This window comes from Sinohyriopsis cumingii, chromosome 15 (assembly GCF_028554795.1).
Source record: "Sinohyriopsis cumingii isolate HCF-2022 chromosome 15, ASM2855479v2, whole genome shotgun sequence".
Lineage (NCBI taxonomy): Eukaryota > Metazoa > Mollusca > Bivalvia > Unionida > Unionidae > Sinohyriopsis > Sinohyriopsis cumingii.
In genome coordinates, this window is record NC_142975.1 from 119,657,425 (window position 1) to 119,729,513 (window position 72,089).

At 35.1% G+C, this 72,089-nt stretch overlaps 2 protein-coding genes across 2 annotated transcripts; one reads left to right on the forward strand and one right to left on the reverse strand.

Moving 5' to 3' along the window:
• Positions 1-8,886: 8,886 nt before the first annotated feature.
• On the reverse strand, positions 8,887-26,175 carry LOC149782593 (cytochrome b-c1 complex subunit Rieske, mitochondrial-like). The gene is made up of 4 exons (XM_089934068.1): positions 25,949-26,175; positions 19,762-19,905; positions 11,832-12,134; positions 8,887-9,439 (listed from the first exon to the last, which is right to left on the reverse strand). The coding sequence occupies exons 1-4, from the start codon at positions 26,172-26,174 to the stop codon at positions 9,276-9,278; spliced, it is 837 nt and encodes a 278-aa protein (XP_089790194.1). The 5' UTR covers position 26,175; the 3' UTR covers positions 8,887-9,275.
• A 164-nt stretch (positions 26,176-26,339) lies between these two features.
• LOC149782594 (uncharacterized) lies at positions 26,340-58,913 on the forward strand. The gene is made up of 5 exons (XM_089934069.1): positions 26,340-26,408; positions 39,001-39,159; positions 41,177-41,437; positions 49,791-50,023; positions 53,390-58,913. Exons 1-5 carry the CDS (start codon positions 26,343-26,345, stop codon positions 53,478-53,480), a joined length of 810 nt encoding a protein of 269 aa, XP_089790195.1. The 5' UTR covers positions 26,340-26,342; the 3' UTR covers positions 53,481-58,913.
• The last annotated feature ends 13,176 nt before the right edge of the window (positions 58,914-72,089 follow it).

Sequence of the window (72,089 nt, forward strand, 5' to 3'; positions counted from 1 at the left end):
TAAACGAACAGTTTCATTCAGTGTTGAATGAAAATCATCCCATGTACGCGTGTGATTTGCAGTTAGTAAATTAACGTATATTAAAATTTATTTGATGGCGGGGTGGGGTGAGGGAGCGGTATATTCGTAACATAGATATAGTATCCACCGTATATACAAACGTGATTTAAATGTTAACTTACAGAAGTACATAAACTCACCTCTGTTCACAGAAGAGTTAGGACATCAATGGGTCTCCTGACAGAACTTTATCCAACCACAGCATCTTTACACAGCAAATCCAACTCAAAATGAAATTTGTTTACGTCTTCTGTACAGTCAATTGTTCCAGTCAAATACTGTAAATATCCGCCAAGGCTCTCAAAAGCTGGACATTATTTAACTTTCATCATAAATTCAATATTAAATCATTACCCATTTAAGATCCTCTATATATCAGATCCTTTACTTGCAAATATGGAACACAGGGTCGACGATATTACAAGCTAGCCTGCAGCAAATGTCACAATACATCGATGACGTTAGAATTAAGCGCCAAATGATGATGATTATCACCGAGGTTCCTACTGGTACTTTATTGGAGTTACCCAGATTTGTTAATTGATAGTGGCGGTGGTGCCAGAGGACAGTGGTTCTATACAAATTCCCATTTATTTCCACCAAAATAACTCTTTGAACACATTATCTAAGATTATATACATAAATAGTTAACCCATTGATACCTACTAAAAGGACAGAATGCAGGGCTGACACAACAATTAGGCTTCTTCCATGGCGACATGAATTCACACAGTACTAATAGTAAGTCAAGTCTTCTCTTGAGGCACTTACATATACACTCGAATGGTTTGACTAGTTCCTTTGCACAAAAACACACAGGTATACCCAACAGTCGTTACAACTTAAGACTTTCCACAGAGTACCTATCTTCACTAGCCAAGGTTCCGATAACCCTATCTACACCTTGGCATATCGAGCAGATATTTCTGAGCTTCTGGTCTATGAATTAACTGGATGCGGTGGCAAGCTACAGCATCCAATCAAAATTAAGTTGTTCAAATTTGAACACTTTTCCTATGTAATCGAGACAAGGGAAGCGCACAACTTGAATGGGGCTGATAAATGAGTAATCTTCCAGTGTTGGTCTGTCTTTGCACAAATACCTTTCACAGAATACACTTGTAATGGCTTTGCTCTGGTATATAGTCATCCTTTCGATGTTAAACTTACAAAGTATCCTTTTTAGAATTGCAACCACTGTTTTCTGCAGATTACAATGCACTGCGCTATTGGTTAGTTGGCATTATATACTAAGAAAGGCAACACATGAAATCCAATTGATGTCGCTAGGACAAATAAGGAAAGCAACACATGAAATCCAATAGATGTCGCTAGGACAAAGCACCAATATAGCTGTTTGATCCGCCAATGTGTAGATAGGGTTATTGGAATCTTGGATAGCGAAGATGCAGAGTACAAAAGAACACATAACGATAATTATTTTGAGTGTGAGACAGGAACATTTTCCTGGTAACTATTGGTATGATTGACAGGCAGCAGAAGTCTTGATCTCAAGGGTCCAAGCTCATCACTAGGTTTCTATGGCTTCAGCCGTAACTCTTTTCCTGGATTTGTTCTGTGCTTAGATCTGTAAGTCCTTAATGGCTGGTGCACTGCAATGTAAGACATGACGTAATATGAGCTCGTTGTCATTCTTAAGTGTATTATCTGAACTTTCCCTACATGACCGAATAAACCCTAGCATTTTAATGAAATGATTATCGCGTTTGTACTTTAGAAAGGGAGCGTAGGAGAAGAGTACGTTCTTTTTTTGAGTTGACCTTTACTGAAGGAGCAAATATGAGATAGTGTTCCCTGAACTTATCGCTGTTTGTTTGTAATGTTAAAACCATTGATTTAACGGATCTTTTGGTGGCAGATCTTGAATTCGTTTAGGCGTATATAGTGTTTGGGATATGGAGATATCCAAGTGATAGCTTGAAATAGTTTCATCTCTTCTTATGTCTTGCAAATAGTTACGGGCTAACTATTTCACTGACTATCTTTTTCCAGCATTGTTTCTCAGGTGGGTTATCAGTTAGGTTAATGGGTACTCCTTGTGTATGTCAAAGGATGAAGGAAGGGAGTATTTCTCTAGGGCATTCCTTGTGTATGCCAGTTAGGTCAAAGGGTATTCCTTTGTGTATGCCCAAGGATGAAGGAAGGGAGTATTTCTAATGGGTATTCTTTGTGTATGTTAAAGGCCGATGAAAGGAGTATTTATACAGAGCATTCCTTGTGTATGTCAAAGGATGAAGGAAGAGAGTATTTCTCTAGGGCATTCATAGTGTATGTTATAGGCTGATGAAAGGGAGTATTTATATAGAGCATTCCTTGTGTATGTTAAAGGATGAAGGAAGGGAGTATTTCTCTAGGGCATTCCTTGTGTATGTTATAGGCTAAGGAAAGGAGCATTTCTAAACAATTTTCCTCATGTAGGTAAACCAAATGCTGCTACTCTCGTCTTCTACTGCAAGATGCATACAACTAATCAATCTCAAACTCCATTGATTCTGGTTGCCTGATGGTGTTGCCAAATAATGTCGGGTCTTTCATGTCGATGAAGGCGTTTGTTGGGGTTGCGTCCATATGTATACGGGTTGTGGCACATATTTCTTGAAGAAAATGAATCTGATGTGAAATCATTTACCCTCAGTTTTTCAGCATTGCTAGGTCCGCTATGAAGATCTATTTTACCTCTAGGCCAACTCATGAACGTGAGAATATAAATTCTGTAGAATACAGTATGGTTTACACCCTTCTTTCTATGTACGTACGTATGGATGGATGGATGGACGTATGGATAGATGTTACGACAGGATGGTCTTAAACCAAGTGGGACCACTCTGGTGGTCGAAGTGGTTAAAACGTCCGCCTTGGATGCAGGAGGTCGCGGGTTCAAACCCCAGCCGAGTCATACCAAAGACTTTTGAAAATGGTACTAACAACTAGGCCCTCAGAATTAAGAGATCAGTGTTAGGCTGCACCTAGCGTTAGGCAGTGTTAGGCATCACTATAAACTGCCACACTGCAGACATCGTAGCAATATGACTGATACATTAAGCTACATTAAAAACTTAAACCTCACACACGCTTAGTTTTGTTTTGTGCCTGTCGTTTCATTAAGATGCAGGGTGATATGATTTTCCTACAATCCAGATCTAATGATGCTCATACTTGAAATAATCTTTAAAAAAGTTTTACATAACATGTGGTAACAACATTCATCTTTCCCACCAGGATACATATTCAGATCAATAAATGCAACTGCTGCTGTTTTTCACCAAGTATCTGAATATTATACTTTTTAGAAGTCTTTGGTATGACTCAGCTGGGGTTCGAACCCACAACCTCCCGCATCTGGGACAGACGCTCTAACCACTAGGTTACCGGAGTGGTATTAGATATCGTAATATGTTGTCTAATGAAAACCTCACGTCAATATAACTTTCAGTATAAAACATTAGCAACAACAAGATTTTTAAGTTAGATGTCATAGTGGCTATACTGGATGTCAATCAGCATCAACCGCTCCGGAGATCTGAGTGGTTAGAGCATCCACTTCGGATGTGAGAGGTCACGGGTTCGATCCCCAGCCAAGTCATATCAAAGATTTATAAATATGGTACTAGCAACTGCCTCGCCTGGCGCTCAGCATTAAGAGATTAGTGCTAGGACTGGTTGGTCTGATGGCAGGATAATGTGACTGGGTGGGACATGATGCTACATGTCTGTGGCATGATGCCCTGGTGCTAGACATCACTATAAACTTCCACACTGCAGCCATCGTAACGATATGAAGGAATTTTGTTTAAAGCTACGTTAAAAACTGAAATCACACACACACACACACACATCATTTGATCTACATCCAACCGGGGTTCCAGGTGTCAGAGTGGTCTAGAGCGTTCGTCTTTACCGATCACTGCCATCTCACCTGTCCGTGTGGGTTCAAGTCTCATCCTTGACCAATGTGGGTATATGACAAAGCTTGCCAGTAGCTTTGGTGGTTCTTACTCGAGTTTACAGGGAGTTTTCCTTCACCAGTTATACTGGCCGCTATGTATAGCCTATCTTGTGCCGATATGTGGCGTTAAGTACCAAAACAAAAGCAAACTCAATTACCAACTTGACATCTTCTGTTGAAAACCCCATGACGACTTGACTTTCTGTTCAGGAGTAACAATAACAAGGCTTTAAGGATAGAGGAAGTACTAGACGTCAAAATAGCACAATTTTCATGCAGAACCAAGTATACATTATAAAACGTATTTTAAGGAAAACTCCACAATGATACAACCATGCATATATCACGAGTGGTAGTACAAAGATTTTAAAGATAGCTGCTAAAGTGACCATGTTGGCTGTCCTATTGTAACTATTTTCTTTAGAACCAACAAGACATCAAAAGACATATTGCAGTGAAAACCCAATGTCAATATGACAATCTATTTACGAGAAGTAGCGATAAAAAAATTCTACATAGCTGCCGTGATGGTCACAGTGGACATCAGATTGGCACCCTAAGGGCCCCCAAGAAATTTTTCCGGAGTAGGGCAAACATGTAATGGTCAGCCATTAAGTTTTATGGATGTAGGCCAAATCATGTTTAACATATTAACCCCTGGAGGTTTTTGCCATTTTTGCCTGAAAATCAAGTAGGAAACACATTTTGAAAGCTATTTCTGAATAGACTCGAAAACACCAAATCCCCGGTCATCTTTCAATAACATACTGCCTAGTTGTGTTAGAAACATAATTTTTCGCTGGCTATTTGACTCGCGCATGAGCAGAAGGGTAAAAGTTGGATTTTTTTTTTTTTTTTGCTAAACGGAGCCATTATTTTTGTATGGAGACCACTCTTTATTCCAAATGCCCATCTTATCCAACTTTTTGCAAAGGCTCATCTGTCTGTTTGCAGTTCATACTGGTTTGCGTTAGATCCGAGACCAAAAAGTCTAAAATCCGGAGACAAAATGGGATTCTGACCACTGGCGAATTTTGCGTAAAAAAAAGTCGGGTAAAAAAATGACGTCTTTCTATCTGTATTTTGTAGTGCAACTAGATATTCCAGATTATTTGGTATCATTGTAGAGCTACATCTATCTACCTTTCTATAATACCACCCACATTAGTGTATCATGCATGACCATGACGCTACAGAGCTCGGCAGTAGGCTACTACCTCCTGCCCCGTAAAGTCATTGCTAGGGGTTAATGTGTTAACAAGAATTTATTTTTTTATTTTACAATTGGTCTGGGAATTGCTAAATTTGTAATTTATGTGCAATGTCGATGCACAAGTGATTAAATACGCAAGGAATATTCAAATTTTGTGACGTCATCAAAATGGACTGTTTAAAACATTAACCCCTGGAGGTTTTTGCCATTTTTGCCTGAAAATCGAGTAGGAAACACATTTTGATCTGTGATCAAGTAGATATCATACAAAGTCTTTCTAGATCAAGTAAACATCACACGAAGTCTTTTAAGATCAAGCAGACATCATATGAAGTCCTTTTACATCATGCAGGCATCATAAAAAGTCTAGGGCTAAGTGGACATCGTAAGAAATCTGTTAGGATCAAAAAAAAAATCACTACCCACAGCATGTTATTTTAAATGTTTTAAAAGTTTCCTCTTAGATCATGCATGGGATGTAAACATCTTTTGAAGAAATACCATGAAAGCATATCAGTTTGGGCCAACATTAGAATCGCAGTCAATGGGAATTGAATTCATTTCCTATGCCCTATGGCAACCAATATATCTAGTGGAAAAGGATGAGAATAAATAAAATATGGCTATTAGTAACTCTTGTCTCCAAAAATCTTTTGCAAATTCAAGCACATCAACTTTCACAAGTGGAACTAAACAACTCCAATCATTAAGGTTCAGGAACAAAATTAAGTTTTATACCAAAGTCTGTTTACAATTATTGGGTTTTTCCCTCTTTTGTTAAACCTGGTACATCTACCAAGGTAAAACAAGCCAAATGAACAAGGTCACGTGAACTGTATTTGTGAAAGTTTGGTATCTTGTTGAGAGTTGTTGTTGAGAGTTTAATGCCATTTTTCAGCACACATGGTGGCCAGTATAACTGGTGTAGGAAGAACCCAGGAAAACCCCAGTAACAACCAGCAACCCATGGGAAGCTAATGACAAGCTTTCTCACATACCCACATAATCACTGGTCAAGCCCAAGACAAACCCATGAGGACAGAGGTGAGAAAGCAGTGAACACTAAGGGCAAGTATTTTATACCACTCGACCACCCAGGGCCCTTATATCTTGCTTCTGCAACAATGAAATTTATGATAAATTATTTTATCATTTTTCCATAGTTTTTATCCATTTTTAAATGTCTGCAGGATTTTACTGTGTGGATCTCTATCTACCTTGGGTAACATGATGCTATTAGAACAGGAAACATCTTCACTGATGACCGAGTAACAAGAGTTCGATGAACAGCACTCTATATGCCCTCTGTTTGAAAGTCTTCACTGTCTCTGTGACTTTTGATCTCAAAATGTATGGACTTCTTCCTTACTCATAGATGATGCCATCCAGAAAGTTTGGGTTAGTTCTTTGATGCAGAAAAAATGTCACCGAGCAGAAACTATTTTTCTTCTTGCAGTCTGTGATCATGACCTTCAATATTTTAACCCCAAAATCAAAACTCGTTTGCTTGGATGAGTTCAGGACATTGGTTTTCCCCTTGGAAAAAACATGGTCTTCCTGGTCTTTGTCAGGTAGTTTAATAAACAGAACCAACCTTGTTTAAGAAAATGATAAAAATTTCCATGGCAAATGACCTAGAACCAGGGTATTTTGTTGTCATAAGTCAGGTAAGCAAGTCTGAAGTAAACAAAAATATTTCATTTCTATTCCAACATCTGTGTAGTGGAATCAATCTTTTCATTGTGTTTAGTTCTACTTTGAGAGGATTTATTTACTAAATTTACATACTGAAATTATGAAGTGAACATTGACTTTTTGGACTAATACATTGCTTTGGGATTATTATGAATTCATTCAAGGACATTTTGGATTATACTGTGATACATGCTGGCACATCAGCATATTCAAGATTATAGATTTATTTGGAATACCACTGAAATTATTTCAGAACACTGTGTACTGATGTGTTTGTGCAGAAACAATGTTAATTCATAAGGGAACTTGATCTTTGATGTTTTGACTCCAAAAACTACAGGTTTTGTTTCCTTAAACATAGTCAAGCCATCCACAAAATTTAGAAACCATTGAAAATGGCATACTGAAGTAATTGTGCAGTAACCACCTTTTTCTTTCAATTAGTGTTACTATGACCTTTGATCTTTTGATCTGAGATCTATTAGGTTTTTCCTTCACTGCAAGTGAAAGCCATTAACTGTAAATGGTTGAGAACTAGAGTTATAGGGCAGAAACCTTGTTTCTTTCAGTCTCAATGACCATGACCTTTACAACCCTGACCCCAAAGAGTATGCCATCCTCAAAGCTTGGCAAATTTAGATGGTAGAGAACCTGAATTACTGTGCAAAAACCATTATTCTTACATCACCATAACTTTAAGCTCTTATGTCCAAACCGAAAGCATTCTTCTGTACCCCAGCTGCAAGCCATCTACAAAGTTTGTTAACTGTTCATGGTGGAAAACTTAAGTCATTGTGCATAGATGGACTGGTAACAGCTGAGTGGGCTGACATAACACACTCTGCCTTATGGTGAGCAAAAGCATGAACAGCATGGTCATTCAAAGGGCTGGAAAATTAATGGAGCTAGTTTTGGACAAAACATCTTTTTTTTATCAAGAAGCCCATGTAACGATCACAGATTACTTCCCTTATACCAGAGAAATCATAATTCATTTAGCTTACAATATACCAAATATTCACAAAGGAAGCAAAATGAAGATGTCTTTGGAGATAAACTTTTATTGTTTTGTGGAAAATTGTATCAATTTAACATTACGGTGGGTTCCCAAACTAAAATAAATTTATTTCCAGTCAACTATGCTTTTGCAGGAGGTATAAAGGAAAAATAATGTTGACTATGAATAACAATTATGAAACTAAAATATGACTAATATTTCTAGACAGACTTTTATGTTATACAACTTTGTTAGATCTGCTCAAATTCTGTCGAGCAGTTTTTGGGAAGCTGTGTAAATGTTTTCTGTTTTTAGCAGCAGCAGCATGATGACTGCAGATGAGCATCATTTGAACAAATCCGAAAGGTATTCATATCACTATGCCTTCCCTTCTATCAAATTTATTAAAATCCCATTGAGTGTTTTTTTGAGAGGCTGTTTGAAGATTTATATATTTTTTTGTAAAGGTAGCCATATATGATGTTGATCAGAATAGAATGAACAAATTTAAAAGGTCCTCAAACTAGGATGCTTTATATCAAATTTTGTTAGAGTGTTTTTGATAAGTTGTAAATAGCAACTGTGAATAGAAAATGCATGACAGACCGATATCACATCTACAGAAAACTAAATATAATATCCCAAAATTTGAAGTCTCTATCCACAACAGTGTAATTGTCCGACATTAGCCCTTGGTGTCGTTGAATATTCAGTATGAGATCAAAAATATGAAAATCTGAGTTCACCGTCTAAATTTCAATAAAGTGAAATCTTTAAGTAGCAACTTTTAATAACCAGAGTTCTGGAGCAGTTTAAAGAGGTTAACATCCAGAACTAAACAAAACTAAATCAATTCTGACCCACCCACTTTGAAAAATGTTTTGACACCATGCAACTATTTACCGATGACACAATTTAATATCAAGAAATAAAGACATTCTCTGAAAACAAAAATCTGTTTTGACATTGTTTATTAAATCTTTCTGTGACATTCTGAGCTCTAGTTTTCAAAAATATTCATTTCCCAGCATTTAGCGAATAGAATTTGCAAACAACTAAAATGTTATCATGTCCAATACAAAAAAACAAAATAAAATATCTTTCATGTTCTTACAAGTCTGTATCTATGGGTTTCCTTGTTAAACCACTGCATCCTGAGGCAAAAAATAAAACTATTCAAATAACTCCATGGTACTGTTTATTAATTAAATACTCCCACCACATTTACACAAGGAGCAAGTACCAGTGCTGTTCTAATACTTTCATAAATGCCCAGAAAATGGACAAAAAACTTTTAAATCATGCAAATTCAACAATAACTTATAGTCCTAATTTGACTTTCATCAACCAACCACCAAAGTTTCATCATCAGTAAATTCATAGAAGGGGACCTCCAGGTTGAGAGGTGCAGGTCCTTTTCTTATCCTTCCAGAACAATCATAATGGGAGCCATGGCATGGACAGTAGTAACCACCATAGTCACCAGCATTTGCAATGGGCACACAACCTGAAAAACAAAATTTAATTCACAAATCTAAGTTTTACACAAAATAAAGAGTGCTTTGTGTCCTTGACATTTTACTTTCAAATCCATGTATAATGTAGTTTATGGATACAGGATAGAGAAGAATGTTGAGATGCAAGGTAATGTTTTACATTATTAAATAAACCAAGCAATTAATTTTAAAAAATTCGAAACAAGTATGAATCCAGCTAAAAAGTACTAAATTAAGATAAAAATCCATGTAACTTAAATAAAATTTTAAACTAAAATACATCAAGTGTATCCGCATAACATCTAATAGACTGTTTAATGGCAATAATAAGGTGCTGTTTATATAGGTCATAGTCAAATGCAAAATTTTGATTAATAAACAGATTTGCTCTGAGAGATATTTTTCTACTTTATGACATTCATTGAACAATAATCATGATATAGCCTTTAAACATTGGAATATAATTTAAGTTGGTCTATAGATATGCACACTGGTTTTATTCAAAATCGGCATAAATGTTTAATTTCAAGTTGGTATTATTGTGCAACTCTCTGCATATCATATATATTCTCACACTTTATAATTGGGGATATTATGATATGCAAAGAGAGAGAGAGAGAGAGAAAATTATAAATATACACTAGAGAGAATGTAAAGTGCTATCCATGGATTCTATAAGAATGCTTGATAATAGCAGGCCGAAATAATATCCAACAAAAATAATATATACGAATCAAAATTCTCTAACCAGTATTATATGTGTCTCTGTGTGTGTACAAAACATGTTCAAACATTTTATTTACATGAACATATTGTATACATAGTAAATGGCTGTATTAGTTTTATACAAGTTGAATAAAAATTCAGATTATTTTCTAATGCAATAGTGTATCAATAAGCACATTTTAACTATCAATATGATAATATAATGAACATGAACTAAATGATATAAAATGTCCAAAAATGAACATTTTCCTGTCATCTTTCTATCCATCTGAATGAAGCAAACAATTTCTCCTTATACCTACTTTATCTAATGAAATGCATGACACTTCTACACACACTTTATGTAAATTCAAAGAAATGAAATCTATCACGAGACAATCATTATTATTCATCTAGATGTTTTACAGTATTTTGTAATAATACCATTATGTCCATTTTTATTAATACTGGTAAATAGCTTTTCATAACAGTTTGATAATTCTCCATAATTACTCTGCACTCAACTTATTGCTGACAGTCAAAATAATGTGGAAATCAATCAAATCTCAGACATTCATAGAGCATAACTTCCAACAAATTTAGGGCTTTCGGCATGCATATATTGTCTCCACATGTATCCTATTATCTGCTCATTACTGTATGGGAAATATTATGCACAAAAAACAATTTTTATCGTCATAGAAAACTTAGAACATCATACGGAAATGATGTCAGTAAACTATTCATAATACTGACAAGAAAGAACAAAAAAATGAATAAAACACAGAATTTACCCCAAAGATTTCTAAACCCATTGAAACAACCCCTGTACTATGTACATGGGGACAAATACACATGTGTCTTCAGATCATACTGTTCATTCTCATTTCTTTGTTGCAGATAAAACATTACCATAATTATTCATACATAACACACTAAAATGCATAAAATTACAGACATGGCTCCTTTATAGTCGGTATATTAACTAAACCCTTGTTTCCAACCAAATCAACACAGACATGAGCGCATCTATTTTTAGAAGAGGGGTTTTCATAATGTAATCACTCACTTTATATAGCTTCATCACAAAGTCCATTAATAGGATTGCAAACTTATGGTTTATTTGTCTATGGACTTGTAATAATTTTTTAGACACTGGTTAAATAGTATCTGCTTTGCTGCTCTTCCATATTTTCACAAATATGAGTCAAGTCAGAAAACAACTTTGACCATACAGTGCTTCTCGAGAATTCCACTACACAGCATTGTCCCAAACATTTCTAACCTACATGATTGCATTTTAAAGTCAAATCTTAATATAATACCTAGGCTTTGCTTTCTATGAACTGTTTGAGTTAAGAAAACAGACAATCTAATAAACTGGTACTTCCCAGAAATAATGATGTCTACCATTCTTTCTCATTTATTAAATTTTTCATTTTTTACTTTCAAATAAAGTCATACAAAAACATTCAGCATTAGCTTTTTTGTATTACTGTACAGTCTGAAATCAATCTACAATAATAGAAATATCAAATATCAAAAGTTATTTCCCCCCCCCCCAAATTATTTGTTCTGGCCAAGTGGCCTTTGAAAAAATCTCCTAAGTACTGTTCAAGGTGAGATTATATTCACTCCAAAACAATTGTGCATCCCCAAATAAGAGAAGAGAATTCAGGTAAACAAGTCAAAAGTTACCTAAATGAGTGCATACTCCTAAAATAACAAGCCACTCAGACTTCTGAACTCTATCATCATCATGCTGGGGATCTCTTAACTCAGCCAAATTTACAGACTTCTCTGACTCTATCTCTTCTGCAGTTCTGTGCCGTACAAACAAAGGCTTTCCTCTCCATTTAAATGTTACATGCTTGCCCTCTGGAATATCGCCAAGTTTGATATCGATTTTAGCCATTGCCAACACATCAGCCGATGCACTCATGCTGGAAACAAACTGCTGAACAAGAACTTTTCCCGAATAAGCTGCAGTGACTGCACCACCTGAAAAAGGTAAATTACTGGTTTTCAACCCTTTGCATGATCTATACAAAGAAAGTATATACACAAATACATGTTCCTATTAGGACAATTCCATCCATTACAAGCCTTGAAATTGGGGGGAAGGGTGGGGGTAAACTAATTTTAATGAGGTAGCACCTGTTACTATAATACTGCTCATATTTTTCCAGGCTGAAAATACCCCCAATGTATTATAAAAATTTGTCCTCCCCAAGATTCCAGAACACTGGATTGCCCCTTGGAAACCCCATACTGATGCTCATGCATAATCCCTTCATTCTTTTCTAAGGTGCAGCCTAATTTAGTGAGATATCGGTGCAGGGATGAATCTGACAAAAACCTACATTTTAATACTAGTAATACCGTACCTGTTGCTCTTGATTAGCTGAATTTGTAAGTTTCATGGGAGGTTGATGATCCCACAACTAGCGAATAAAAAAAATATGCAAGGAATACTCACCCTAATTAAGAATAGAAGACTACTACTGAATGGGATCTGCCCAAGCCGCTTTCTGAGTTACGCAAGAAGATGGCTTGAACTTCATGGGCTTTAAATTTCATGTACAAGAGGTAAATTCAACATAGGAATGGTGGAATCTGAAATATCAGTTTAACCTCTAATGGGAGGAAATGACTCTTCCTACCATTCCTTCTTTCTTTTATAGGCTGTCCAATGAAAATATAAAGCCCTAACTGGACATAATAGTATATATTGATCATCCTAGAAAAAGATACAGCTGAAACTGAGGATCTCAATCAAGAGTGGAGTAATTGATGGAAGCTGTTTTTCACTAAAAACCTTGCTGAAGAGAAACCAAGAATTCCCACTGAACCTGACACAAGCCTGCTCTATGGATAGGGCATGAAGCTCGCTCTGTCATCTCACAGACACCATTTTTATAAGCCTTTGGTATGACTCGGCCAGAGTTCAAACCCACAATCCTCCCGCATCTGAGGCGGATGCTCTAACCATTTAAGTGGGTCTTTAGACCAATAAATATTATTGAGCACTTTGTAATTCCAGTGAATAATAATTTGAATAAAAATATTTACCCAAATTAAAAACTGAACACAACAATACGACTGATTCTGCTTCAGATGCTAAGGCAAGAATGAGTAATTTTCAGGTAAACAACACACATATAAAAAGCTAAGACACAGTAAGAGTGCCAGTATATAGGTCAGTAAATTTAGGAATTTCCAAATGAAAAAATAATATACATTCAGACAAAAGCAAAACCTCCATTAATAATGATCAATATATTTAATCTGTAATCATTGAGAAAAATATTAGCTATGTATTATGCTGTTTACAAAATAAATGTCACACATCAGGTAGACCATTAACTCTATTCTGGACAAAAGTCAATTACAAAAGAAAGACATACATAACATATGATCACTGAGAAAAACCAAGAAACAATACAAACTAAATTTACATAACACACTATGGACCAACAGCATAACTATCAGTCTCAGGGACTCCAGATGGTCATTGTGGATCAACCAATCATCAAAGTATTGGAGGATTGGGATACCTAGTGATGTGTTGTGACTATTCCCATGAAAGGTGTGCAGACTAGGCTGAATGGCAGTGCTTGAAATTAGAAGACCTCGCCATCCAAGTAAAAACTGGAGATACTTCCTGCATGGAGGAAAGATAAGGATATCATGATATGCATCCAGAAGATCTTGTGGCATTCCTGACTGAAGCTGTGGTTTCCATCTTGAATGGTTCCTCCAGCAGAAATTTGTTTCGGGAGGAAAAACTGATAATTAGACAGAACTTTCTCCCTTTCTTGGGAACCAGTAAATCAAGGTGTAGAAGGGCAGAGACTGGTCATTTAACATCCTTTATATTGCAGAAGGGAGTGAAACTCCCTTCTTCAGGAGGCTACACCAGATCTAACTGGTGGAAGAGCATGAGCAACCTTATTAGAGAAGGGAGCTACCAAAAGCAAAGTCAGTAACAATCGGTAACAAATCAAGTATTTATTATGAATAACTTTCATAACAGAAAGGACCCAGCCATCAACATGTATGCCGGAACATGTCATTGAGGATGCAAAGCTATAAAGAATTTAGCTGACTGACTCTGATGACAGTCGGGATAATTTCATTTCTTGGCCCATTTTGAAATGCTATGAGTGGATGCAAGGGACTGGTGTAGTTGTCCCTCAATTGTAAAGTAGCTATAGAGGGGATGTGCCCGCTGAAGTGAGTCTCCGCCTCATTGGAGGAGGGGGAAACCTCAGGTTTTTACTATGTACTAGTAAGTATCCGTAGCAACATCCTTGTGGAAGTTGAATACGGCCATGAACAGGGTCAAGGCACACCTAGAAGTTTTTGCCATTGCTTCCAACATATGATGAGGGCTCATTTGCAAAAGAGATTCCTCTTTTAGCAGGCTCAATGAGGCTGTTAAAAAGAAATTGTATGATGTATTCCTGAGTTTTCACTGAAGGGTGAGCCAGATCCTCACCTAAGCCACTTCAGCTTCCAAGGTGTCAGGTTTAGTGGGACAAGGGGCATGGACCTTGTAGCTACAAGCAGCTACCAGGAATTACAACATATAGGGCAGGGGGAGGAGGGTACAGACCATTTTCTAGTAAAGTCCTGACCCTTGCTAAACCTTAGAAGAATTTCTTAATCGTAACTGACTGAGGAAGCAACAAGAGATAAAGGTCAAGAATCGGCCACAGAAAGTCAATTTCCTAGCAAAGTCTTCACCCTTGCTAAACCTAAGGAGAATTTCTTAAATCTTAACTGAGTGAGGAATCAAAAAGAGATAAAGGTTGAGAATTGGCCCCAGAACCTGATGGTTTTGAGCAAAGGCCACTGGGCAAGAGGCAGTAGACCAGGTTTACTACTTCATCGAAAAACAACTTTTCTTCCTCCTATGCCACCATACCAAACACCTACTAAGAATATGCTAGTAACAGATATAGAAAATCTTCTTAGACATCAACAGTGCAGACATTATGGCCATGACTAAATTAATTTAAAGTGAATTCAAACCTGGAATTATATTACTGTAATTCAACAAAGACTGTTGGTACAACACCATGAATACAGGCCACCACAAAACATCAACACTTTCAACACTGAATTTAATTTGGATTTCTACTAAAGTTTATTCAGAACTTTAATTATTAGGACTTGTGTCTCTAATTCTAGGATTATTTGGGATTTAATCTGCAACACCAAAAGTCTTCTTTTATAATACTTTCACTTTGTATTCTAGAGAAATAAATTAATTGTTGAATTTACAAAGCTTGTTGCTTCTCACCTTTATGGATCACTGCCATCTAACCTGTCTATGTGGGTTCGAATCTTGGGTTTGGCCAACGTGGGTATGTGAGAAAGCATGCCAGTAGCTTCTTCTGGGTCAGTCGTTCTTTCCGGGGTTTTCCCAGTTTCTTCCTCCACCATTTATACTGGCCAGCATGTATAGCCTATCTTGTGTAAAGCCATAGAGTCATATTAGATTGCTGAACTTTACTGACACTGACAAACTCCAGTCTTGGTATGCTGTTTTGTTCTGGAGACAATATTATTGACACAATGTCAACTACAACTGATATGAAAGGTCTACAATATCTACACAACAAATACAATTGGTAATAGGCCTATTCCAAAAATAAAAATAACTTTTGATTTTGCCACAATCCATAGTGGCAGCCAAATTGGATGAACGATTGGTGTCGTTTTCAGTTAAGACTTTGCAGACTTACTGGTGCAAACCCCCCACTGATAAACTCATCTATTTGGGAGGAGTTGAGACAATATTTTCAAGCTGGTCACCATGATGGTAACACCGATGACAGAGCTCAATGAGAAAAAATTTTTAGACACAGGCCCTGGGCTGGTGACTTAAATAAACTCACAAGCCCTGACTGAAATTCCACAAGCCCAGACAGTTCATATCTGTGAACTCTCAAGCTGAGAGAAATACCTCCTGATTTTGGAGGTATTTCCATACCTACTTCCTGATCACATAATATCTCCCAATTTTTCGCAGAGAACACCTGATTATTACATTATGTCTGTCAATTTTCATTTCTCAAACAAACAAAAACCAAAACAACCCATACATAAATAGACATATCATATGCAATCCATAGATGCCATATTCTATTGTATCACTTGTGAATACTGCTGTGATGAAATAATTAATATCACACTACAAAGTTTTTTCTTCAGTAAATAGAATGTTAAGATTAAACATTATTCACTTAAATGTCAGATTTGTTCAACCCCTACAAAAGTACTATAGGAAAAAAAAAAAGAAAAAAAAAATCCACATAAAAAATTTCACCAATTAGTTTCAATCCTGTGAATGATCACTATGAATGATGAGTAATTTTCTCTGCAAACAAAATGACATCTCCATTTCCCCCAAAGAAACTTAGCCAGTAAACACCTGGCATTCCTCTACTGTACAGGTAAATTTTAATTAGCATGAATAAATTAAAAGAAGGAATAAAATAAAATATACCATGCAGTATATGTGCCCCCAAAGAACTAATTCAGAATAAATATTTTATTTAGTAAACAGTGTTACATGTAAACCTAAGGAAATAAAGTGGGATATAAAATGGAAAAAAAGTTGTGACATCTACTGTAACTTGCGACTGCAGATTTGAACTGTTAAAATGAAGTCCTAGGCATTGTAAGTTACAACAATATGTGGCATCGTTTATTTGCCAATCACTTGCTGGTGCTTATATACACACAATGTAGCACATATAGTTTCTTTCAAAGTTTGTCCGAAGGGCAGTCCTTTTCACAAGACAAATGCAATGATAAGGATTAATTGTTAAAGAGTCACACTAGCCTTATGCTTGTGTACTTAAGTTTAACATTTAGCTATTATGCAGTTTAGCCACAGCTGACCAGAATATGAAAATGGGGGCTTGTCCTGGGGGTGAAATAAGGAATCTCAAACGGAAAAATGGTGTGTTCAATGGGCGCTCGCACAATGGAGCAAGGGTGTGTGTGCAATAGTTGCCTCCCCCAATTTCACCTTTAAACATAAGTTTGGCCTACATCCATAACATTTCATGGCTGACCACTACATGTACCCACCCCCCCCAAAGTTTCAGCAGGTGCCTCTGGCACATCCTTTGAGAATTTCACCCTTATTGGACCTGGAAGATTGGTCAATATTTATTGAAACCGGTGCTTAAAAAAATGCCATGTAGAAACCTCTCTATTTTCTGTCCCACTCTCACTATTGTATTTGTTATTCTCCCTACTTGGCTTTTGAAATGTTGACAGGTATGCCACACTCCAATTTCCACAAGACCAAAATTTCCCCTTTTTTAATATTGTCATACAACGTTGCAATAGATACAAATCGAATAAAAATGAATTACACTTGAACACTATTATCATAACTGAAATGGTCAAGATTTGCATTAATGCACTGCAGTAAAATCTGACTTAAAACAAATACTGCTGCTGTTCACAAACTTGTCAAAATTATGATACATAGCAGCTTAAACCTTCTCATTCAAGGCAATAATATGTAATAACTTTTGTTATTGTACATGTACATGCAAACTATCATCTCTTTGATGTACCTATAGTGGGTTATTCCACCTCCTGATCCTACTTATACAAATTAGTACAATGGGTTCACCCACTGCAACGTTCAACATATCTCACTAGTTATTGTTAATGTGAAACTTGGATTTTACACCTGACCTTTTTCCCTATAATTGCTGCTATTTAAACTGCCCAAGGGATAGTTTTATATCATTTCCAATCGTTACAGATTACAATTTATGCATACTACATGTAACGGGTATAGACTGAAAAGTTTCTTTTTTCTTTATTGTTTTTATTTTTTAAAATTACTGATAACTGTGTTTTCTCGAAACATAATCATGGTGGGTGGGTGGGAGCACAAAATCGTATTTTTAGCAAAGCTTCCATTTGATTAAAATCAGATCTCAATTTCACATAGGACAGTGGTAATCTGATTAGACTGTACCGTGTTATGGCATGTATGTCAACATCTTGAAAGTACATTTACTCATTGCATCAGTGTGATCAAAGTTCCCTCAGGCAAACTATTTTTTTCCCCTCAAGAAGCCTAATAGTCAACTCGCTTGGAATACAAGACAGACCCGAACTAAAGTTAGAGGCATCAGGCTATCAGATTTTTTGAGCTCTGTGATGGTCAGTCTGCATCATTTTCATTTAGAACCAATTACAGTATTCGGAGATCCTTCCATTTGTTTGTAGCCTCCAAATGATTTTAAAAATGAAAAGTATCAAGGATACAAAAACGTCATTTCATTAACTGATTTATAATTTCTAACCTGTTTCCAAAATGTCCCTAAAACTGTCCTATTATTGGTGTTTCAATGCAAATATAAGCTCACAATGTAAACAGACTGCTTACTGTCCATATCTAGTTTTTAGAATACCGGTAGTCTATTTCAGTAAAAGAAAAGGTTGTCTGCATCAAATAATTGCAACATCTAATTTTAATATTTCTAAAACAAACTGAACAAATAAACATTAGTAACTCTTGCATACATGCATTCAAAATTTGCAGAATTATTGAGATTTTCTAAGATGGTGAACTATGTCACATCTGTTGCTTGAAAACACAGACCGGCCCAAGAAAATATGGCGACAGTGTTGCTAAAGAAACTCCTTTCTGATTCAATGTATACATAACATATAATCATAGAGAAAAGCCAATAAACAATACAAATTACATGTACATAACACTAAGGAAATCAGAATAATCAGTTGTAAATCAAGATAGCAATGTTTCCAGTAGAATACTTATTAAACGACACAGCATTTAATTATGGAAGATAAATATCACTGGTGTAAGCAAATTCAAAACCATATACAAGGATGTGGTAATGTTCGACTTGAAATCAATATGCATGATATTCCAAGTAAACATTTCCTATCACAGCTTAAAAAATAAAAAAACAAATGCAAAGTATTAGAATCTTATCTTAAAAATAAATGTTTTAACCCTGAAATAATAGGTGCCAATAAAACCAAAAACATATATCAAACAAAACTAAACTCCTTAAGAAGACCTGGTTAAAAATCCATCACTTAAAAAAGACTCTTAATTAGAAAAGGGCTGGTCCTTTAACTTAAAAAGACTTAATTAGAAAAGGGTTGGTCCTTAAACTTAAAAGAGACTTAATTAGAAAAGGGTGGATTGAATTTTCTGTAAAATCCACTAAAGCATGCTTTAATCCAATAACCAGTCCCCAAATCACTATTCTGTGGAGCTTTATTCCAAGTTAAAGTATCCAATGTTTATTTTGTAAAAGATGCAGGAAAGAACATCTACCTCAATATCTGTCATCGAATTTCAATAGCAACCTATTTTCATGGTAGGAATTTTGTATAAAATTTTTACAAACAAGTATTTCTTCTGTTTTTGTCACATTCGACTCAAAGTTCTTGTATAACAGCTGTTTCAGGCAACTCTTGTTACGGCCCAAAATGTATACTATACTCAATTTTCCCAGTCTTCCGCTCTACCCTTTTCAGGCTGGGGAGATGACATCACATGGCCCAAAAACAGCATGGACCCTGAACAACTGGTTTTAATTCTACTTACCACCAACAAGCAAATATGTAAAGGCACGCCCTTGCATTAAGTTGGAGTCCTCTGATTTCCTACTGGATTTGTTGGCAGCCCTCCTATACTCAGTGAAGTCAGGAATTCGGATGTCTGTGTGTGCACATCTTGCCTGCTGAATTCCTGAATTAAGATGGATAGTAAGTTTGAGAGAGCTGTTCATTTTAGGAATTTACTTTTATCTACCACAGGTTAAATAACTCTAATTTTAATTTAAAAAATTCAAAAGTAATTGTAACTTAATTACATTTGAAAGTAACTTACTCCAGGTCTGGCAACCAGGTAAGCACTCTAAAAGTTCATGAATTGATCACTGATATGTGTGCCTCAGAATTAAATTAGAAACTAATGAAATCGCTTAGAATGTTTTTACAAAGGTATAAATCAAAAATATTGTTGATACATATCCAGCTCAATAAGCTTTTAGATGACAAGGAACCTTTGACTGGTCAAACTGTGTTCCATAATGACACCGTATGTAATAAATGCACACATGACAGTCATTGAAACTAAACATGTATGCTGTCTGTGTGTGTGTGTCTATGTGTGTGTCTGTGTGTGATTTGGATTTTTAACAGCATTAAAAAAAAAATCAGTCATATTGCTACGATGCCTGCAGTGTGGCAGTTTATAGTGATGCCTAGCACTGGAGCATCATGTCCCAGCCTGTCCCATTACCCTGACACCTGGACGACCAGTCCTAACACTAACTTCTTAATGTTGAGCACTTAGCAAGGCAGCTGTTAGTACCATTTTTTAAGTCTCTGGTATGACTTGGCCGGGGTTCAAACCCGCAATCTGCCGTGTCTGAAGCGGATGCTCTAACCACTAGGCCACTGGAGCGGTTGAACATGTATACTAAATGAAAGTATAATATGATCAAAATTAATATTATATACTCTATATATTAAGTCTAGTCTAACTCCAAACTGCATAGACATAGATCTGCCATTACATCTTGTGCTAGCAGATCAGGGTTTATGTTTTTTGCAGTTGGACTCTACTTATTCTGTAATATGCAAACATGAAATCTTTTCACACTGGAAATATGAGAACAGTGATGGACAATCCCTACCTGATGGCAAAACTGAAACTGAAGTTCTAACGCTGCCTTTTAACAAAAATCTTATGGTGAAAATGTTGTGTTCCAAAAGCAATCCCACATCTATATCAACATCATAATGCAAACTGGTCAGAATAGCAATTAATTTGTTTAAATATAACAGAAATCTATATCTTTAAACAAGACAGAATTTCTTATTTTAGTGGTAATCAAAGTTGTATGTGACAAATTACAACTCATACACTTTCCTTAATGCGACCAGAATATAAAAGATAGAACCACGATGTGCAGTCCTATTTGTTCAGCCAACATTTACGAAGAATTTAACTTGTGAAAAACACAAGCTGTTACAAGACTAATGTTTCGGTCCAAGAATAATATTTAAGAGCACTTTCAATTTCCAGTGAATACTAATCATAATTAAACAAATAATTAACTTGTAATTATAGTGAATTCTGACAAGGATATCTTGGACTACCATATTTACCGTATATGTTGGGATACCGTATTTGTTGGGACACCATAAATTTATTTTAAAATTAATTTTTTTGTGTACTATATGTTCTGGGACACATCGTTTTATTTGAGTCATAAGTTGTGGGATACCTTTTAAATCATTAAAAAATTACATGTCAAAAATGCACTCAAACGTAAATTTTATTAAAGAAAACTTTAAAAAGAAAATGCTGTGATTGTTGCTTGTTTACACTTTTCTTCCTATATGCAAATTTGCTAAGAACAAGAGCTCAGGTAAAAATGAATCGTTCGTGTATATGAGAACGAGTTCAACTTTTTCTGTTCTAATTTATGCTTCAACAAAGTTTGTTTTTTTAATTAATTGTCAAGGTTTATTTGCCATTCTTGCTCATTTTATGACTCATTTTGGCAAAATCACTACTGATGAGCACAGTATAAACTATTCATTGTAATTACGTAAAAATAAATTGAGAGAGAGAGAGAGAAAGAGAGATACCGGTGGACACTGACAGTACAGAGTGATTGATAAACATACTAATTCCAAAACCAAACATCTTTTATTTATACAGCAGTGATATCTGACATAATCCAAGTACTGCTGAACAAACTTGAATGCCGCCAATATATTTAATTTAAATTCTTCAATCTGTCCACATTCTTAATTGCCAAATCAACCTCCTCAGGCTCAAATCCATCAAATTTGTCCTCTTCACTGTCACTGCCATCACATTCAGTATCTCTTATGACACTGTCCTCACGTCCATTCAAATTGTTGTTAATACCACAAACTTTAAATGATTTTCGGATCCATCCAACTCATTGCCATATGATACTGGTCTCCTACTCTTTGCTAAATGTCCCCATTCATTCAGCTGCTGAGAAAAACCTATTTTTGACCAATTTGCAATGGCTGATTTGTCAATTTTGAAATGTCTTGCCGTTACTCGAATTCCATGCAGTTCTGAGAAATTTACAACTTCCTCTTTTTGCTTTAATGTAAAATGCTTGTACCAGATTAATAATACAAAAAATAGTAATATTAACTAGTTTTAATGCAGAGACATAAGAATGTCTGACTCGTTAATGTCTATAACTACTACATTAGAAGGAATATTTTAGTTGTAGGCAAGCTGTTATTTCTTTAATTCTTCTGAAAAGGATCAAATGCTTTTTGAAGGAAAAGGGTCAAGAATTAATGTTTGCTCTGAATGAGCAAAGAAACCAATCTGGACATAATAAAATGTTTTTTGGTTGTTTTCTTTCTGTGCATGTGTATGATGAAGGGGAAGGGTTAATTTAAGTTTTAACATTCTTGAGAGTTCTGTTACAAAAATATGTCTTAACTTAAATAACTGAAAGGAAAGATGTCTTAGAAAAGAAAAACAAAACCCACATTCAACAAATTTTCTGAGTAGAAATTTACCACTGACCATAATTTTGGAACAAGAATTTTAAGTCATTCTGCAAAAAAATCAGATTAAAATATTTAAAATTTGCCAAATTTAAACAGTAAGTTGTGCTACCATAAATGCTTCATTTTTAGCAATCCACCTTGTTAACATCTGAATGATGCAAAGTACAGTGTGACCCTGCTATAGCGCTCTCCATTATAACGCAAATTTGGATATAACGCGGTCGTGGTGTGGCTCCCGAAATTTCATATACATGTATTTTTCTTGTACACAAAAAAATCTTTCTTAAAAGTACGAAAAATAACATAAAAACTTTACCATTTTGGGGAAGAGATCGTATATGAATAATACAAGACGATTGTGGTGTGGCTCCTGAAATTTTGTATGTATTTTTCTCGTACACGGAAAAGTAGTTTTTTCTTCTTAAAAGTACGAAAAATAACGCATAAAAAGTTTATTCTGGGATCGTGTAGGTCTTCCCCAATGTCGCAAATTTGGATTGTTTTTCCTTATTGGTGACAAAACATACCATGTGGTAATTTTTTTTATTGGCGACGTTGTTGGTTGTTTAAACTTTTATATACAACCATTGGTTTGGAGTGCAGAAATTCAGAGGCCCCATGAAAGGAAGCTGCTAACTGGATATAAAATTCACTGAAATTTATCTATTGTTACATAAACAAATTCTTTGTCCATCCTGACAAACCATTTAAACAGTGCATTGTTATATCATAATCCACTTATAATGACATCTAGCATGAGTACTGTATGTTGTGAAATATCCGCATTTTGTTGTTGACATTACTGGTAACGGAGATCAACCAGATGAGGTATTATCCGTAATCTATCTTTCATTGTAATTTCAGCCGCTTGCTAGTAATTAACATATTTACAAAGGCTGACATTTGTATGTGGATGGTAAGTAAAATTCCTCTTCTTTTCACTCAGAATTAAATCCTTCAGAACACTCACATTTTCTGTAATAATCCCTGTCATCAAACCAGAACAAATGCGTCTCTATCGTCCGTTGACCCTTTGTTAATTTTCAGACACATGCGTGAAAGGCAGCATCACGCTGCTACCACAAATGTAAAAAAAATTATATACAATTGTTTTTAAAAATACATCTTACTTATTGGTTTATTCAGGCATGGAGGGACAGTAACTAGAATAGTCCAAACGACGGCCAATTCCTTTTTGAAAATGTACCCAGATCAAATAGTTTGCTGAAATTTCAAAGGAAACAGATTACCTTTGAAGCACTGATTGTTATGAAAACGTACTCAGCAAATGGAGAAAAAAAATCGGTCTCAATTGTGCAATGCAATTATTTGATGTTGCTATCGCAATAAGAAATGGGCATTGTTTGGTTTTCCAAGGCTGTCCTTTAGCGGTGACTTCAATAATGCATGCAACCTTCATCAAAGAAAGCCGACTACAATCTTTCAATAAAACAAAGAACTTTTCATCAAAGGAAGTCAGTACCAGATTTAAATGAAAGTGATGGAAATCTTATGGATTTTTGCATTTTCCAATGTGACTGGAACAAGTTAACTGTGCCGTGAAAGTTTTCTTTTTGTAGGGAAAAAGTTTATGCTTACGAACGCTACCAATGGCGGCTTAAAACGCAAACTAACTTTTACCAACTTGGGACATACTGAAAAGTAAATGTGCTTTGTCATTCGTTACGTGATTGTGCTACATTTTCCCACTGAATTCAGACCAATATGACCTGTGACAAAATTAATGAATATTTTAAAGCTGTGTGTGTGCATATTTTCGATGTAATCACTTGTATTGTGGATTCAATGTATATGATGAGGTTCGAGGGCGAGTACATGGTGTTGATACTCTATTTATGCTATACATTAGACATGTATATATAAACAGTATTCACGTATATGTACCAATTCGTGGTTCTCTAAAATAAACTGTTATATATGTCTCCTCTGTTTTCACTACAGGTGTATTTCTCATTTAATATGCATTGATTTAAGATGGTAACTGTGCCGATGAAGCACGTATTTTACCACCCGCATTTATTACCAACACCCCGTCCCCACATTTTTTTTTGGGTACATCCATAATTTTCTTCAGCTAACTGACCTGGTTGCTTATAATACAGTTCGGTCTATAATGCGGTCGGGTTCTATGGCTCCCAACTACCATGTTATAGAAGGGTCACAATGTAGTTTGTTATGAATTTAAAAATCATTACATGTGGCCCAGTGCTGAAGATGTTGGACCACCCTGCCTCGGACAGTTGATCTCCCAGTCCTACAATGTAAGACATAGCACATATTATTTTTGTTTTAGTATCATGTGCTAGTATAGCATGTTCTGATGTCGGTTGACTAATAAGTAATCAAAGTTTCAGGAATATCTCACACACTTGGCAGCCATGTCAACACTCTTCCACAATTTTATATGTAATTAATATACTTACTGTGCTGTTTTTATCCTGGTGGAATCAAAATCTGACTCTAGCAAATGAACACATGTTCATGTTCTGATGACATACATTTGAATTTGTTGAAATGCAACAGTAGTAGAGGTATGCTGAAGTATGTTTAAGTAGGTTCATGTGCGATATGTTTCTTGAATGAAACTAAACGTTGTTTACAGTTCTAATAGGCATAATATATGTTTATTCATTTTGTTAAAGAATAATATTTCAACTTAACCCGATTTTGTCATTCCCTGCTTTCATTGCTTTCCAGCCATCTGAAATGTAGGCCAACGAAGCTTGAAAAACAGGTCCATTTCTTTGGTGAGAATTTTAATTTATTAGAGAAAAGATATCAGAGTAAGTAAAGTCTGACTAAAACATTATGACTTTACTTTGTAGAAAAGCGTCGTTATTTTAGTTGCCAGTTGTGTGAGATATTCACGAAAATTTGACTTTTGTTACGATGTTAGTTGACATCAAAACATGCTACACTGCGCCATTAGTTAGGCAGTAAGACCCTGGCGCAAACAACATAAATATCAGCGTCGAGGTCTTATATGTAGGACTATTGTTCTCTGACACCAATCATGTGAGAAGATCTTATTTCTTTGAAGAACGCTCCTGTGGCTGTGACACAAACCAAATCCCATTTTGTCAAGCACCAAGTTACAGCAAGCTAAGCTCGTTTCTTCCATTTTACCTATTTCATATTAAATGGATCAACATTAAAAAATATTGGATTTTAAACGTTGCGTTTGACCTTACCAGCTAAACTTCTCGAAGCAGAAACTGCATTTTTTATGAGTCGTTTTGAAAGCGAATAGTGCGTGTTGGCGGTTTCTTGTTCTTGTACAATAAGCTTGTCTGCCTTTTGAGCAATTGGCGGAATAAGTGGTCTCAGTAACGATGGTACAACTTGCGAAGTAGCTGCTAGTTGTGCAACTCTCCCCACCGACATCATCTTCGCTGGGATTATGGCCGGGAAGGTCATTGATATGTCGTAAAAATACTGATAATCAACATTCTGTGCATTCTGTTAAATTAAAGGGCACCAGTTCATATTTTGAACTTGCTACATTTTATTATCATTTTGTTTAAATATCTGTATGAGAGTATTTAAAGTCAATGTGGTACGACATTCTGAAACCGTCTTCTTGCAATGCATGATGGGAGTCTGGTAATTTTCAAAATGGCTTCAGAATCTGAAGGCGGCAACGAGTTTGAGGTCAGTCTTTGATAGCATGCTTGTTTAGAATACTTTTCCAAGCTTTATTATATTTTCTAAGGATATGATACAAGGTTGTTAAAAATTATGAAAATTCAAAAAAAAACTTAAATTTAGCGATGTGTCATCTACGGATTAGTTATGGCTACCATATTTGAACTTCAAAAAAAAAAAAAGAGGACACTCCGGAGAGTGCGTTTATATCATTATCTATATAGATATAAGGACCGGAAAGTAGGACATGCCCAGAAAAAGATGATCTATGGTAACGATAGATTTCATTAGTCAAGTACACCCTAATGTCGACATATTGTTTGTAGACTATGGATGGTTGAGGCTTGTTTTAAATTAGTCGCCTCCCCAGAGATTGAGCTTGATGTTTTACATTATATGACAAATTTTAAATATAAAGGCGAAACCTGTAAGTTTTCGCAGTTTCAGTACTGATTGATATAATGCATGAATTCACTGGCCGTTTCTCAGGAACACTGATTGAACTCACAGGCACTTGATTCTATGGAAACTAATGTGTACAATCACCATGTAACACAAAATTTGCAAAATTGGCCCTTCAGAATCAGTAACGATTGCTTAAATGGTAATGGATGAAAGGTGTTGAGTGTCTTCTTTACAGTGGTGTACGTTATGAGTGATTGAATGTAGATAGTATCGGAAAATTAGATCGGAGTAATGAAGGGGTCAGATTGTGACCGGCAAGAGTTACCTTGTGTTTTATGGTGAGTGTACACATTATTTTACCCCAGAATCAAGTGCTTGTGATTAAACTGCCATTAGACATGTTTTGCTTGCCATTGCATGGTGATTTACAATGCCTGCTATACACATTTACAGGACTCAAAATTAGCAGTAGTTTGCTAGCCCAAGGCTAGTAGATTTCAGCAGATGTTCTGTAGCATCAAAGCAGTGACCACTGTAAACACAGTCATAAAATATTAGCACATGAGAAGATGAAGTCAATATCTGCCTCAGAAAGGTGCATTCCTCTAACTAGAAGCCATTTTATTTTCTGCATTTTGCTTAACAGCGCCAATTATGGTCCTGTCATTAACAACAGAAGTTTGGTAATTGATCCTAATTAATCTGATAACGAATTAAATGAAAAATGATGTGGTATCACACTTTTTTCACTGACCACAGTAATAAACTACAAAGCGGTATAACTATTCCTAGCAACAGGGGATGATTTTTTCATAATTATAGAATATATAAAAATGGAATGTTTTCTGCAAAATTTGAGTGTGCAGATTTCAAAAATGAACCCATCTTTATGATATCTTTTCAAATAAATTCACAGAAAGCATTCAAACACATGTACCACCAACCAATTTTTAATATTGGTCTTTGGCAATTTTTGAAAATTCTTGAGCTCATGTTATTTCAAGCTGGAATTTGCATATTTCTTACATATATTTTATATAGAAATGTTTTGTGAACATTCAGCAGGGATGGTCCTGGCTTTTAAAAAGCTGTCGCCAAAAAAATCGCCAACCTCAATATTTTGTCGCCAATTTTCAAAAAGTGTCGCCAAAAAAAGTAGTGTACATTTTTCCAAGTGTTAATTTAGTCTATTAATGTAACAGGCAATGAAAATTACAAAAGATGGATTAGTTAATACTTTAATTACAAGAAGCATTAACAAAATGTTACAAAGTGTTACGTGAAGAATTGTCGCGATTTTAGGGCTGCCCACTTGTTGAATGCAGTTTCAAAGTCTAATTTTTCACATCTGTACATGCTGATTCTCATTAAATTCTCGAGAGATTGAATGCAGTTTCAAAGTCTAATTTTTCACATCTGTACATGCTGATTCTCGTTAAATTCTCGAGAGATGAGATGCAGAGCTTATTTCTGATGTCAGTTTTTATGAAGTTCATCTTACTGAATCCACGTTCACAGTGTACAGTGCTGACAGGTGACACCAGTAGTCTCTCAGCAGCCCCACCCCACCCCACCCTTTATGGCTAGCTTCACAAAGCTTGTAGCGAATTGCTTGCTAAATCCCAAGAATGATTACTGAATGCTGTATAAATTTTCTCGACAAGAAAAATAGGATCTCCATTCCCACGAATGAAACTTACACGAGTCAACACCTGACAATATTGGACCGTATATATAAGCATAAATTCACACCCAACTTAGGGATTCTTTCACTCCTGTATTTTGAGAAATAAATAATTATTATTAATTATGCAAAACTGTTTTTTTTTTTTTTTTGCTATTTCTTGTTGCGGAGTTTAAGTCTCTGCAGCCGTAACACAGGACTGATGGCAAAAAGAAAAGATCAATGAGTAAAATGCTGCACTGGCGACAGATGTAATTGTGATTTAGATTGTTTCCATTTGCTTTGTATTTATACACAGTTGTCGGTACTTCAAAGCTTATCAGTTTTCTATGAAGGTTCAGCAAAACTATTGTATTGGTATATGTATAAAAAAAACCAGAAGGATTAGCCATTCAATTAATTGTATCTGTTCTATTCGCGTCTTCAGAAGTCGGTCAGTTGTAGGTATAGTGCGGTAGCATGATTGACTGTATCGCAGCATACAGTACTCAGCCCAGATGTCAGCATAAGCAGATTATGATGTAACAATGCACTGTAAGGATGGGGTTGTCAATAAGAACAAAGGATTGTTTGTTTAACAGATTGATACCAATGCATTGCTTAGTCAAGTTTGTGGCTTCCTTTCGTTCTGCGTTTTAATTTATCCAGTCCAAATCCATGATTGTATGTACAAATTAAATAACCAAAAAGTATGTCACCAAAAAAATGGCCAGATGGGATATTTTTGTCGCCAGTAAGGAAAAAAAATCGCAATTTGCGACATTGGCGAAGCCCAGGACGATCCCTGATTCAGTTTTAAGAATAAATTCACTTTTTCTATGTTCCAGGTAATTCAGAAGCCCCCCCCCCCCCACCTTTTTATCAACCCCCACCCAACATTTTTGCATGAAATACTATATTTTTGAGTCATACACAAGTTGAAATTATATGTTGCTTTTAAAATGGAATGTTTTCTGTTTAATTTGAGTGTGCAGATTTAAAAACGAACCCATCTTTATGATATCTTTTCAAATAAATTCACAGGAAGCATTCAAACACATGTACTGTCCACCATTTTTAATATTGGTCTTTGGCAATTTTTGAAAACTCTTGACCTTATGTTATTTCATGCTGAAAGTTGCATATTTTTTTACATATGGTTATATATAAATGTGTTGTGAACATTCAGCTTCAAGAATAAATTCACTTTTTCTAAGTTCCAGGTACTTCTCAAGACTTTCTGTGCCTTTATATCACACACACCCTAACATTTTTGCATGAACTAGCATAATCATGAGTCATACCTAGTTGAAATTGTATGTTGCTCTTAAAACCAATAGTGCATATTCATTACAGTCTTCTTGTACATATATACATTGATCTGAAATCACAATTTAGTAAAAAAAAAATTGCTATTTTAGAATTTAGTTATCATAAGATATATTTGGTCAGTTTTCATATCTATAAAATAAAATCAATGACAAAAGAACAAACAAAACTAAACATGAACATTTTAATTTTAATACCAGTGTCTCTAGATAAGAATCGTACCTAGAACAGATGACCTGACATTGATAATATATCAGTAATCACAATCACATACATATTATCAGTACGTCTAGTATCACTGAGTCAGTGAGTGATACTTCCATCGAGTCTCTAACCTCGAAAATATATTACACAACGAAAGTTGCACAAATACTTTGTAATAAGTTTGGTATAATGAATGACATTAGGTCTGTATAATCCGATTCCTTGCAAAAAACATCTGCCTTTTCGTACAATCAAGTTTTCATGTGTTTTTGAACCCAAATTATGTTGTATTGTTGTCATTGTTTATATTTTGTACGTACCCATGTGCCAGGAAGAGTTACCATTCTTGCTGTCATGGGTGACCTTTGAAAAAGACATAATTTGTAGGTTTTCCGCAAATATTCGCACACATTTTACCATTATTTTCGTAAAAAGAACTCCAAAGTATTTCAAAAGTAGGCGTAGGCTAGTGTATATGTTCGTTTATTTAGTTTTTCAGCGTTTTGAAAAATTTGGTTTTCATGTTTTTTTCGCTGAATAAGTTGTAGAAATGGCCCAATGTCATATACACTAAATATAGACATTTGACCTTTCAGCCATGACTACATTTGGATGTAATAATGTTGGCTTTTTACATATTAAAGCGGAGAAAGTACCAGGTGTAATAATGTTGACATTTTGAGAAAACGTTAATCTTGATCGCCAGTGCCCTCTACCAGCGTCCCCTGTTGCTACTACTTTGCATGTTTGTTTGATTGGGGGAGGGGGGTTGCTCGCTAGCCAAACGTTCAACAGTCACAAAGAGGTAACTGCATATATCACATTTGCATCAAAATAATTATCAGAATTGGATCAATTTATTACAATTACGTTATTGACACATCCTTTCCGTACAACTCGTTTTTCAGTCAGTGTATCCCCAAGGGCTGTGAAATTGAGGGTAAAGAGAAACCCTTGGTGTCAGAACTGGGGGGTCAAATGAAAAATGTGGGGGTAAAAAATATACTGACAAATTTTCATATGACTTGTACTTTTTCAGCTTGAAATAGGATATTGCAACTTGCACAACATACTCTCTCTCTCTTTATATCTCTTTCTCTCTCTCCCTCTAAACATACAAATAAGCCAACATGCACAATTAACAAACAAATGCATTGTCCATTCAAAGAATAATTTTATTAGTTCATTTTTCTTTTAAAGTCGTACTTTTAACAGTCTCCTTATAATCAATATGAAGCAATATTATAGCCCAACACATTACATACAAGCCAATACAAAAAGCCAAATAAATATTTTTAACCAAATGGCAGTTAATTGTACTTTGTCCTAGAACACATTTATCCAAATATCAAGGAGGATAATGATTCATCTTCTTTCTAATAAGTTATACTTGAACTTTAAGATCTTTCTTTTATTGCAGCAAAGTTAAAAAAAACAACCAAATCTGCAATGATCCGCTGACTTTGTAATCCAAATAACACATTTGTCTCTACAAGTTTACTGATTTCTTTGTTGTGAAATAATGTCTTGGGTTATAATGTGTTCTGCAGATATCTTGTGGTGAACGAGGGCAGATTTTTTAAAATTCTAAAGCTTTGTCGAGAAAGGATTGTTCACTTTTGCAGTCTTCGCAATCATGCAATCAGAAGTCACACTGGTAATCCTAATGGATGTGCCATATTCCAGTCAAGGGAATTATTTTCTCCATTTTTCATTAAAGTTTGATCCACGGTTACTCTTTTGTGTTCTGCTTCTTCCACTTTCTTCACTAATGATTTTTAGTGCATGACGTTTTAATCTGGAGATCACTTTCTAGTGCAACAAGCACTGAGGTTAAACATCTAGATGACAGCTTGCTGAGCTCAATGGAAGTCGTGTGAGAGCTCGCAAGATTAGTGGAAGCTACTCTGTCATAACATTGCCTATGCTAGTCTGGTTCATTGTTTTGTATGTTCCCTGCGTTGCACTCTGCTATATGAATAGAGGAGCGCACGACAGGGAGCAAACAAAGCGGGGAACCAGTCAATGCCTATGCTCAAAGTACATATGATGCCATCCATTGTCCAATGCATTGGGTATTAAATAAATCCTGATCACATTATGAAAATCCTTTGCGTCAAAAAAGCGCACGGCAACAAAATGTGTGCATCAGTTTTCTCCAGCATGCGTCCCTGACGCACAAATGTACATAAAGGGAAACACTCTTTCAATGATAAGAAGTTTTTTGGTTTTGTTTTTCCTTACAAGAATGATCATGGAGATATCCAAGCAGAATGCCATACATTTGTTGGGAATTAAAATCTCTGCGCATGGACATCTAAGATTTGAAAAATTTCTGCCGTATTATTAATTTCAGCAATACATTGAGGTCCGATTACTTAGGACCAATTACCAAACTTATGCTGTTAATGATGAGACTGTAATTGGAGCTGTTTAATACAACACGTCGAGTCAGATTGCTTCGTTTGATGGGAACACACCTTTACCAAGGTGAAACTAACATTATTTTCTGATGCTTTTTTATAACAGTGTTTACAATAGCCACTGCTTTGATCCTGCAGGACATCTGCTGAAGTCAGGTGTTTTTTAGGGAAAGGCCATTTAATTGTAGGGGAGGGGCCAAAGGCACATCTTTTGAAACATGTTTCTTGCTCTTTCTGATAAAAGAACACTGTGCCATTCCTTTTCTTAATTTAAATAATTTACATCAGTTATACTGTAACATCTCGTATTTCAACACGAGGCACAATTCCTTCCTTATAAGAGCTGGTCAAACACATTCCAATTTAAACTTTCCAACATCTTACCAGCGGTTGATTCTTCTGGTGTTAACTGCATAGCGGCTTTTCTCTCTGAACTCTTTTTGTGTAGCCCACAGCTTTCATGTACAACTTTTTCCGGTGGCTGAACATGTTGTCATTTCCTCTCTGGTCCTTTGGATCAAATCATCTTTACCAAAGTCTACACATGTCAGCATAGAAATACTGCCAAGCTGTCTTAGTCAAGGGTCATCCCAGTAAAATATGCAGGGGTAAGAACAACATAGTTGACTATTGTAATAAAAATGTAAAAGTGTGCTATGACAATTTATATTTGAACAGCTGGAATGACATGAGTATTAAAACCATAAATGATTGTATTTACCTAATGATCTTTAGATTTATTGATTACAAACTTGCAATTACAATATGTAAAGATCAATATAATAAACATTCTGTGAGACAAACTGTAAAATTAATTTTGCATATAATCTGATCAGTGTGGTTCAAGTAAGTAATGAATGTACAGGGATCGTCCTGGGCTTCGCCAATGTTGCAAATTGCGATTTTTTTCCCTTATTGGCGACAAAAATATCCCATCTGGCGATTTTTTTTGGCGACATACTTTTTGGTTATTTAATTTGTACATACAATCATGGATTTGGACTGGATAAATTAAAAGGGAGAATGAAAGGAAGCCACAAACTTGACTAAGCAATGCATTGGAATCAATGTTACACAAACGATCCTTTGTTCGTATTGACGACCCCATCTTTACAGTGCATTGTTACATCATAATCTGCTTATGCTGACATCTGGGCTGAGTACTGTATGCTGCGATAGTCAGTCATGCTACCGCACTATACCTACAACTGACCGACTTCTGAAGACGCGAATAGAACGGATACAATTAATTGTATGGCTAATCCTTCATTTTTTTTTTTTTTTTGTTTTTTTTACATATACCAATACAATAGTTTCACTGAACCTTCATAGAAAACTGATAACGTTTGAAGTACCCACTGTGTATAAAGACAAAGCAAATGGAAAAAATCTCAATCACAATTATATCTGTCGCCAGTGCAGCATTTTACTCATTGATCTTTTCCTTTTGCCATCAATTCCGTGTTACGGCTGCAGAGACTTAAACTTCACAACAAGAAATAGCAAAAAAAACCAACAGTTTTGCATAATTAATAATAATTATTTATTTCTCAAAATACAGGAGTGAAAGAATCCCTAAATTGGGTGTGAATTTATGCTTATATAGGTGTTGACTCGTGTAAGTTTCGTTCATGGGAATGGAGATCCTATTTTGCTTGTCGAGAAAATTTATACAGCATTCAGTGATCATTCTTGGGATTTAGGAAGCAATTCACTACAAGCTTTGTGAAGCTAGCCATAAAGGGGTGTGGGGTGGGGTGGGGCTGCTGAGAGACTACTGGTGTCACCTGTCAGCACTGTAGACTGTGAATGTGGATTCAGTAAGATGAACTTCATAAAAACTGACATCAGAAATAAGCTCTGCATCTCATCTCTCGAGAATTTAATGAGAATCAGCATGTAAAGATGTGAAAAATTTGACTTTGAAACTGCATTCAACAAGTGGGCAGTCCTAAAATTGTGTTAGATCTTCATGTAACACTTTGTAACATTTTATTAATGCTTGTTGTAATTAAAGTATTAACTAACCCATCTTTTGTAATTTTCATTGCCTGTTACATTAATAGTCTAAATTAACACTTGGAAAAATGTACACTACTTGTTTTGGCGACACTTTTTGAAAATTGGCAACAAAATATTGAGGTTTGTTATTTTTTTGGTGACAGCTTTTTAAAAGCCAGGACCATCCCTGATGTAACAGTCTGCAGATGAGGAAGATAAATTAGCTAAGCATACTTGAATTTATACTTGAAAATGGAAGTGGTGGTGTCCAACTCCTGCTTGATGTCAGTGGCTGAATCACTTGTGTCTTGCAGCATTAATGACCGTTTGCACAAAGTGATATAACATCTGTCATGAACAGCATAAATTTCAATGTAGCAGGTTCTCTAATTATTTTCAATAAACCTTTGGCCATTCCAAGCACATCTGATGTAGCTCCTTTCTGTGAAGGAAGCTGATATTAAAAATAACTTTTGATGAAAATCTAACATTACCGTATATACGGTACTCGTGTATAAGCCGACCCCGCCCCCCCCCCAAACAGAATTGGTAAAACTGTTATAAAGTGCATGACCCGCGTATAAGCCAACCCATAATTTTTAGGCTACCGGTACATCACAAGATGCACAAAGTGAGTTCTGAATACGTTTATTTAGGCAAATCACATTATTAAATAAAATGAAAGTAAGAAAGCTAATCTATATGTTGAAATAAAAACAATTCTAAAGTGTTAAGTCTTAATGGAAATTTAATTAATCCTCATTCTAAAATCATGAATTATAGAAGTTCTATCACTTTTAGAATCCTTCAAAATCTGGCTCTGTATCAGACTCACCAGACAGTTCACGAAACTCGGCTTCTTTTACGGGCGTGCTTTTATCATATACGTCATCATTGTCATCCGATAGTGTGTCGTTCTCCTTCTCGCTCTTCTCATCATTGTCGGATTGAAATACAGCATCATCCTCTGTTCCATCCATGTCATTGCTGATACCGCACTTCCTGAATGATTTTGCAATCATTTCCGATGGAATTGAGTCCCACGCTTCTTTTACCCATTTGGCAACCAAATCGATATCCGGCCTCATTAAATTCCCGCCTTTTGTCATTTTCACAGCCCCTGAACAAACCCATTCTGCCCACATCTTTCATAACTTGTCCTTAAAAGGTTTGTTAAGGCAGACATCAAGAGGTTGTAACACTGACGTTAAACCTCCTGGTATCACAGCCAGTGTTGTTTTCATTTTCTTTGCAGCCTTTTTTACTTCATCGGTCTTGTGTGCTTTCTTTTATTTCCAACACTATTCATTTTATCTGATTGAATTGAATATAAACTTCTAGAGAGATTAAACTAAAATAATTTCTTATAGTGGTAGTATACTATTTATATACCTTATCCTGTAATTATTTCCATGTGTGGTTGGTTATCAATTTTTATCAATTTGTATTTGATAATTATTTATCATTGTTGTTTATTTGTGGGTTTTTTTAAACTACCGGTAGTGTGATTCAATTGATCAAAATATGATTGGTTTCAGCGTGGACATTATTCAAGTATTGTGACAGTTTATAACTTTGAGCAGAAACTATGTCCACTACCATATCTCATTAAACAATACATCTGAGAGTCGGCATGTATTAGTAAAGTCATTGGCATTGTGCAACAAAACAAACCTATTATCCCCGAGGCATTTACCACAGATTAAGCATATGGTAGCTATCGTACAACACTCTACCGCTAACAAACCACTTTGCTTTACAAACAACTAAACAACAGTAGTACAAAAACTGTGGCTGCCAATTACTTCTAAAACACCTGTCAAAGAGATCCCACAAATTATATTGTTTTACAGTTATTCACGCTGACTCGTATATTGCCCTGTTATTTACCCTTCCTATGCATGCGCGCAACAAACCCCTATGTGGCCTCTCGCTATTGTTCCTTTAAGAGTATCATACATGTATTTCTACTCTCGATCAAAACGTTTGTCGTATATACCTTCAGTATCGTAATTCTTTTATTTTTTTACGTAGATTCTTTTCATATTTACACTGAAATAAGCTAGCATGCGTTTATACGATACCGTAGAGTTTAATGATTACTGATTAGCTGAGGGTTAAATACTTGACTGGAGATTACTAATATGGCGGTTCTTTTGGAAAATACACGTACCACCGTGGCTCAAATAACACGTATGGCTGCATTTTCTGGTGGATGGACATCTGTCAAATAGACATCAAGTACATTAAAACATGTTTTTCATTCATTATCGTACCACTTAAGTTAGAAAAAAAATATTTGTTTCCTTTCACGACAGCACAAATCTTATGAGCCATGTGGCATCATTAGGCATGTGATCTCATCTTTGGCGATCAACAGAAACAATAAATACTGGAAATCGAGGGAAAAAAGCATTAAAAATTTCAGACTTGGACCTTGGTCTGCAGATAAGCCAACCCCCCTTCTTCCAGGCCTTATTTTTTTCCTAAATTTTTCGGCTTTATACACAAGTATATACGGTACTTTCTGCTTCAAATAATGTGAACAAATTAACATAATATGGATAAAATATAAATAAGCAGTAGTAATAAATGTAACCTTTTAATATCAGTTAAAAAATGAAAGCAATTTTTACAGTTAAACTTATGAATTGAACGTATTTTCATATGATAATTTGTTACATTAAAATTCAATTGCATTATATGCGAGTGACAGAGCCATGCATTAAAGCTGCATTTTATATTTTCAATGGGTATTTGAATTTTCAATTAAAGATAAATACCTGTTCAGAGTTGTTCTTGATGGCTATATATCCTATCCAGAAGCTGTCAAAAGCTCTCTCAGTTTGCTGTAACCAGCATGTGCCTCCTACCCTGCTTGGCACCACTGGTGATATGTCTAGAGCAGCAAATGACCTCTTTAAATTACTTCTGTTGAGGGAACTGTTGTGGTAGTAATAAAACAGTCCCATCAAAAGAAAAGAATGTTCATCTTTGTGTAACATTACACTTGCTCTGTCACTACCAAATGCAACAATCTTATTCTGCCAATCAGTGATTCCAGCATCTATCTTCTCTACACTATCAGTTGCTAGGAGCGATGATTTAATCTCTCCTCCTTTGCAGATAATGTTAGTTTCAGCTTGGAAAAGATGTGATCCATCAAGCGAAGCCATCTAACTCGGCGTGTTGTATTTAATTGCTCCAATCACAGTTTCATCATTAATAGCTTAAGTTTGGTAATTGTTCCTAATTAATTGGACCTCTTTGTATTGTTGAAATTAATAATAAGGTGGAAATTTTTCAAATCTTAGATGCCCATGCTCAGAGATTTTAATTCCCAACAAATGTATGGCATTCTGCTTGGATATCTCCACATGTATTCATTTATTTGTTCATTCTTGTGAGGGAAAAAAATATAAAAACTACTCTTATCATCATAGAAAAAGTAGTTGTGTGGAAAGGATGTGTCAGTAATATTATCATAATAAATTGATCTAATTCTTATAATTATTTTAATGCAAATGAAATATATGTAGTTTCCAGTTTGTGACTGTTGGAGCATTTGGCTAGCGGCAACAAAAAAAAACCCTAAGCAAAAAAACATGTAGAATAATTTCTTTGAGTAGTTTTTGCTTTGTTCTTTTGTGTGGTATACTGCTTTGTAGTTTGTTATGGTGGTCAAGTGAATGAAGTGTAATACCACATTATTTTTTCATTTCGTTATCAGATTAATTAGGATCTATTACCAAACTTCCGTTAATGACCGGACCATAATTTACGCTGTTAAGCAAAATGCACAAAGTCGGATGGCTTCTTGTTATAGAAACGCACCATTGTGGAGCAGAAATTGACTTCATCTGCTCATGCTAATATTTTATGACTGTTTACAATGGTCACTGTGTTGATTCTACTTAACATCTGCTGTAGTGAAGTCTTTATTATGTAATGGCATAAACAAATACTGACCGCTGATAACCGACTTTGACTAACTTCTGAGTGATTAGAAAATGTGCTGATATTTACAATAACTCATTTTAGATGTAGAAAGATTCAGAGATGTACATATAAAAGTACAACTTTAGCTTTCATTATTGTGTTCGTTTTCCAAGTGTAACTGAATAAATGGTACACATGACATCAAAATCGAGACACAGCTTAGACAACATGCTGTTTGCAAATTTGGATTTTGGGGTTAAGTGGCAAATTGATAAAGATCATATAGATTCAGGAGAGTGTTAACAATGCTGCTACATCTGATACTTTGGATAGAACAGTAACCAAGTGTAAGAAGTGATTGATGCCTGGCATAGTTTTGGAGTAAGACCTTTCCTTGCATTGACAAAATTCAGTCTCACTCTGATGGATAAACAAGAGCTATGTGCAGTGATGTAAAGAATTTGGAAAATTAAACTCTGTGACAACTACTGGTGAGTCCTGGGCACCTAGTTTTAAAATCCTTGCGAGACCTCTGTCTAAAGAGCTTTACCCATTGCTAATAATAGAAACATAACAGAAACATCCCTTCAGTGTCAGCATTTGCTTCTTCTGCCATAGTTGTTTTATTCTACAGGTTGCAGAGATTCTCAACAAGAGGAAGAGGGGGAACATTGTTGAATACCTTGTACGATGGAAGGATTTTGGAACGCAAGAGGACAGTTGGGAGCCACAAAAGAACCTCAAGCATGCACAGAAATTCATTGACATCTTCAATAAGTCATCCAGCAAAAAGGTTGATGGCTTCTTTATGTTACAGTTGCCCACATTAGGACGCAATATCAGAAACTCCTTTGTATTCATCCATCCCAAAAGAGTTCACACTAAATTTATAGTATGGTATGTAAAAGAAAAAGTACTTGTGCTAAACATTTGTTCCAAAAATTGGAAATAGGACAACTTTTTTATACACCATAACCATAACCATGGTGTGTTTCTGCATTTGTAAAGATAACAAAAAAAATAACATTTGTTGTTCCTTGTAGAGGAGACCTAAAAGGTATGAGCATTTAACATAGATCTGTACCAGTTTTGTAAAGAACACGTTCAGTACAAGTTAATTATGAACTTGCTGCAGATTCATTGCAGTCTTGTTGATGTTATGGTGTAACATTTTCTTAAACCACTTAAGATCAGTGTTTTTATAAAAAGGGTCATTCCAGCCTGGCGCTTGAACAAAAGAAAACTAAGAATTAAAAAAAAAACAGATTTATTTATTCAAACATTGGAACTATATTTACACATTTATCTGATACTGGAGACAGGCATTTGGGTTAAGGATGACTTTACTCCACAATTTATACATTACAAAGCATCTGATATTGGTGGATTGTAGGGTTAGTAACTTCCCTTACTTTACTGCTTAGGCTAAAATGGCAGACAGGCTAATACTTGACCTACAATAGGGGGTGGGGCTGTACTTGAACTGCAATATGGGTGGGGCTGATACTTGAACTACAATATACGGTGAGGCTATACATGAACTGCAATATGGGGTGGTGCTATACTTGAACTACAATAGGGGATGGGGCTATACTTGAACTACAGTAGGGGTGGGATGTATAGTCTGCATGAATCCCATTTCCATATTAAATATAAATTTGATGTCCAGCTTTGGCTTGCAGAACAAAATGAAACTGGAAACTTAAAATTCTGAAAATGGTCAGATTTTGTAAACATATTAGTTTTAACATGAATAGCTTGTTAGTCATATCAAACTAGTCACAAGGTAACCTAAGGCGTACATACCAACTGTTACTTTTTGGCGTAGTCTTTACGCTTTTTTCAGCAAATTACATTTTCCACAAGACTGCATATGGATTAAGCTTTTTGGCTACATTAAAAACTAAAATTAAAATAAAGCAATAAAAAGTTGTTTAGTCATTTTATTATCATCTCTTTAATTCCACTCATATAAATTGTAGAATATTCTAAAAATGGTGACTGCTGTGTAAGAATAACATAAGAAGACTTTACTTTTTGCTATTTATAGCAACTGTATATAACCCCATTTCCAAGGAAACGTGTTTCGTCAAAAGTGCACTTTGCCTAACAGATTAATTTTATTGATAAGTTAGATAGGTTGTGAACCGGTCTTTATTTTTAAAGAAAATGGCACCAGATGTTTTGCAAAATGCTTTATGGTATGTGTTATGTGACAGATCTTTTCAAACTTAAAAACATGTCAGATCAGAAAAAGTGACAGATCAACACTGCTTTGCAAACGTTAAAAAGAATATGTGAGCAATATAATACAGCACTCTGAGCACCTGACTATGATCATTGTATAATTCTAGTTAACAATCATTCAGTGAAAGTTACACATATTGATAAATTAAAGTGAGTGTTGAATATAAATAATTTTTCTTTATATTTTGTGTTTGTATTCTGGTTCTAATCCATACGAATTTTGCCCTTTCTGACAAGGATTTAGACGAGCTGCAGAACCAGGTTAGTTGTAAAAAAAACATATATCTTTTCATGCATGGTGTAATTCTGGCATCTAATATATAGATTACACTTTTAAACCCAAGTTATACTCTTTTGCCATTTATAATAACAATAATTATGTTTAACTCGGTGGGTTGCTTGTGTGCTAAGATGGAGCTTATTAAGTTCATTTATGATTGAATTATCTAAAGCTTTCAATCGAGAGGGAAAAATATAGATATTTATTGCAAGTACAGGTAAATATGAATAAATGTAGATTCAAATAAATATAATGTATTTACTTTTTTAAACTAATTTACCAGCCAAAGAGCAGAAGTAAATCAAGAACCAGGTCAACTTCCCGTTCAAGGTCAAGATCTCGTTCTTCATCCCGAGGTCGACCAAAAAAGGAATCTCCTTCACGTTCCTCCAAAGTCGTCGAGGAGAAGGCTACCCCTACTGTGTCCTCAACAGTAAAAGAGGAGAAGCTATCAGTGAGCACTAATTCCCTGTCACGCTCCCCTCGCTTTCTCAAGGAGGCTATCCATCAGTGGCCTGGAAAGTATGAGATGACAACTGAAACTGTAAGTTCACTTTATGTTGCATTTTCAATATATTAGTTTATAATAATTTATAGATGTGCCACTTTTTAATGAATTATATTGATCACCAGTATCAGAAATTCAATTTATCCTTTAAAAAGTGGTTTTTGTCTTCCTGTCAATGACAGTGTTCTGTACTTGGCACTAATAGTGGCACCTCATTGGCTTGATCAAATGTTTGCTAGATACATTATTGCATAGTCAGGACAGGTCATCCAGCAAATATGGAAGACCAGGGGGACAATCAATATATAAAATGTCTTCATAAAGTTCAGATCAAGTTGAGAGGACTTGCAACCAGCATGAGTTTGAAACATAACGTTTCTGAAACCGACCACTAGATCATTAATTCCAAAGTGTACTTCACGGACATTATAGTGGGATATAATTTTGTCTTCGCTGGATCAGACCATATTTATAAACCTTACAAAATGCATGCTTTCCAAGTTAACTGCAGAAGTACACGCTATTTCATTGCACTTTAATGATAATTCATTAAGTTTATGGAATATTATAGCCTTCCTTACTGAGGAGGTCATTTAAGTTTAGCAGTGCTTTGAAATGCCTGTACAGGCAATCGGCTGGTCCTGACCACTGATCTCAGGACAACACTGATAGGTATCACTTTTCTACTGGAAACAGTTGCAGAATCCTGTGACAGCAGTGTCCAGCTTCTGTTACGTATATTTGATTTAATTGTCTAAGTTTTTATATAAAAAAATTAATTTATTTACATGTTAAAGTAATGTAATTTTGTTTACTGGAATTTGACATTTTCCAGAAATTAGTTTGACCTGACTGTTTTGTCGTCAACACCTAAAATATAACTTAATATCTAAAAGCTGACCTAGTTTCTGACCTTGATTGAAAATCAAGTAAACAACTTCCCTTTTTATTTAGTTCATTCTTAATGTGTGATTGATAATAGTGAAATTGAGGCTGACTGGGACTGGGACTTCAGACGTAAATAGCTTCAACAATGTTCTAGAAATTCTGGTTTTACCGGAGGGTTGACCCTCATCTGGGAATCTGTTTTATGTCTTAAGTTACTGTATAACCTTTGTCTATAGAGAATTTAGTCAGTTGGCCGTTTAAACACTTGATGTCAAGGTGTTCATTTTGTTGTGACCAGTTTGGAGTTAACATTTTAATTTGGATTTTAAAAGATTAATTTGTTTTCCCGGAAATATTTTAATGCCCATACAGAATTCTTGGACAAATACATTTCTTTAATTCTTTAAATTTTACTTGGAATTCAAACACCGGAATAATATTTTCTGTGGAATAGCAAAGAACTGTAGACACGAGTACTATGCTAGCTATAGCATACATCATTGTCTTCCATTTTGGATTTTTGTTGAGACTCCAACTCAGATTTCATTGGAACATTTTATTAATAGGACTTCTAATTTAATAATTCATAGATTAATTTTGGATTTGATTCTTAAAACCGTAAGTTCTTTTTCTCATTTTTACATTGTTTTCCCATTGAAATAAATTATTTGTTAAATTTTACTAAGCTTTTTGTCTTCACTTTTTCTTTGTTACTGTTTTTTAGAGCCTAAACACGTAACATAAGACTTTTGTGTCAATAATACTGTTTATTTAGGTTGTATTTAACTGTATCTCAGGTCTAACATTATTACATGCCTAAAGTCCATGTGCATGTTGTATGCAGCTGTAACTTGGATGTAACATTACATTATCAGGGCAAGATTGTTCTTTCAGGATATTGACAGGCAAAAATTTCAGAACATTAAATTGTTTGTCCTTAATATAATTGTAGCATACCATGGTAGGTATTGTGGTATTTCAGAAATAACACTGTTTTTTAAAACAATTGTGTACCCGGCTCTAATCATTATAACAGGGTCTTCTAATGATGTCTACTTTGCCCTGAATGGTGTCAATCTGACATCCATTATGCCCACCATAAAATAGGTTTTGCCCATTACTCCATCAGTCTTTGAGGGACTTTTGTTTCACTTTTATGACAACATGACAATTGTATGATACCAGTGTGTTTTTAACCTTATGCTATACAAAGTTTCTGGGGAGATTACTTGATGTGTATATCATAAAATTGGACTTGATTTGCAGCAGCATTGTATGACGAACCTTTGTGGATTCCTGTAGTCAGAGTTTGTAGCACTGTAAAACTTGGTACATGTTGTTATCTTCTAAAAATCTGCATATTGAGAGATCATTGTACTTCAGCAACTTTTATAAACTTGCCATATTATATTGTCCATCCAGCTGTCTGTTACTTTATGTTATCACATAGTATAGTTCCCCTATTCTATGTGCAGTTTCATATTTTTGATATTACCACACTTTATGTGAATCTGATTGGCCCAAATTAAACCATGAAAGTATTGTGCAGTTTACTGATTGGATGTGATCATGTGAAAAATAATTAACCCCATCTTCTGAAATTTTTTGTTTCCAATGAACATTTTTGGCCACCATTTTTCTATTCGATTCGCAAAAGGGAATTGGTGAAAAATGGTCTAGTCTGTTTCAGTATGGACACTTTACCTCCACGTGGGTTTGTTATGTCAAGCATAACATCATAACATGAAAAATGGCTTTAAAAAACTAAGAGAAGAACAATAACAAGCAAAACTATGGGTATTGGGGGTGGAGATGCGATGTAAAATCTAACTTGTATGATTAAATGTAAACTTACATAAGTAAGTAAACTCACCTTTGTTCACTGAAGAATGTAGACATAAACCGGTCTCCCCAACTGACAGAACTTTATCCAGCCACTGCATATTTGCATGGCGATGCAGGTCTGACTAAAAAAGATATTTGTTTACGGGGGGGGGGGGAGTGGCCAAGTGGTCTAAAGCATTTTTTTAAAAACTTTTTTGTCATGAAAACATGATTTTAATTTTATTAAATTTATAACAAGAATACTCAAGAAAAAGGGACCCCGAGTGGTCTAAAGCGCTCTCTGTTACAGATCACTGCCATCTCACCTCTGTCTGCGTCGGTTTGAGTCTCAGATTCGGCTAATATAAAAAAAATTGAATCCATGTTAATATTGACATTACGTTTTCTGAAAAACCGTCGTTGAGAAAATTATAGCAATAACTGTCACTTTGACATCTTTAATAAAAAGAAGCTTTATGAATCCGATATTCGACAGAAATCACCCAGTCGAAACACTTCATGGTTTCATGTTTTACCTCTTTCTGATGTATAATATATAAACACAAACTCGGGCAACAGATTATGGAGGGGGATTACCGCCATAACTCCATGCGTGTATTTTGTAATCTTCCTTGATGCATTATTGTAGGGGCCCCGAGTGGTCTAAAGCGCTCTCCGTTACAGATCACTGCCATCTCACCTCTGTCTGCGTCGGTTTGAGTCTCAGATTCGGCTAATGTGGTTATGTGAGAAAGCTTGCCAGTAGCTTCTCATGGGTCAGTGGTTCATTCCGGGTTCTTCCTCCACCATTAATACTGGCCGCCATGTATAGCCTATCTTGTGCTGAAAGATGATGTTAAACCCTACAACATCATTTGTTTACGTCTTCTGTACAGTCAAATGTTCCAAGTCAAATACTGCAAATATCCAGTCACAAATACATTACAATAAATATGTTTATTTCTGCATCCAGTAATCTTCTTGTGTTGTGTAGGGCAATTCAGACTGGTACTGTGTACCCATATCAAACAATGTTACATCGCATGCATTGGATATTTTGTGTTAAAAATGAATTTGTCTTTTGTAAAATATTATTTTTTTTTGGAAGGAAACTTATTCTTGATTTATAATTAGCAACGATGTTTAATCTACTATTAAACATGGCTCCATTTGTCTTGTGGTTAGAGCATCTGACTTAGATGCGGGACATCATGGGTTCGATCCCCAGTTGAGTCATGCCTAAAACTTATAAAAATGGTACTAACTGCTGCCTTTCTTGGCATTCAGCATTAAGAGGTTAGTGTTATGATAGTCGGCCCAGTGTCATGATAATGTGACTGGGTGTGACATCATGCTACTTGTCTGCGGCATGATGCCCCCGTGCTAGACATCACTATAAACTGCCAAACTGCAGATATCGTAACGATATGACTGAAAAATTATTAAAGCTGTGCTAAAAATCCAAATCACACACACACTAATTCTACCATTACTATTTCAACTTTGTTTGGGACTATTTTTATGCACAAAAAATGAAAGGTACATCATCTGTCAGGCCGAACAAAATTACTAATTCTTCTTCCTATCTAAATAATTTAACCTGAAATAGAAACTGTGATAAAAAGAATCTCAAATGAGTAATGATTTAATATTAAATTTATGAAACTCGTTAAATAATATCCAGATTTAGCTTGCCATGGCTCACAAAAGCTGGACATTATTCAACTTGTTTCATAAATTCAGTATTAACTCATTACCCATTTGAGATCCTCTATTTATTCTATGCATAGAAGCTCAAGTCATCCAGTCTACACTTACCAAACATTGTGGCTAGCTTGCACTTGAGATAAAGAAACCCCTATCATATTTGGCATCAGTAGATCAAAGATCAAGATTTCTGTGACTGAAAGAACAATAAAATGAGTTTTCCACCATCTGCAATTAGTAAACTTAGCAGGCTTTGATCTTAGAGCAGTTCCAGTGTCAAAAGGTAAAAGTCAGATCACTGATTAAACTATAAAAATGGTTTCATCATAATAATTTGATTACTCCACCATGTATAGTTACCAAACTTTGTTGATGGTTTTCACTAAGAGTACAAAAGGTCCAAGGTTAAGGTTACTGGCTGAAAGAAGAAAAATTATTTCTGCACACAATAATTTGTTCATCATGAAATATAGTACCAAACTGTGTGGATGGCTTGCATTTTGGGGGTTGAAGTAAATGTCAAGATCAAGATCCTAGTGGCTAAAGAAGAATTTTTTGGTGCAAAATAACATCAGTTCTACATCACGGATCTAGACCAAACATTGGAGATGTCTTGCAAATAGGACAAGGAAAAGTTGATCTGTGTTGAGGTCAAGGTCACTGACTAAATAAAAGATTTTTGGACAACAATTTAAGTTATATACATAAAGGACTATTAAACATTAAACATGGATCTGGCTTGTAATGTGCCAGAGTACTATTGTTATTCTTTTTACTTAGTGCTGGATTTACTGTATGACAAAATATTGTACTTTACTCGGTACTGGATGTACTGTATGATGGAATATTGTACTGTACTTTTTACTCGGCGCTGGGTGTACTGTATGGGGAATATTGTACTGTACTGTTTCCTCAGCACTGGATGTACTGTATACAGATTATTGTAAATGCAGCTAGTCTCATGGCTTTCAGAGGATTGCCATTAAACTGTACTTGTAATGTTCATCATCAGAAGTTGTACATGTAAATACATCATGAAATTCTTGATTATTTTGTTGGAGTTAATTCCCCTTTTTGTCCAACAACTAAATGCAGTGTAAGACAGAATATTGTAAAGACAGTTGTCTTGTTGGTTTTTGGGGGGGGTTTTTTGTTGGTTTTTTTTTAAACACTAAAACTTAGTATATGTGCATGTAAAAAATTCTTTTTTGCTGACTGATTTTATTAAGTCTTTGCTTATTTAATTTCAGGTATGAGTCAATATATAGAATTTTGTGAATGCAGCTAATCTTGAACTTTTTAATAGATTGCTGTAAAACTGTTGTCATACTCTCAGTCATGTCAACACATTCTCAAGGGATGCCTACAAAATGTCCATTTGTTGTAGAAAACTGCAAGGGGTCTTAATTTTATCTGAGGGTTTTCCTGTCTTCACAAACTGATAATATATAAATTCATTCTGCAGACAGTCAGAGCAGATGGAGACTATGCACAGTCTTGCTTTTGACTAAAGTCATCTTTTGCAACTTATTCACAAAAATGTCTGTTCAAACTGTTCCTTTGTGCATGCGGTATTAAAATTTTGTCTCAAGAAAATTTAGATGATGCATATGACTTTTCTCAAAAGGCTCTTAGTTTTAATTCAGCTTCGTCAAAATCTAAAGTATAGATAATTTTGACAAATCCACTCCACCAATTTGGACAAAAATGAAACAGGAGGCATATAGAAACAAACCATTTTTATTGGAACATTCAAAAATACTTCTTTATTTTTGTGGCCTTTGCGATGTTAGAAAAGTGATTTAGCAAAACTGTTTGTCCATTCATCCGGGTATGCAATTTGTGTACATGGAAATTTTGTGTGCGAAACTTAGATTAAAGACAATTGTTTTCCACCAAGGGTGCTTTTCAATTGGTTCTGTTGGTCATAGTCCAGAAGAGTGAATATTCTGTTACCCATCCATTTCTACACGTTTGTTGTCATTTATTTGGAGGATTGCCATGAAACTTGATGCACACACACAGACACATACAGACAGACACACATTGATACCATGTTCTAGTTGATGTAAAATGAAAATACTCCTGATTGGATCTCCAATATGGTAACCACAGTTGACATCTTGAAAATCTTGTCACTACTCCTTCTGAGTGGATGATCAGATCAAAATGGAGTTTTGACAAAAGAAAACACCAACTTTTGACATTACTTGGCAGAAAGTGATATTAATATATATATGATGTCTAGTTGATCCTAAATGAAAATGGTGTTGATCTGACCCTTTGTATGGCCACCACAATGGTGGCCGTATTGAAAACCTCACTATCCCTACTCTGAGATTGGTGGTCATATCTTCGTGGGGGTTTTCACCAAACAACTTATGATGACTTGTTGGTCATAAATGAAAATGGTGCCAACTTGACATCCACTATGGCTGTGGCCGTCTTGAAAATCTTGTTATCACTGAATGGTTGACTATATTGACACAATGGTTTTACATTATCTGGTTGGTCCTAAATAAAATTGATGCCAATTTTTCATCCAGTATAGATGCCAGGACGGCCATCTTGAAAATGTTGTTATCACCAATCTTGAATGGATGGTCATTAATATGGGGTTTCACCAAAAGATTTCAAATGCAATGTAGTTGTGCCTGAATGAAAACTGCAGCTCATACATCGAATATGTCTACCACAGCAGGTCATGAATCAAATATGTCTACCACAGCAGGTCATAAATAGTGTATGTCTACCACAGCAGGTCATAAATCAAATGTGTCTACCACAGCAGGTAGGGGCCCCAAGTGACCCTGTGGTCTAAAGCGCTCTTCGTTACGGATCACTGCCATCTCACCTCTGTCAGCGTAAGTTTGAGTCTCAGATTCGGCTAATGTGAGTATGTGAGAGAGCTTGCCAGTAGCTTCTCGTGGGTTGGTGGTTCATTCCGGGTTCTTCCTCCAACATTAATACTGACGGCCATGTATAGCCTATTGTGTGCTGCAAAATGGCGTTAAACCCTACAACAACAACCACAGCGGGTCATAAATAGAGTATGTCTATCACAGCAGGTCATAAATCGAATATGTCTACCACTGGAGGTCATAAATCGAATATATCTACCACAGCAGGTCATGAATCGAATATGTCTACCACAGCAGGTCATGAGTCGAATATGTCTACCACAGCAGGTCATGAATCGAATATGTCTACCACAGGAGGTCATGAATCGAATATGTCTACCACAGCAGCTAATTTGAATTGCACAAGAAGATCTAAGTTGAGTTCAGCACTCTGCAGTTGAGAAGAAATGGTCTTGCCTCGGCTTCCTTTAAAAATTTTCAGTCAGTAAAGTGTCAGTCCATTCCTTTTTTGACTTTGCTTTAAAAGCTCATAGTGCATGTCAGTAATGGCTTGGTCCAGATTAGTGTTTACGTATTGACTTTTTTGTTATGATTGGTCATGCCTTTCTGTTTTGTCTATATATATAGATCTGTCCATCCATCACTGTTCTACTTGTAACCTAAAATTCATTTAAACCTTCTAATAGAGGTTCATCATATGATGTTTCAGAAGGATGAATAGATGACAACAAATGTTCTGATCATGGCTGCAACTCCAAGGCGAGGAGAGGGTGTGTGTCATTGATCACATTTTCATAGGTTATATGGATTCTTCTTGAACCATAACTGCACATATGCAGAAGGGCTGATCATATTTGGTATCATGTTCCATTTGTGTCAGTAGATGCAGAATTATGGGTGCAGCCATCAAAAGAAGCAGAGATACTTTCTTTTTCATTTAAAACTATCAATAAATACTCCAGTAGTAAATGTGCTTTGATGCCATACGGATTTGAAACACTTTTCACAGTTTTATGTCATTACAAACAGTGAAATTTGTAGATAGTCCTGATTATTGACCTCACTGTGTAACCTTTATATTTCTTTTTTTTTTAATTTTTTTGCTGTAGCGTACCGAGTCAAAGCCATCGGAGGCAACAACAAGGTCAACTTATCAGAAGAAGACTGAGACTATTGTCACCTCGGCTTCCAAAATAGACAGAAAAGATCCAGTAGCAAAAGCACAGTGGAGTCAGACTTGGAGAAAATATTTCCACCCCACCTCCTCCGATTACCCGGTCCTTGTCATCTTCACCTGTATAGCCGTCATTATCCTGTCATTCCTGTTGGAAATATATGTAAAGTGAGTGAATTTTTTCACATCCATATTTTTAGGAAGCGAGACATGGCAGTCACTTCTTTTTTGGAGATAGTTTCAACATTCAGGCCCTAGTCTTGTTTAAGTATATTAATAACTTTCAGATAATGGATTTTTACATAACGTTTCTGACACCATGTACATTGTTTCAGCTGATGGAAACTCTTTAATTTGGAACATGAACTAAGGATTGTTTTATCCATACTCAGAAACAAGTGAGGTAATAGAAACTTGAACTGCAAACAGAACTTTAAAATTCTGCTGTCTGACAGGGGCATAGCAGAAAATTTTCATTTTTCAAAGGGATCCCAGTATTCATGACACTCAGGTGACACTCCGCTCTCTTATCTAAAACATTAGTCTGCAGACAGGGTCTTACTGAGATGGACTCGTCAGGGTTGGCCGGTCTGTAGTATGCAGACAGGGCCAAAATGATTTTACTTTTAAGTACATACTAAATTAAGAATCAAACTATACTCCATTTACTATGTAGAGGCCATCAAATTTTCAGGATTGAGGATCGGTCAGTGACATTTGTCTAATATTTATTTTCAGGTAGTTAGTACAGTTTAAGCATACCCATATAGTTCATGTGGTTTATTTTTTAATTTGTGCTGGAATGAGTACCTGAATGTGAGTTAGATACCTCTTAGACTCGAGTCCATATCTGGGACTCTAGTTCTTGTCAAAAAGAGGAGACAACTCCTAATGACAATGTTTTGATGATGCTAGAAAGCCGAGAGAGGATGCTTTTATACAATTTACTTTTAATGAAATGATTTTACAAGCTATTCTGTTTGTTGCCTTAAAAATATTGCTAGACTGATGTTTGGCTGAAATATTTTACTTTCAATGCCTACAGTGCAATCTGCTCACTTTTGATACCATTGAAGATTGTTCTATATATACTATTAAGCAAAATCATATGTACATGTTGTTCTCTCCCAAATTTATAGTCCACACAAGATTACTGTATCCTGCTCATTCTAATCCATCCTAAAAATTAAATCATCACTGACTTAAAATAGTCGCTGTTCTTAGTGTTGTGCACAAAGACATAACACTAATTTTACTACTCTTTGAGAGCTGACATTTGATTCTAAAACTGTATGATAATCCAGCTTATATAAATTAGGCAAGGTGTTTGCACCTCAGCAACAATATCTGGAATAGCCAGTTGCTCATCTTGCCAAGATCAACAGACATTTTTCTTATGTGAGAGACCTGCGATGAATAGGGAATCAAAAAAAGGGCTGTATGTAGTTATTCTTTGTAACCTATCAACCAAACATTTTGCCCAATTTTTACAGACAAGTTTAAACTTTAATTAACCATGCCCCATGTGAAAAGATATGTAACTCATATCAATTCTCAAAGATGAACTTTAATCTCAAAATTGGCCATATCCCACTTGCTTTTATAATCCCTTGGATCTGAGTTCACTCTGCTCCGATTTCCACTGTGACAACAAAACTACTTTTTCCACTATCCAGCCAATGAATTGCTTTGACTCTGGCATGTAATGATTATAACTACCTCACTTTTGAACCAAACATATTGATTCATTTAAGATAGACTGACAGTGTGACTGGATTAAGGTGAGTACAAGTGAGATGTAAAAGGTTTACACATTAGTTCACGTGCTATCAGAACTGTTGATTAGGAAACACCTAGCTCCTGGCCGCTGACGACAGTTCACCATTACCAGACTAACCAACCCTCGTGTTTTCATTGTAGTCTTTTGGAAATGACCCTTAAAATACAGACTTACTAAATAAGAGCACAAATTACAGAAATATAATTGTTTGCTGTAAAATCCGGATAATGGCATGTCCGTGTGTTGATCCAAATCAGGACTTAATATTAGATTCAGTGGAGTTAGTTAGGGAACCATACTAACTTTGCAGAAGTACTGAAGACACTTTAAACTGCACATATTTTGTAATGCAAAACATCTTTTAAAGAGGCATACAAGTGATACATTTTCAACACAAAAGTATAATATTCAGATACTTGGGGGGAAAACAGCAGGAAGGGCAGCAGTTGCTTTTATTGATATGTATCCTGGTGGGAAAGATGAATGATGTTACCACATGTTATGTAAAACTTTTTTAAAGATTATTTCAAGTTGAGAGATAACCAGAAGCCACTGAGTTCCATAGGGTTTAGAACTGGAAGTAGTTAAGGTCCAATATTACTTTGCAAACTCTTAGTTGAATATAATGATTACCGCCACTGCATCAGTCTTGAATCACAATTCTGTATATTAAATGCATGTTTTCCAGCTCGACAATAGTAGTACATGATATTTTGTTACGCTTACTAAAAACTGGACTAATGTAAAGGATTAAATATTACTGCCTTAATAAGAATATCTGCATTATATACAGTATGTTTACATAAGAAATTTGTGGGGCAGGGATTTGAATGGCTATTGTGACCAGGTGGCTGCTTTGTGCAAATGACAGGACAATTTCAACTAGTTTTTTAAATTGTGTCAAAATACATTTATGATTTAGAAATTACATTGTAATGTACCCTAACTGTTCAAATTTTTTGTTAGCAGAAAAAATCCAATTTCAGGCCCTGTAGAGGATAAAGAATTATATAAGAGGGATAGGTACAGTGGAGGGATGGTTACATAGCAACCAGTTTAGGAAAGTCAAAAAGCTGTATTAAAGGACTACCTGCAGTCTTCATCAAACACTTATTGTTTAAAGGAGCCTAAATTTTGTTTGAGGAATATATGAAAATTAATTTTTACAAGCATTTTGAAGGGAGAAAAAAAAAAGAATTTAAATCTAGTAATGAAACTATTATAGGTTCTTCTTGTTCTGTAATATCATTTAACTGTTTTGACACTTAGTGTTCTTAAATTTTGACAGTATGTTTAAACATGTATTGAATTTAGTTTGTATGGATAATATTAGTCAGATGTTTTGGTCTTCATTGATATCTTTTAATTTTAGTTTTGTCAAGTTCAAGTTGGCCGCTCCAGTGGCCTATTGGTAGAGTGTCTGCCTCTGATGCTGGAGGTCGTGGGTTTCGAGCCCCAGCTAAGTCATACCAAAGACTTATAAAAATGGTACTAACAGCTGCCTCGCTTGGTGCTCAGCATTAAAAGGTTAGTGTTAGGACTGGTTAGCCTGGTGTCAGGATAATGTGACTGGGTGGGACATCATACTACATGTTTGCATCATGATGCCCCAGTGCTAAACATCACTATAAACTGTCACACTGCAGACATCGTAGTGATATGACTGAATTTTTTTTAAAGCTACATTAAAAATCTAAATCACACACAGACACAACTTCAAGTTAAAATTTCATCTTTTCTGTTCTTTTTTTCAGCTTCTTCAAAATTGGGGAGTCCATTGTTGGCCTGTGGTTGGGATTGGTGGCCTTGGTATCAAATCTGTTCCAAAATGACAAATCAGAATAGATGAACCCTCAGGTCAAATTTGTCACAAAAAAACAATGTTGAGCAGTGTTATGGCAGCAGAGAACATTTTTTTTGTTTTCCTCACACTGTATGTAAATGTTCATTATTGTTTAAATAGTCCAGTTTTTTTTTACTAAATCAGTGTTTGTTATTCAGTATTTTTACTCGTAGAGAAAGGTTTGTTGAAAAGATTCCCATGAAAGAATCGATCAGCACATAACTTTAGAGATGGTTGCATGGTGTTTCAGTTCAAAACTTTATGGTTTTACATTGTTCACATTATATGCAATATTATGGGAACCATGTTGACCTAGGTTTCTTTATCTTTTTTACACTGTACAGTCATGATCTCTGGCTTCACTATAATAGTTGCTGGTGTAATTAAAATAAACCAAGAATACCTTATAAAAATTAAGTTGTCACAGTTATCTCCCTTACTCTACAAGCAGATTTTAATCAATATAGTTTTGTATGCCTACTGAATTTAAAACCAGTAAGAGCTCTACTGTAATGCAGTAAAATATTCTCAATAACTTTGCTCTTTTTCTCAGTTTCCTGCCATGCATGCATTTATTTCTTGCTACTGATAGGCAAATAAATGACATAGTAACTGTCCCAGGAAAGCTTCCCAGAACTAGCCTTTGCTGCTGGTTAGGGAGATCTAGTTTGCCAAATTTGAACTAACCCGTTTCATCTAGGTATCACAAGACCTCAGGTATTCAATTTGTTATCATTTGTCTTTTATACAAGAAAGATATCTGGTCATGTATTTATATACTTTTTTTTAAAACTAAGAGTTTAGCAAGGTATCATTTATATCTGTTCATTGAAAAATATTTTGCATGTGTTCATTGTATATCTGAATGGCAGCCGGTAATTTCACAAATGATGAAACTGTATGGGTTTCTTTTCAGTTATATATGAAAAAAACCTATAAAGATACATAAACTTTATTTTAGCATTTGTATAAAATCTCAGCATTTTTAATTAAATCATACCCATTGTTTGTCTGAATAACAAAATAAGTCATCTATTCCCGTGTCAGCATGTCGGATCATTGTTTTTATATGCAATCGTGCCAGTAGAATGTGCATATTTTGTTGCCTTTGCCTGTCCATATGTATCTGCATCAAGTTTTTTTTTTGGGGGGGGTTGCATTTAGATCTGTTATGCAGTACAACCAAAAAAGACCATTGTTGTATTTTATCTGTATAAAATTACATTTTACTTTGTGGTAGATGAAATGAAATGCATTTAGATTTAGCAGCTGAAGACTATTTAAGTCCATGAATGTACACAGTTCTGTTTTCATTCTGTGTTTAAATGGTATCAGGATAACTGCCACTTTTTTGTATGTTATCGTAGGATTTTTATACAATTGTATATGTGCTTTAGTGCCAAGGAAATGGTTACAACTCATAGGTGAAATCTTTTTTTTTCTTTGTTCCTGCCCTCTTCTACTGTCTTGTTTTTGTTTTTATTTATGACAGATGCGTAATGTTTGAAATGTACTAATGCTTATGACATAGCTGATCAGAGTAAACCTGCTATTCTCTATTAATGCTCTGTTTTACAATGAACTGGAAATAGTGGGAGACATCTTAAATCTATATCAAATTGCTGATCTATATTTTTTTTATAATTGTCATTCCAGGCCATTTTGACTTAGCCATGTCCTTTAAAATTTCTTTTATAATTGTCATTCCAAACCATTTTGACTTAGCCATGTCCTTTTAAATTTCTTTTATAATTGTCATTCCAAACCATTTTGACTTAGTCTTGTCCTTTTAATTTTGTGGCAGCTACTTCAAAGTATAATGAGACAGCTGATAGCAACACCTAAAAGTTATCTTATGCCAAGGCAAGTTAAGTGCCTTACTATAGGACATTCACTATGGTAAAAACCAGTCAGGACTAATCCAAATGGTGGGGATTGAAGCAAAACTCTTATGTTTGAGTCAGTGCCTTAACCATTGAGCCACTACTGCTGTTCTATAAACTTGAATAAAATAAATTCAGTTACAGAATTTAAACATCTGTTTGTTGCTTTTCATCGCTATTTATATCTTGTGTTCACTAACAGAAAGTTATATGACTGGGGCAGGGATAACGCAGTAAATACATTCATTCTCACTTGGATACTTTTTTGGCCTTATTCTAATTAAATCTTAATTTAATTGTGGTTCTGATTTCATTATACCATGTGCACATTTTTCAAATTCTAGTAGCACATGTACTGTGCAAATAAAATTAAGTAACATTTTAGGATTTATAAAACATTCCATGATTTAATGTTAAGGACTTTACAACTGCTTATTTTTATAGTTTCATTATTTAAAAACAGTGCACTGTCTAAGTGCTTACAGTCTCGGAAGAGGAGAAATAACATGTGCAAAGAAAATTTATTTAGCATTAAGTGAAAATTGCACTGGCAAGTTGTGTACCAAGTTCCCAAATAAATGCACTTTTTGTAACATTTGTCATATATATATATATTTCCTCAATTGGCCTTGTCGGTCGGAAATCCCAGAACTGCCTCATAATCAACAGATTTGAAGATAAGCATATTTTGGGGTTGATTGAAGTAATAAAGTGAAATAATGATAGTAACATTCAATTTGCACAATATATTTTGCACTCATGCCCCTCCCCCTTTTTTTTTAATTTCCCACCACTTACTGGTTTTATGATGCTTATTATTATTAAAATGAAATGCCATTATTGGTCCTAAAATACTCTATTAAATGGAAGCTGTCTAATTCTGAAAATAATTTGTAAGATGTCTGAAAAGAATCCAAGATGTCAATATTTTAATTATGCTTCAAATACAATTATGTTTCTATTAGACAGGATACAGCATATAACTGCCATGAAGCTGTCAGTTGGAAATCCTCATTGCACCATTATACCAGTCAGTATGTGCTTTATCAATTGTACTATAGGGCCTACTCTTTAAAGTTTAAGATATTTTTTAGTAAGATTTTCTATTATTGTATTTCATAATTTAAATGCTATATTCTATGGCAGACGAATTGATCTTCTGGTGACTTTGACACTCTTTCCACATATCCTTTCTTCTACTGAAGTTGTGTTTGAATCCATTCGTGTAACCTTGTTAACTACAGTAGTAATCTGTCAACAATCATTGTAGAAAGTATTGTGCTGGCTGCAGTGGTTCTTACCAGGGTTCTGTTGTTATTCCTCCACCAGTTATATATAGTCTATCCTGTTCTGAAAAATTGCATTAAACCAAAATCAGCAACAGCATCAGATGGAAATATCAGTACATGTCATGGAAATTTGCTTATAGCTTTTCTTTCTAAATTTCATCAATTGAATAAATGGCTCATTTGGTTCAAATAACAATTACAAGCTGGCTCTAGTGCATCTTTCCTTTTTAGATTTGAAAACTGATTTTCTCTCTCCACCTCTGCATTACTGAAGTTTATAATCCACCTGCATTAGGTTTTTTTTTTCTCAGGTGATTATATTTTCCTTGTCAAAGTGCAAACCATCAGATGTATGGGATATGTCATATCATTTCACATTTTTGCACTGCAATTAACCCCTGAAATTAGTTTATTATTCCGGAAGATTTTTCAACTGACCATGTCAAAATGTTCTCAAATGTTTATGAGAAAACCATAAATATGTCAATATATATCACAAATATTTACAGCAGTGCTACCTGACCTTAAATTTGACACTTTTTGTAGCTTTCACAGAAAATTCTCAACTCTAAATATTTTCCACTACATATTTGGTAAATTTTCTTCCGTAGTTGTTAATTTTCCTTTTCAAGCATGTTTCACTTCTTTGATACATCACCATTTATATGCAGTAATATTTAAATGCTGGATATGTCAAGACAATTTGAATTCAGGCCTTATAAGAAATTAAATACTGTGATTTTGGATAGCTTGGTGGTCTTCAAATTTTGTAGTTTCAGGAATAATTTCATTTTTTCTGGTACTTAAATTCATTACTTCCAGGATGGGACCTTGAATTCATTGTTTTAGCAAAAATTCCTACCCCACCAAAAACTACTGACTTCTCTGAATACACATTTTTATATATATCACATGTTTGTAGAATTAAATTCATTTTCATAACAAATACAGTAAATCGTCTTTTGGCATATTATATGACCTTAGATCATTGTCTCCATTATATGACAGCACACCTGTGTCTTGATTTCCATGGCTTTTTTTTAAGCATATTTTGTTATGTAATGTTTCTCTGATCTTGAGATATTTGATTATAATAAAACAAATCTGGTGCATTTAGTAAGAAGAGGTAAGAATTTCCATAATGTTATGTGTAACTCTCTCATGGTGTAAAATTGCAAAGATCACCAAATTCATAGCATTCTATTTTTGCAGGTATTTATAAATTGAAGTCAAAATAATCTGTAATACTTGAATCAAAATAGTGTAAGTAATTGGCTTTTTGTCAATTTCTCATGCAGGATTTCCATGAATGTATCTTTTTTTTTTTTTTAATGTTCCATGTATTTACATTTTATAATTGAGTGACAGTGTCAGTAGATTTTAGTTCTTTTAATTTTTCATATGTACTTATCATAGTCATCTATATGTTGTGCAAAGTTGTTTCCATTAAATATTATACCTTGCAATATCATCGTACAATGAAAAGATTTTTAATTAAAAAAGTGATTTTATAAGCAATATTATTTTTACACAGAAAATATAACTGCAGACTGCTTTGTTCGTAATGCTGATATCTGAGTACTTTTACCATGACAGCAATATGTTTTATTAGTTGATAAACAAGGTATAGTTCTGGTTCTTCAATATCATCCTTACTCCATGGATAGCACTATATAACCAAAAAAAATAATCGAAGATTTTCTGCTGAAAATAAATGAAACTGTGACTTAATAGGTTGCTTTTGATAAAAGAATGCATCAGTAAGTTTATTTCTCTGCCCAAAAAAATATAAAGAATAGATAATTAGACGTAAGAAGACAAATAACTTCTGTATGTTTATTTGTGACATTTGTATAGAATTATAAGAAGATTTAAGCATGCCATTTCTAAAAGTTGTCTCACTGTAGCAGTTGTTAAATTTGTAAAGATTTATTGATTTACATTTTTAGTATAGCACTATAAAATTATCATCACCATGCTGTTTCAGAAACAAAAATAATATATTTTCATCACTATATATTTTGAAAATAGAATATGAACCTTGATTGCATGCTGTTCCTTCATAATATTCAAGTTTTATCTTAGTACTATGAAACATACTGTGTAACAACTAATTTCGTGTAAAGAAGAAAAGATGTGTCATTTTATTGCTGTCCTTATGTGCATGTTTTAACCCTTGTAATGTTTAACACATCACTTTAAGTGTACTTTCTGTCTGTAAAAATGTCTTGTAAAATAATAATAAAGGTAGATTTTAGATCCAGGAGTTTTTTAAATTTATTTTCACCTTTTAGGAATGAGTTAAATTTCCAACACAAAATGGCCAGGTGTTGTTTTTAACCTTATCACTAGTAATGAGGAAATGCCTTAGACATTTTTTCCATCAATGCTGACATCAATCTTTTTATGGCAATGTGTTAACAAAATCTGAACTATTGTTGTTCAGGTTAATTTATCATAGATCTTGATATGTACAAGTGTCATGAGAAGTAATATTCCATTCACACAAAATTTGTCGGGGGCCCCGAGTGGCCGAGTGGTCTAAAGCGTTCTTCGTTACGGATCACTGCCATCTCACCTCTGTCTGCGGCGGTTCGAGTCTAGGATTCAGCCAATGTGGGTATGTGAGAAAGCTTGCCAGTAGCTTCTCGTGGGTCGGTGGTTCTTTCCGGGGTTTTCCCGGGTTCTTCCTCCACCATTAATACTGGCCGCCATGTATAGCCTATCGTGTGCTGAAAAATGGCATTAAACCCTACAACAACAAGAACAACAACAAAATTTGTCACGTGAATGATTTGTATTTTTAGTTCTGTTTTCATTTTTTTTTTTCAAACACTTACCTACAAAGTCGTTTATGTTCATATATAGAGGATTGCTATATTAGGTCACTGAAGTGTGTGGACTTTACATGTAAACTGATCTTATTTAGGTTTCCTTTTATGGCTGAGCAGATTGTCATGTTCTGTCAGTTTGTGGGCCTACTAATAATACGCACGTCATATGTTTGCATAAAGTTTTATCTCTTTATGGTCTTGTGTTAACAAAATCTGAACTATTGTTAAGGTTTCTCGTTTTTCAGTCTGAATTGTTTGGTGAAAAACCAGCTTACTTCATTGGCTCCACTCCATATCGAGATCACAGGTGTTAGTCACATCTGTGCTGGGAATGACCAGACTAGACTTCTCTTATTAGAGAGGGCTCTATGGTTCTCTTTGGCAGCCTCGAGAGAGAGGGAGAGAGAACGAGGACGGTTGGCAGGGTCTCTTTATACCTACAAAGAGTTCCGCTCATATCAGCATCCGCCATTTCCGGGTTCAAGTTAAACAGGAAAGGTATCTCATATGGACCTTGTACATGGCTGTCATACTGGATTTGTGTTTTAGAAGTTTTGGGACATTCCATTTTCCAGACTGCTCCAGTGGACTAGTGGTTATAGAGTCTGCCTCGGATGTGGGAGGTCGTGGATTTTAACCCTGGCCAAGTCATACCAAAGACTTATAAAATGTTACTACCAGTTGCCTCGCTTGGTGTTACCATTAAGAGGTTAGTGGTTGGCCTGGTGTCAGGATAATGTGACGGGGTGTGACATGCTACATGTCTGTGGTATGCTGGCTCAGTGCTAGTCATTACTATTAACTGTCACACTGCCGACATCATAGCGATATGACTGACAAATTTTGAAAGCTACATTAAAAATCCCAAACACACACACACTCCACTTTCACTCTAATGGGAGGTTGGATTTATGAGCTTGGACGAGTGTACTTTTGACCCAGAAGAGGTAGCAAGGAAATAATTATAGATGAGTATTGTATAATTAAAATTAGTTTTACACCTCCCCTTCAACAAAAAATTACCAGTTGTTATACCCATCCTTTCACCTACCCACCTGTCTCAATGAATTCATTCTTACTGCTGGATGTTGTGTAAAGTTTAAATCATTTATATCTCTCTCTCACACACGCACACACATGCTCACTCTCTCTCTCCTTTTTGGAGTTTTCTCTCAAAATAATTAATTTTTATATTTACATGGTACTTCAGCAATAACCAAGTCACTTTTTTATCATTCTAAAATAATGTTTTTATCTGATTAAAATCAGATCTCCACTGAGATCATACAGTTTGCACAGCAGGTATTTTTTTATACTTTGAATTTAAAAAAAGAATAATTCAACTTTAAATGATTTTGGTAAAGTTCATTAAGCATGTACAATATAAAAGGCCACAGCAACAATTAAAATCATACTCTGAAAGGTCTTTAGATTCTATAATGCTCGTTTTACAACCGGTGGCTTAGCAAGAAAATCTCTCCTCTCCCCCCCCCCCCAAGAAACTTAATTCCACTAAAAAAAAGTTTGATAAGATTATATTGTTAGGACTGTATGGTCTTTAACAAGGTAACAGAAGAAATAAAGCCTGCAAGTGTAGTAGAATTTAATAAATAAGTTATTTTCCCTAAAATACAAAATTAAATTTTAAAAGGAATTTATAGTAATGTGAATTAAATCCCAAATAATCCTAAAAGTTATATCACGAGTCCAAAGGTATAGAGTGTATGAATGAATTCCATTTTTGATGTGCCAATAGACTTGGGTGATCTAATGCGCCAACAGTCTTGATGTATCACAATGATATAATCCAGAATATTATCAGAATATTATTGAATGAATAAACAGAGATCCCAAAATAGCAATTTAGTTCTAAATTTAAATGAGCTCTTTGTAATTCATATGAATTATTTCAATAAAAGATTCCTCTCAAATTATATCTGAAGACAACTAAACTGATTCCACTAGACTGGTGTTAAATTAGGAAAAATTGATTTTGTTGATCTTATTTAAAAGGGACAAGTTTACTAGGATGCTGGTAATTTTCCCATCAAACTCATAAATAGGTTCTCTTTCTAGAACCTTCTAACGTCAGAAGGACAGGTAAACATGTTTACACATTATCTTGAAGTTCAACCCACAATCATGGACAAAAGTTAGCTATGTCATAAGTTGTTTACAAGTAACCCTTACAATCTACAATCTTGGACAAACGTTAATATGCAATATAGATAAACATAAGACGATCATGGTCTTGGATTGTGATCAACATCCACACATATTAATGGAGTGATCTTGCATCTTATTGGCTGAGTATATGAACAAACGAGGCCATATTAAAGCTTATGTTATCACGATCTCGGATGATGTCGATTATATTCGACATCCACGAAGGTTAATACGGTGATTGTGTTTCTAATTGGATGAACTTGTGAACATAATATTTGCCATATTTCTGATCTTATATGGTACGTAAGTTTAGATCAAGAAGAACTCGGATGACTTCGATCATGAGCGGGATACAGGCATACTAAGGAGGTTGTTGTTTTAGGGTTTAACGCCATTTTCAGCACACGATAGGAGTACATGGCGGCCAGTATTAATGGTGGAGGAAGAACGCGGGAAATCCCCAGAAAGAACCACCGACCCTCGAGAAGCTACTGGCAAGCTCTCTCGCATACCCACATTGGCCGAATCCGAGACTCTAACCCACGCAGAGGTGAGACGGCAATGATCCGTAACGGAGAGCGCTTTAGACTACTCGGCCATTCGGGGCCCCCTACTAAGGAGGTGATTTTGCATCTGTTTCTTTGGGTATATGAAAACTTCAATTTTTTTTTTTAAAATTTTAATTTTATTTTTTTTAAAGATTTTGAAAAGATCCTGTATGTAAGCTTATATCATCCAGATCTCTGATGAAATTCGATTATTGGCGACAATCACGAATAGTAATATAAGCTATCTTGCAAACTGATTGGTTTAGCTTGTGAAAACACTAGAGGACATACTTCTGATGTAAACTTTATTCATCCGCATCGAGGACGAGTTTGGCTATTAACTACATCCACGCATATTAATGATGTGACCTTACATCTAATTGGCCGAGCTTATTAGCACTCTTTTGATGCCGTGTCATATTTTATTAGACTTGGTATGTGTTGTTGGTTCACCAAAATCTCAGCTGAGCTCATTATGAGCAACATAACACAGAATTTTGTGAATTTATCAAACAGGGATTTGACCATATGTGTCTGTGTGAAACGTAAGTTTTATATCATACCCAGCAGCTTTTACAAACTACAAGAATATGTATGTGTTCTGTTTCTCAATGCTAACATAGGCTTATGTGCAGTAAAATCTTACTTTCTAACCCCCAAAAAAGCGTCTAATCCCTGTTTTTCCAAATTAGGTCATTCGTGCTTGCTTAAAACTGTCAGGTGACCGGCAAATCGGCATAAACTCGAGGTGACAGATTTAGTGTGGGCAGGGAAGAAATGTGCTCATATCTGGTACAACTAATAATATAAGGTGTGTGAAATTTTGGTGCATAACTAAATTGATCTTTATTTTTTCACTGTCCTTCACTGGTCTAATATATTTTGCCACTTTGAGCGTTAGCACGGTGACTTAATGTAGATCGGTTTAAATGCCCTTATAATACACGAAATACACGCTATATGGTATCGAACTCTTGTCTAATAATGCCCGAATTACATGTCATATGGTCTCGAAAGCATGATCATTGATGCCCGGAATGCATGCCATATTGTATAAAACCTGTGGGCGCGCGCTCATAGCGGCAAGGCGCTTGCCCACCCACCTCGCCCGGATTTTTACCTCTAAATACGTTTTGGCTACGTACGTAAAAGTGAATGGCTGACCACTAAATATTTGTCCCCTTCCCCCCCCCCCCAAAAAAAAAAAAAATCCTCGATCGAACCCACGACCATTGATGCACGAAATGCATTCCATATGGCTGCGAATCTACGACTATTGATACATGAAATACATGCAATATCGTCTCGTACGCATGACCATTACCACACGAAATACATGCCTTACAGGGCGCCCGCAGAATTATTTTATGGAGGGGATGGGAGTGCAAACATGTAGTGGTCAACCATTAAGTTTTACAGATGCAGACCAAAACAAGTTTATAGGTGAAAATGGGGGGGGGGTCCGGACCCAACCCAGGCTAAAAAAATAAGAAAAAAACGTACACACATACACACACACGTACATTTAGATGTCAACTGAAATTTGACCATTGTTTTAATGCGCACGTTTATTGGGTGCTATGCACACTTTGAGTAAATAAACATTTAGACTTTTACTTTGGTGCCCTTTGGAGGAAAGTCAGGGCCCCTTGAAATCTTGGAACTCCACCTCCCCACTTGACCTGATCCGGTCCTGCAGTTGAAACACTTCATGGTTTCCTTTTTTTTTTTCCTCTTTGATGTTATACTATGTAAACACAAAATAGGGCAAAAATAAGTTTATAAACATTATGGTTACCACCTTCCTTTCTTGAAAATTAAGGGCAAATTTTACTTATAGAATACAATATTTTCTTGAGAAGCGATAAGATAAAGAATGATATAGATGTTGGACTCGCAAGTGTTTTCGCCATCTGTTGGTGGGGTTTTTCTTTTCGTTGTTGTTTTTTCTTTTTAAAAATTTATTTTCAGTAAACGCTTCAATATGCAGTAAACTCAGCGGCGCAGCAACAGCGGGTGGAACCGATAGCTAGTGGGAGCCAAAATTTGCAGCAACCAATTTTTTTTAATGAGAGAGGGGCCCAGGATTAAGTTTTGCGGTAGAGGTGGGTCAGGGCAGCCTCAACAAGAGCTCCCAAACTCTAATACGTAGTTGCACCCAAAATGTCGTATCTTTTTCGGGTTTAGACTTGATACGAGTTTTTTGCACTCAAGTTCCGAGGATACAGAACTAGAACGGATAATTATTCAATATTTTCTTCCCCCTGGCCACGACATGTAGCCACACACGTCCGATATTAAGATGCTACTGCGGGTGCTTTTAATGTATACCAAATGCAAGAAACACTAAATAAGACGTTACTGCCAATATTAACTTTTTTTGTTACTATAAATAAACATTATTACCGCAGAAAGCTTCGAATTTGCTGTCGGAAATTAGGGCTGCCAATGACGCAATTTAAGAATACTGGACGCTCCTTATGACACATGATCAAGTTAAGAAAACAATGGGATGGACAAGCTGAATACCGGACTGTCCGGTAGAGAACCAGACGAATGACTACCCAGTCTGAAACACTGTAGTAAACAGTAACATTAAAGTTTAAGTATATAAAAAAATTTGAATCCATGTTAATATTGACATTACGTTTTCTGAAAAACCGTCGTTGAGAAAATTATAGCAATAACTGTCACTTTGACATCTTTAATAAAAAGAAGCTTTATGAATCCGATATTCGACAGAAATCACCCAGTCGAAACACTTCATGGTTTCATGTTCTACCTCTTTCTGATGTATAATATATAAACACAAACTCGGGCAACAGATTATGGAGGGGGATTACCGCCATAACTCCATGCGTGTATTTTGTAATCTTCCTTAATGCATTATTGTAGGGGCCCCGAGTGGTCTAAAGCGCTCTCCGTTACGGATCACTGCCATCTCACCTCTGTCTGCGTGGGTTCGAGTCTCGGATTCGGCCAATGTGGGTATGTGAGAAAGCTTGCCAGTAGCTTCTCGAGGGTCGGTGGTTCTTTCTGGGGATTTCCCTGGTTCTTCCTCCACCATTAATACTGACAGCCATGTATAGCCTATCGTGTGCTGAAAAATGGCGTTAAACCCTACAACAACAACAACAAAGCATTATTGTATATCCATGTATATTGTATTCTTCATTGATGCAAACTGTACGACGCAGTTTGCAAGTGATACTTTCCTTCTGCATTGTAGTAAATTGCTGTTTGCAAGTGCTACATTCATAATTCTAGTCATGAATTTTCTATTCTTCATTGATGCAAGCTGTAAATGGCTGCTTGCAAGTGTTTAGATCTACTTTCCTTCTGACCGCTCGGGTGGTGGGTTCGAACCCGGCCGAGTCATACCAAAGACTTACAAAAATGGTACTAATTGCTGCCCGACTAGGCACTCAGCATTAAGAGGTTAGTGTTATGACTGGTCGGCCTGGTGTCAGGATAATGTGACTGGGTGGGACATCGTGCTACATGTCTGCGGCATGATGCCCCAGTGCAAGACATCACCATAAACTGCCACACTGCAGACATCGTAGCGATATGACTGAAAAATTGTTAAAGCTACGTTAAAAATCCTAATCACACACACACACACACTTTTCTTCTATGTTATTGTATCCAGGGCCGGCGCTACCATATAGGCAAACTAGGCAGCCGCCTATGGCGCTGATTTCAGGGGGGCGCATTTTTTAAAAAAAAAATTATTGTTTATAAATTTTGAAATTGATATTTTCGGGGGGGGGGGGCGCGCCAGAATCTAACCTTGCCTAGGGTGCCAGATAGTCTGGCCGGGTCTGGCGCCGGCCCTGATTGTATCATGCAGTTTGCCAACTACTGTATAAATTCAGTAGTTTGTCGTATGGCAAACACTTTTACTTATTTAAAGTTTGGTATATTCTGTTTACAAACTTGCCATATTACAATTACAACATTCCAACTGATGTTTTCGTGCAGCTTTGTCCTTGCAACAACGTAAATACTAAGTTTTATCAGTATCGTGTTTGTAGTCCAACTTGTTTCGCCATCTGTCGTCATAATATCATACTAAAGATTAGCGTGGAATTATGACAACAGACGGCGCTCTAAATTGCTAACGTTTTTCTCTAATGAAATAATGAATTCTCCCCACAGCTTTACGGCATTCGTGTCGATAAACATCGTGTACCTCTGTCCGATTTTTAAGGTTTACGTTAGCAACGAAATTTTAATCGTTCTCTAAAACCATATATTTTCTCAAAGATTTAAGTAATTTATAGCACCTTTCGAAAACAAAAACGCATACACTGCAGCAGTGTGGACCATCTTATTCAACCCCAGTTTTGACGCACTTAAGTATTGACTTTCACCGTTTAAGAAATATGATTCTTACTGATAGCTCTCATTACTTTGGAAACAGTTGCTATTTTAGCAAAGTAGGGATCAGAAATGACAAAGATATATTTCCTCGTACTCTTCTTAAAGTGCTTTCATCAAATGACCCTGGTTGTAATTATCGTATTGTACGTCACCTATTTTGATGCAACTGACAGACGTTTGTTGTCCTGTGATACTATTGTACATAAGTTCCAGAGAATTTAATGTATTTCAGAGCAACATCAATAGCACATAAAAGAAACTTTAAGGGTAAAATGACATTTACAAAAGTATTCCAAAAGGTTTACTTATTTTTATCACAATCTTCATGTTGGAACATATTTTGTCACAAAAGCCGAAATAATCAAATTGTGGAAAATCATGTTCGTATTATGATAAACATGTTAACTTGCAATTAGGAGTATCAAATTTATGTTGTAATTGTTTTCCAATACTTAATTTTCATTGTTAATGTACAGAACCTCAACCTTTGAATGTATTTTTTTAAACACAATATATAAAACAAACAACAACAAACGCAACTTTAAAACTGGTTTGTATCCTTGGAAACTTTTGTCTCTAAAAGTGGAAATAATCAGAGACAAAAGACAATACTGTTACAGGAGATTTTACTTTTATTTAATGTAATTCTTACCATTATCAAACCAATTAAAAATAATAAATTGGTGCAAGAATTTTAAAAATATAAATATAGCAGCAGCTCTTTGTGACATTAAAGATTTTTTTAAAAAAACTTTACAAGAATTTTTTAAATATTAATGTAGTGACGCATGATTCATGCCTTATTATTTTTATGCTGTTTGCAATATAATAGTTTGGTGAATTATCTAGGATCAAAGAGAGAGAGAATGCACCGAACTGCATATTTCATTAAGTTACTGTAATTGTATACATGTATCCTTGGTCGATGAACATGTTTTGTAACAATCCTAGGGTCTTTACATTAGAAAGTATCAACAAGAGAAAAAACTCAACTGATCTTACTTGATAATTGTACAGGGTAGAATTTTACTGATCACTGTCTTTTCATTTTGTTTGATTTTATTTAATTGCCTACATGTATCCTGGATAGATGAGGGTGTTCTGGGACAGTCTTTGCTATTTTGGGTGGTCATTGAGTCTTTCATTTGGTGATAATTACCAACATGGGAAGAAAAAACTCTCTGTAATCTTACTTCATAATTATATAATTCAGGATATTACTGATCACTGTTGTTTTTAAGGTTTGATTCAATATAATTGTATACATGTAACCTGGGTAGGTGAGAGTGTTTTCGGACAATCTTGTGCTAGCCCAATGACTTTCAAGGTGATAGGCAGAAAATTTAAAGTGATGGATGTCTAATAGTCAAACATAAAATTACTGGACAGATTTGGGGAGGCAAACAAGTGTTAGAAAACACTGCCTGAACTTTAAGAACAGTTTTCGCTTTAATATTCTTCCAAGGAATAGCATATGGAAATCTTGAGGGCGCACGCATTATGATTAACAATTATTGGTTGCTTGACTTGGTATTAGTTAAGGAACTGACTATCTACCATTTTTCTGCTAAATGGCTTGTCAAATGGTCAGATGCAGGAATAAGTTTCAGATATGCCTTAGATATCTTCTGACTGGGATTTACTGCCATTTGACAAGTGTAACAAGATCTATGGTACTTATAAACATCACTTATGATTTTCGGCAAATAAAAATTATTCAGGATCTTGTGACAAGTCTTACCAACAAAATGACCAGCTTAGTGAGTTTTATGGGCTAGACTATGAAATTCCTGTCTGTACCACTTAGGAACAGCAATGAGATTGCTCATTGACCACTAATCACCAACAGGTACATATGGTGGTCTCCATTTTCTCATAATGACCCCATTTTTCACAAAGTAACAAACTGGTAGTCCGTGAAGAAACTAACTTTCTTATGAATCTCTCTCTCTCTCTCTCTCTCTCTCTCTCTCTCTCGCTGCTGAATGATTAAAAATATAAATATAATAGTTTTATGAAGGTCAAAGCATTTGAAATAACAAATTAGCAAATAAAATATAATCCTTTTCATGGATTTTGCTCATAGGAAGTGGAAACAACTTAATTTATTGGCCACAAAAACAAATCTCCAAAAAGTGAGTATTTGTGTACAGTGTATATATACTGAATACAGATCCAATATTGGAATGCTTTTTGGGATTAATTCTTGAAACAGACTCCAGGGAATATAACCTCGCTGTTTTTGAGGCAAAATTTACAACTGTATGTGGTATACAAAAGGAAATGTGTCTCAGCCAATCAAGAATATTTTTTTTAGGATATAGCTATGCTACAGTATATGCTTTGTATATGATGTCATTATTTCAAGTCTTTTGCCTCTTGCTATTGTATTAGAATTGGAAATTTGACATAAAATTGGAGATATGAGATACCTGTCACAGACACCTCGTGACAATATTTGCTGGCTATTGCATAATCATCCATGCCATACATATATCAGAATTCTGTATAATTTGAATATTTACCTTACTTCTTTATATATATATATATATATATATATATATATATATATATATATATATATATATATATATATATATAAACTGCCAGTGTAAACTGCAGATTAAAAGTAAAATTTAATTTCATTGGGATAAGAGTATAAACAGAATCCTCATCCTCATCTCTGTAATGTACTCTCTCTCATGAATAAACAAGAGAAAGTATGGCCTTGAGGTGCAATTATCTCAAACCTTACGTGATCTTTACTGATATAAAAAGCAGAATTTGCACTGCATTACTCTAAAATAATAAACATACACTAAACTGATAACATTGGGAATGAGAATATATATAAAGTAATTAGGACCTTAAACCCTGCTTGTAAGCGGCTACCCTATTCTGCCACCGTACGGTAGCGGTAAATAACACCCGCAAAATGTCCAAATAACAGGGGGTGGTAAGGGTCAGGGGAAATATAACATTCTGTAAATACATCTAAATGTATACAATTTGATACATTTAATTTGTTTTGTGCTTCTTGCAGGCCATCTCTCTTCATAATGTCAATACTCTGGGAAATCAGCTGACTGTATAGTCTGTTTCCCTGACCTCTCTCCGCTCCGGTACTCTTCGTTATGAGGGTCCCTTAATTATCGCTTCATATATGGATCAATACCATTTAAAATAATAGAAAAATGTATTTCCTAGTCCCTCATAACGAATGGTGACGGAGTGGAGAAATGTCAGAGAACCAGACTACTGACTGTAATATAGTTCGAATGATATTGTAAATAAGACGCTCAAACATGCCATAAAGTGGTATAACCTCTTGTTGCTTGGGTGAGGGGAGTAGTCGTATTGTAAGAAATTGACGTGTCACAGCGCCATCTGTTGTCATAACAAGGCATTATTTTATGCTAACTTCGTGATGCTAACTTCCAACGTGCCTGATGCTACATTATAATCATGACTTTAGAAGGTGCAATATGTGTAACTTGTGATATAGCAAGTGTATAAATAGAATATTAAAACTTGTAATAACTGACATAGCATTTGCCATACGACAAACTACAGAATCAATTCGGTAGTTGGTAAATTACAAGATACAATGATGCAATGAACACTTCAATATGCAGAGGTGAAGTAGCCGAGGCTTAGTAAGAGCCGAAATTCCTAGAAAATAACTCTTTTTTGTGGAGAAGGTCCCCGAATTATGTTTTGCGGGGGAGGGAGTGGGTGAGTATGGGCAGTATTTCATTCCACGCAATTAAAATAGCATAGTTTATATTGGAAATTTCGAATCGTATTGATATTCTTTCAATATAAGAAAGAGATTATCTATTTATTTATTTCAGTAACATAGTTCACAAAACAATATTCAAAATAAACATAAATCTGTGTTAGGGAGAAAGGTGTTTTTAAGCCTTAAATTTATGTTAAAATTTGACGTATATCAACGTACTCAAAATACTTTTATATATTGACTGAATACAATAATTAATGTTATAATTTGTTTAAATCATTACTTAACGAAAATTTATTAGTTTGTGCGCTCATTTTAAATTTTCATGTCTGTGATATTTTCCCGTAAAATTCAAGAATTACTTCAAGTTGGTATAATTCATAAGACAAAAATCCTTTGCAGACGATTTTATTAAAATCAGTTGAATAATTCAATATTTAAAACTGTGACATTAAATCTTGATTAAATGTTACGCAATTAGTCCCCAAATTTTGCCCTGAAAAGTTCTGACAGATTCGATTGTCTTGTGTGCCAGAGAAGGACTGAACCTGGGAAGTTTTCTTTCCAAACTGACTCATAATTAACGATATGTTTTTTTTTTTTTATTTACGAGAATTTTCTCTTGTAATTTCCGTACGTTCGCTTAAATTTTTCTTTTGAAAATAAAAAAAGTTTGATATGTCACCAAATTATGTATTTCTGCACATTCCATTGTTACGAAACTAAACTTTATATAAATGTGGTCATGTTGGGGCATTTATTCAAATGATTAATTGTTCTAAATTTAACACTAAAATAATTTATTCAAAATCTTTTCGGTCCTGGTTGTTGAATGCTCTGAACCTTACATGTCATCCCAAAAACTTCCAGGCGAAAGATATTAATCGACATGGACTTAAACAGCGGTTGCCAGATAATAAAATAGGTCAAGAAAAGACGATGTTCTGTCTATTGTAGTACTTGTTTTTAGGACTGGCTGACTATTTATTTTATGGATAACACGTTATTTTAAATGATAAAAAGACGCCTGATTATTGCTGAAGTACCGTGTAAATCTTAAAATTATTTTGAAAGACAACTCTAGAAAAGGATATATATATATATATATATATATATATATATATATATATATATATATATATATATATATATATATATATATATATATGCTATTTCGTACAAACTCACGCTTAGTGGATACGAGAACGTTATAAATAATCAGTAAAAAGTCTTGGCATAGTTGTGGAAATGTTATATGGCTCAGGTGTGCTATATCTATTTTTTTTATAATCTATTGAGTGCCTTGAGTGTACAATGCCATATTGTTTTTAAAGAACTAATGAATGTCTCAAGGATATTACTTCACCAAAGCTGAAAGAACAACTAGAACACTTGTAAGTTTAAAATAGTACGTTGATCTTCCACTCAGAACAAATTATACAGTAATACATTCAAATTTTACCTCGATACAGGTATCCGCTCTAAGACAGATGGTAAGCTATCGCAGTAAACAAAATAATATTAAATTTGTCTATGCACCATAAACAGTGGCAATAAACTACAGTGTGATTACTTTCGAAAGTTTCTCTAAAGGATCTGTAACTCTTGAAGAGTTTAACATAAAAGCACCATTTCGGTATCAAGAGACACCTGTATTTGTTTGCATGTGTAGACTGAAAAAAAAAAAAAAACAATAGACAACTGTATTACAAAATAAAACTAAACATAATAAAACGGTTTGGTGGTTTAGAAAAGACACATAT

What these genes read in the sequence shown, in the direction of transcription:
- LOC149782593 (XM_089934068.1), bottom strand. Translation starts at nt 26,174, where the DNA reads ATGACCTTCCCGGCCATAATCCCAGCGAAGATGATGTCGGTGGGGAGA. An exon ending in TACATATTTGCTTGTTGGTG is followed by an intron (nt 12,135 to 19,761) that starts GTAAGTAGAATT and finishes TACCTTTTTCAG; the next exon opens with GTGGTGCAGTCACTGCAGCT. An exon ending in AGGAGTATGCACTCATTTAG is followed by an intron (nt 9,440 to 11,831) that starts GTAACTTTTGAC and finishes TTTGTTTTTCAG; the next exon opens with GTTGTGTGCCCATTGCAAAT.
- LOC149782594 (XM_089934069.1), top strand. Translation starts at nt 26,343, where the DNA reads ATGCATGATGGGAGTCTGGTAATTTTCAAAATGGCTTCAGAATCTGAA. An exon ending in AAGGCGGCAACGAGTTTGAG is followed by an intron (nt 26,409 to 39,000) that starts GTCAGTCTTTGA and finishes TTTATTCTACAG; the next exon opens with GTTGCAGAGATTCTCAACAA. An exon ending in CTGTTGGAAATATATGTAAA is followed by an intron (nt 50,024 to 53,389) that starts GTGAGTGAATTT and finishes TCTTTTTTTCAG; the next exon opens with CTTCTTCAAAATTGGGGAGT.